Raw genomic sequence first — 72,089 nt, forward strand, 5'->3', positions numbered from 1 at the left:
TGTTTTAGTGCCACTCACGTACAGATAATGTAGATAACTGTCACTTTACTCTACGTGACCTGCGTGTGGAGTTCAATTTATGTATCGTGTAATTACAATAATAGATGTTTATAGTATGAACATTCTATACTCTTGTATAATTATCTATGGACGAATATGAAACAAAGTTCGAATATTTTTCAGATCAATATTGTTTTATCATATATCTAATGTAGTTTAGTATTAGATTTTTTCATAAATAACAAGTGGACTAACTTTTTTTATGGTATAGGTTGGCGGACGAGCATATTGGCCACCTGATGGTAAGTGGTCACCATCACCCATAGACAATGACGCTGTAAGAAATATTAACAATTCCTTACATCGTCAATGAATCACCAACCTTGGGAACTAAGATGTTATGTCCCTTGTGCCTTTAGTTACACTGGCTCACTCACCCTTCAAACCGGAACACAACAATACTAAGTACTGTTATTTGGAAGTAGAATAACTGGTGAGTTGTTGTACCTACCTAGACGGGCTTGCACAAAGCCCTACCACCAAGTGAGTAACTTAGTAAAATATGATAAAAAATTGTGGTATTCAATCGTAACCGTAGAATCCTTTTTGGGCTAAATATTCTTAAATTATCGCTAATGAGTTTAAAGTCGGTAAGGTAATAAAAAATCTACTGAATTATAACGAGATAAATTTTCGTCTGTAGGTTGGGAGAAAGATAGTTACGGCAGGTATTTAATTATTATGAAATTCCTTGAATTTTAACCCAGTTAGGATATTATAAATATGTATTACAGCAGAGTACTGTTTGAATATAAATATTTCTGCATAAAATATAAAAAATATTTTAATGGCGTAAAAGCTTTGGTTTCACAGCTGGATAATACTGTTGGATTATGTTTTAAATCCTTTGTCTCGTTGGTCTAGTACTTAGTTTATATGACTGTGGTTCATGGTGTCACAAGTTGGAAGCCTATGTAGGGTTCCATGAACATGTTAAATAGTAGTATATAAAATGCACAATCGCTATGCAGATACTTTTGGATATTGGAGTTATATCTCCTGGGATGATACACAAGTTTATAAACATGTTTTTGAGATTGTCAGCGGTAAATATCGCTGGGTACTACTAACTATTCATCGTATACCATGATGCTTTACTGTAGGTTGGTTGACATGCGGCACAATTTCATCCAACACATGACTGGCACATGAAAAGGTCATTACAATGCTATGTGTTTCAATAATTGCGAGAAATGACGTCATTTATTTTCTTAAAACATCAAATCGATAATATATTCTTTGTTTTCATACAGTTATGCAGCGCATTGTGAAATAGTTTCCGAACTGCAGATCATTATTTTTGCTCCAAATGCAGGATAAACATGCCTCTCTATCAATTGAATATGTATTTTCTCTTACAAGCTTTGAATATGTGCGCTTCCTTTTAGTTTTACTCAGTTTTGTTTTAAGCTAAAATTGTTTCTATTGGAAATTCAAGTTTGCTGCAACATTGTTTATTTATTTGATGACTATTGTTAAGCGTTTGAGGAAGCGTTTAACAATAGTCATGAAATACGTAAACAGCATTAGTATAGCAGGCTTGAAATCAACATGTGATCTGGTGACATAGATTTGATTTCTTCAATGTTTTTAATTTAATTACATTTATTAATATTCAAAAATAACCAAATGACATTTATATCAATGTCTCTTAGGAATTAAAATCGCGTTTCAAGATATTTATTAATTTGTTTTATACCTAAATATATACATACTTATTGAAAAACATTTTCTAAGACACGACTAGGTACGATTAAAGCTTTCGGCCTAAATTAAAAGGGAAAATTAAAAAAAAAAGTCAATATAATATTGACTCAAAAATGAACTTTGCATAATTATCGAACTCGTCTCGTCTTAAGTGTAAATTGTACTTGAAACTTATTCAGATCGCGAGAGTAAATTTTTAAAAGAAAGAAAATTTAGGCAGCCTGATAAATAAACATAAAACCTGAAAAAAACATTGGGTCGCTTATGAAGGCTAATTTTTAATTGTTGATAAAAATTGTGTTAGCCAAGGATTAATAACGATAGTAAAATTTTAATTAAACGCTTCTAAGCTTGCTAAGTTTACATTAGTAAGTCTATCAAACATTTCGACTTCAATTATTGCTATCAAAATTTCAAAAGCGATTTCTTTTTATAATAATTATCAATGATTGGCACTTTCTTGTAGTGCAACATATATAGTGACATTGGTCTTAATAAAATGCGAGCAAGAAAGACAGCGCACTGACTCCAGATATACTGAAACGTTTGAAAATAAGCCAGTTGGAAAAGAAAGACATAAAAGAAAGTATAAATATGAATATTTCGATGTCACATTCTGTCGCAGGAAGGAGACAATGTACTATTTTTAGGAGAAACATAGATATAAAATTTTAAATTTTGTATGCTATATTTATTATCTAACAAAAAAAAACATGATAAATTATTGGTCTCACTGGAGCTGTATAAATGTGTATTAGTGCTTTATTCTACAGAGGGCCTTTTTGTCGTTTTTCAAACATCTTGTATCATATTAATAGATTTTAATTATACTGCTTCCGTCTGTTCTGAAGTTACATTAAAGTATTGGTTCCAAACCTATATAGTAAATTGCAAATAAATCTAAATTAAGCAAAAAAGTACGTTGTAATAAAATTTATCCACAGTATTATTTTATTATTTTGCTTTTCAAGATTACTTAGTATTTATTTCGCAACGAAATCGCTTGTGAAATTCCGAATTATTATTTAAAAAGAAATAAAAGAGTAAAGACTCTCTTCGGGATGTTTTTAACAGAGTAGGAATACCTACTCACTGTTGCGTCGCAATATATTTACAACAATATCATGTGTATTCACATTTCACAGTAACATTGATCACTTTGATAAAATCAGCGATAATATCATTGTATATGCACTAGAAGTAAGGATAAGCTTATAACGCCAAGATTCCGACTCCGCAAAGTCAATAAATCTTTCTTGAGGCAGTATTTGTATAATAAAATTCCGCACACATTTTTAACTTTGCCGTCTCGTAAATTCAAATCGTTTATAAAAAATACATTGTTAAGAAAAGGCGATTTTTCAATACAAGATTTTGTAGATGACAAAAAGGCGTGGAATTAATACCTGTTGACTTCCAGGCAGGAAATATTAATTTTTTTTTTTTTTTTATGGTATAGGTGGCAAACGAGCAGGAGGCTCACCTGATGGAAAGTGACTACCACCGCCCATGGACATCTGCAACACCAGGGAGCTTGCAGGTGCGTTGCCGGCCTTTGAGAAAGGAGTAGGCTCTTTTCTTGAAGGTTCCCATGTCGTATCGGTTCGGAAAAACCGCCGGCGAAAGCTGGTTCCACAGAGTGGTTGTGCGAGGCAGAAAATGTCTAAGAAATTGCGCTGTTGTGGATTTTCGGACATCAAGATGGTGCGGGTGAAACTTAGAATTTTGACGAGATGTCCGAAGGTGAAATTCAGCAGCCGGGATTAATCCGAACAATTCCTCGGAACATTCCCCGTGAAAAATTCGGTAGAAGATGCAGAGTGATCCAACATCTCTACGCAAAGCCAAAGGATCAAGGAGATCGGAAAGGGCTTGATCGTCGATAACTCGAGCCGCTCTACGTTGGATGCGGTCAAATGGAAGGAGCTGGTACTGGGGAGCACCCGCCCAGAGGTGAGAGTAGTACACCATGTGAGGCCGAATTTGCGCCTTGTAAAGTTTTAGGCGATGGGCCGACGTGAAATACTGTCTCGCCTTGCTGAGCACACCGAGCTTCTTTGAAGCCAATTTGGCTTTGCCTTCCAATTGACCGCGGAACTGAACGAGGCTCGAAATATCAACGCCAAGTATTCCGATACTACCTGTAGCGGCTATCGGGATGTTCTCAAATCGTGGAGATACGACAAATGGTGTTTTTTTTAGCGGTTAACGCGCAAACTTGCGTCTTTTTGGGGTTGAAATGGACTAAATTTAGCCGGCCCCAGTTCGAGACTTCGTTTAACGAAGACTCGATTACAGACACAAGTTTGTTCCGGTTTTCTTCGACGTTTTCCCGAGAAATATTAGCGCGGCCGGTGTATAAGGTGTCAACGGTACTGTCGTCTGCATAGCAATGAATGTTCCCGATTTGCAACAAATCATTGATATGCAGAAGAAACAGAGTAGGTGATAGAACGCAGCCTTGTGGAACACCAGCATTGACGAATTTTAAGTCAGAGCATGCACCGTCAACAACGACCTTGATGCTCCGATCTGCCAAAAAGCTGGTAATCCAATTGCATAATTTCCCTGGAAGCCCATAGGAAGGAAGCTTCGAAAGAAGCGCTTTGTGCCATACACGATCGACGGCCTTCGCTATGTCCAAGCTGGCTGCTAATATATATATATAATAGGTGTTTGTCTCACGAGACGCCGATGCGTTAGCCCAGTCTTGGTAGCGTTCTCATTTTCAGCGTGAAGCCGTCTTACAGAGGCGACCAAACCAGGGCTGGGACTTGCCACCAATGGGCACCGCAGAATATGGAATGAAAAGTTCCATACCCTGAAGCACCACATCGGTGACAGAGTCAGCAACAACACTCGGATCATCCATCGAGAAACAAACTCGCCCCCATGGGTAAGATGCAAAGAAGGACCGCATCCCATCCCAATCTGCTGACTTGTAGTGCCACACGCGACGACAGCCCGCGAAACGAGGTCGTGAGTATCGTGTAACTGGCACTGTACTTCGGACGAGACAGTGGTCCGACGAGCCCAGAGGGGGATCGACGATAATCTTATAGCCGTCCGGATGCAAAGTCAGCAGAAGGTCCAACAGGGAAGGTGTATGATCCTCCACGTCCGGTATTCGCGTTGGCGAGGTGACCAGTTGTGTCAAATCATAAGCCAAAGCGAAGTCGAGAACAGATCTACCCGCATGATCAGTGGTGCGTGATCCAAGCCACTCTGTATGATGAGCATTGAAATCGCCCAGAATAATGATCTCTGCGGATAGAGTCTGCTGCAGTACGGAATCTGTAGCCAATTGGACGTGCTCAACCAGTCGGTCGGTTTCGGCATTACCGCTATGGGACCTATAAAGGCACGCGTAGATTCGCGGATGGTCGTCGCAGTATACGCGCAGCCAGATAATTGATAGGTCCTGCCCTTCAAGGCTGCCGAGGCGTCGAGAGCAGATATCATCTCTGACGTAAACGCACACCCCAGCTCGCGGCACAAAAGTATGCTCCAATTTGTACCCGGGGTAAGAGAGAAAAGACGTATCGGCAGGAGAAGATATCTGGGTCTCGGTAAGAAAGAGCAAGGCCGGCTTCGCCGTCTCAAGGTGAAAGTGAACGGCATTCAAGTTGGAGTTGAGTCCCCTTATGTTGCAGAAGTCCACAGCGAGTGTGGTAGGGGTTGCCTTATGATGCCTGCTCCGCTTGCCCTGAACAGTGGCGAGCGCAAAATTGACCCCCCCCCCCCCCCCCAGAATTCGGAGGGCAGCCTGGGCATCCCTGCTCAGGCGGTGTACGTCCTGAGCATGGATGCCCAGAGAGGGATTCTCCATCGCAGTCGCTGATGGTACCCTCCTGGGGTAATGTCACCAAATTCTGCACAACCATGTTTTGGGGGGAGAGGGATCGGGCCTCCGGAACTCTCACTTACCGGACGAAACGCGGTAGCATAGCTACCACTTCACGCCGATTTTAAGTGAGAGAGTGGTACTTCCCCGGGCGTGCCGGCCCATTCGACTGCAACCGAGAGGTATGCAGTGTGGCACTACCACTTGCAAAATTTAAATAATTAATTAATTTAAATAATTGTATTAACTAACAAGACTATATTTTTTTAAATTTTGAAAAATAGTAACTACTGCGTTTCTTGCCGGTTCTTCTCGGTAGAATCTACTTTCCGAACCGGTGGTAGCTTCACTTAATTGTTAAATGACGATTCAAAAGTGCTTGTCTGCGCACTTGAATAAAGTTTATTTAGATTTTTGATTTTTTTTTTATTCTGTATTCTAGGTCTATGGAATAGTACTTTCGTGTTGTATTCAATCAAACGTAAAGCTACCACCGATTTCGAAATTAAATCCCAAAGAGAAGAACCAACAAGACGTTTAGTAGTTTACTTAATTAGATCGTTCACAGGTATTTGGGTTGCATATTCTCAACCTTTAACCAGAAGATTCTTGACATGACGCAACTAGTCGTACGTGCCTTAATATAACAAGTCTTTAGGATACTTTTACATAATAGCTACGAGGAACAAGCATCGCTAGAATGTTCAAGTATTTATGCCTAGCTGCGACAATGCATCCTTCTTGGAATCACGTGTTCGAAACTATAACATAATTAAAAATATTGGAATTAATTTGCACTTGTAAGTATATTACTTAAAATAATCTTAATTATTTTTCTTTCCATTAATAGTACGACTGGGTTTCTTTTCACAAAAATGGCTCCTTTAAAAAGAACCACTTTGTGGAACCAGCTTTCGCCGGCGGTTTTTCCGAACCGATACGACATGGGAACCTTCAAGAAAAGAGCGTACTCCTTTCTTAAAGGCCAGCAACGCACCTGCAAGCCCCCTGGCGTTGCAGATGTCCATGGGCGGTGGTAGTCACTTTCCATCAGATGAGCCTCCTGCTCGTTTGCCACCTATGTCATAAAAAAAATAAATTGCGAAATACATTATATTTTATAATAATATTAAATATAAATCTTACTATGAATTCCCAGTCCGGAAAGACCTACACTAACACGCTTACTTATATTTTTATATAAATGTACAAATATAATTTCACGGTGTTACTCCGTTAATTACTATATGGAAGTAAACATGAACTCTACCCATGGAAATCTGTATGCTTTGATTTCCGCTACACTATTAGTATTTGTAAATCGCACCAATAAATTCTACATATCCTCATTATCAGACTGCGTGTTCAACTATTTCGTTGAGTCATCATTAACATTGTTTATAGCAAATATATTATGTAAACTTACCTAACATAATAATGAGACGTGTGTTCTTGGAATAGTTGATTACTTTTGATAAATAATAAAACATTTTTTAAAAAAATATTAATTGCGCAAACCATAAATAACTATTAAATGTTTTTGAAAATAACTATTCATGTCAACACGTATAATACATTTTATCTGACTAAAAATTTCTATGAAATGGTCGAAAAGCTGAATGCAAAAATTCACACGAACACATTCGTGGGTACAAATAAAAAAAAAGTATTGTACGTTTTTAAATTAATAACAAAAAGGTTTACACAGTTAGTAGACGCGACTATTATTTTGCTGTAGTTTGTCTGGTTCGGTACTTTTCGTTTATGATTTTTTTACCGCCACGTAGGAATACTTGATTTAATAGCAACAGATCATGGTAGCTAATATAAAAGATAAAGGTCTAATTATTTGCTAATTCTCCAATTCTACGTTTTAGTGATAATTATTAAAATTATAATTGTATGTAATGTCGTCAATTATACCGTTAATTACCTTTTTGATCTAGTGGCTAAGCATAAACCTAATTATCCTGCGGTTCTGGTTTCTAGCATTAGCTTTGGTAAAATACTTTTCGTAAAAGCACGGAATCTGAAATCTGAATCTAAAAGTAGGAAGTATGAAGACTACCGTGCCTCGAAAAGAACGTAAAGCCGTTGGTACTGCGCCCGGACTTTTTCTGGTCGCGTTCGATTATGATACCGTTTTATAAGTAAAATTGTGATTGCACATACACTTGTGGGTTACTCGTATATCGCTAGAGATACACCACCGTTGAAGAAATCAAACATTCAAATATTTGAGACAATATTGCATTTAAATATTTTGATATAATATATTATATGTATAGGATTTCCGTACGGTTAGCGTATATATTCGACGATGTAACATGATAATGGAAACACTCATGCACGTTGAACGGGAGAACAACCAAGTACCTATATTTAGTCTGCACCTGTTATTACCTCACCACACAAACATCGTTATGAGAAGTGTATAGTTTATATCCATTTTATGCAAATTGAAAAAGCATTCCCTTTTTAACAATATTAAAGTTAAAATTTTTAGTTTAACACGTTGAACAAAAGTGAAATGTATGAAAGGGGTTTTAAACTTAAGCTAAGTAATAGTCCCAATGCAAATCGGAAAAGGGATATTTATTCTGCCACGATGCTCCAATACGGGTTGGTGGATACACATGTGACAAAATGAAAGTAGACACGTGCAGATTTCCTTACGATGCACACAAAATTAAGCACATGAATATTCAGTGGTGCTTGCCTGCGTTTGAATCCGCGATTAACGGTTAAGATGCACGCATTCTAACCATTGGGCCATTTTGGCCCGGATACACATGTGACATAATTTCACTGAATTAAACACATGCAAGTTCATGACGATGTTTTCCTTCACCAACGAACATGAGATGATACAAATGAGTTAAACACAAATTAACCACATAGAAATTCAGTGATGCTGATCTGGGTCTTTAGCCAAATCATTGGTTGAGACGAGCGTTCGAATCACTAAAGCAGGAAGCAAAATATATTATAATGATTTTATGCTTGAAGATAACTGACAACATACAAACAATAGAGATTAATTAAAAATGTAATAAATTAACGACTAAACTTAACCGAGAGAACAAAATAGATAGATATAGATACGGAGAAGGTACCAATAAAACATATTATAAACATATATTACGTACTTGTTACAAATAGATATACACTAGTAATATAATTACGTTTATGCTTATTAACCAGCAGGCTTAACTGATAATAAATTATACTGTTAATAGACATTACCATTTACAGTTATTGCAGAAGTTTTAGATGGCTTAGCTAATTTGGGCAAAGCCACGAGCAGCCTGTTCTTACTATTAGTGATATACCCATTTCAAAACTTAAATCCGGAAGACCCTGACGTACACAGATACATTACTGCTACATATAGACCCAGCTTCCTATGTCTGTACTCGGTAAAGTGATATTGGGCTAACTTGTAAGAACATATTCGTTTTAACATTTATATATTTAGTTGTAACTATTTTTGTGTATGTGCTTCACAAGCTATCTTTAACTTTTATTATTTTTTTTTTAGTTTATAGAAATGCGTAAATTAATGATTATGTATGCGACGTTGTATAGAATAAATACAATAAAGAATACTATCATCTAATCGGAATAATAAAACAATTTTTTTACAGAATATAAAATGTCAAATAAACCTATTATTTTCTACGCCTACGTACAAAGCTCAGGTTTTATGGGATGGCCTATTATATGAAAATTGGATTTTCATGCAAGTTTGTTCGTTATTTTAAGTGAGCACAGGTGGCGCTAACAGGCGTCGTTGCAACGGAAATTGCCATCGGTTGTCGGGGAACTTGGCGCTTAGACCGCCCACACTTGAGCCCTCGTTAATTGTTGGCCGACAGTGAAAACAATTAACAACACCCGTTCGAACAGGTACAACTACTCTGACTCATCGTGCAAAAACCAATTGATTATTATAGTTTAGTTCGTTACACAATAAAGTAATTGAAATTCTTTTTTTTTTAACTTTAAATCTTATTATGTAAATGGGAAGATAGTTTAATACTAATATCGTACAGGGAAATGTGATAAATGTAATAGCTTCCTCTCAAACTTAAAAGAGCATTATATTCTAAAAATAGATACATAGATACCTCATTTGTTTGAAATATAACGACTTGGAAATGATTACGTCATACGATTTCATACAATGACATTTCCCGTTTGCAAATGATATTAAAAGCTGTTATTTTTTGCGTACAAACACATTTATGTCTGGGCGAAGAAAGTCCATTAAAACAATAGAGCGCTTAGACAAATTGATAGTAACGCAAATGAAAGCCACCGCCCTGGACTTTAGAACTTAATGACCCCGAGTCAGAAGGTATGACGGTGCATTAGCAAACAATAGACCCTGAAACCGAACCTCACGTAGTCCTTTATCTTCCACGATTGTTGTAAACAAAGCGCCCAAACTAAAAGCTTTCACATAGATTCATATTGCGGCCATTTTACTTATCCAACTATCGGTATCGTTTCATGAATTATTACTCTGTTAATTGTAGTATCGGTTTTCTGCGACGCACGAATAGATAATGCAGATATATTATCGCTTAACAGTACGTGACCGAGGTGTAATGTCCCTTTATGTATAGCGCAATAAAAGTTATATATAGCGACAACCTATTTTCCTTTATCTGTGTGGGAGGTATGAAATTAGACAAATAAGCATTCCGTCTGAGACATCCGAATTTCTTATCAACTTTACTTAAATTATAATATTTTCATTTGCATTATTTTATCATTAATATTTATTGCAACGAAGCCTGTTATATTTTATTCTAAAATTATAATCGATATTTCATATATTGTAAAATATAAAAGCAGTATCAAGAAATGTATTTAGGTAACTAGATGTGCCCACTACTTCGTGCGCGTTTAATTTAATAAAAAAGCTATTGTTCAGTTCGCAGATTTTATTATAAATTTATTAAAAGTAGCCTAAGTTACTCCTGATCTATTTTATATTAATTTACTATATATTTTCGGCCGTTCCAGAGATTAGCAGGAAAAACAGACACTGACAGGCGGACAAATATAAAAAAATGTATTATCATGTATTTACCGTTTATATACATTTGCATTAAGTAAAAAGTGGTTTTTATAATATTACAAACAGACATTGCAATTTTGTTATATATATTATATGTATAGATGTATAAATTCCTCGACCAAAAATATAATACGTTTTACAAGCGCGTAGATATTTCTCACATAACTGTTATTTATTTTAGTGTTCTCTTAAATGCACTCTCTATTAATCGTAGAATAAATACTTTAACTTATACCAATTAATTCTCAACACTATCTTGTTAAAGTGTAAAACTTGTATACGTAACACAAAGTGGAACTACAAAGTACGTGAGTAGTTGTCGCTCTATCAGAATTAGGATGGCCGAGCGTGACGTTAGGAGACGCCTTTAATCCGTTTGCTCTTGCAGTTAACCGAATAGGACGTGAGTTGTCCAGAAACTAAGAATCAAATTTGGTATATGGCTTGGGTGTTATTCCTTTTGACGCTGTCCAAAAGCTATGGTGTTCAGAATTGTTTTTGTTTGGCATTATTTGATCGTGACCTTAGTGTTTATATAAAGCCATGCAATCATTTATATTTGATATTATAGTTGTTTAATAAAGCATTTATTAATTTAATCTTTAGCAATGATTGGGTAATTTATTTTGTTTGTAACGCCTGACTTAAAAGTTACTATTAAACTTACTATATCTATAACTGAACAGAAGATGCAGCTCGTTACGAGTAAGGTTTTAGTACTGTTTTTAAATAATAAATTATAGTTTAAATTAAGAATAGTGTCGTGGCAAGCGTAAATTTCATTATCTTGTATATATTATTATACTGATTCATGGCATGTGCTGCATCTATCAAGAGTATGGACTATCACGTCAGTCAGGTAATTTGGGGAGGTGTCTGAACCCAGTGGAGCGTGTTAAAAGAGAGAGCGGTAAATGTTTCTATAATTTTCTTATGACAAACATCACCAAGAATTTTAGTTATTACTCTAGTTATATAAATGGTTTTACCCGCGTCTCTGGGGTTATAGTATAATGTTTAAGAGTACGTAAAAGTTTTCAATAAATATTCTTTCTAACATAAAATCTAATCGAACTGGTAAATCTTGGGATTACTTCGTTCGATACAAATCATTGCTTTAATGGATAGTCATACGACACATTAAATAAGAGTTACAGAAATAAAACGTAGCGTATGTTTAAAGTGATCTTATAATAGAAACGTTATAATATATTAAAACTCGACGGCACGGATTCTGCTTCATTGAAATCTGTACATATAAAAAATATATATAATATTTTTTATATGTACAGAAGTTTAGTTTGTGTTTGTCTAGATTAATTTAACACTAAAGTATAAAATCTCAGAAACATTTCATAACAATAAATACGTAAACAAATGCTTCAAAAACAATATCTTTGCAATAAAATAACATTGACACTAAAACATTTCTTTCTACAGATACTCCAAATCAGAATAAGCATATACTTATATGCTCCAGGACAGACGGTAATAGGCAAATTATAAATCAACCAAACATAGCTAACCACCCACTGTGATATTAAAAATATTCATATAATTCTATGCTATGGTTAAAAAACATTTATTTTATATAGTGACATTTCATAAGTGCATATTTGCAACCCTTTGATAGTGTTAATTTGATATGAAATCGTTGGTATATATATGTCGCTGGACTCTATAAATTATACCAGTTCACTAAGTGCTGCGGTGGAGAAAGCCGCAGGCGTTCCTACACGACATCATGTAGTGCATCGTAACGCTTCGCACACCCCGGTAAAATTGAATCCACGTCGGCACCAATATGTGAAACCGAAAATTACTTCACGAATATTATATCTTAACATACTACAATTATTTATATTACCCCTCTATCACTTTAAAAGGTATAATGATTGCAACTGTGAATGCAAGATATTTGACGAAATATAATACGTTGTCAATTTTTGCGTTTCTGAACCATTAGAACAAAATTATCAAGCTTGGTAGTAGATCTGTTATTGGCTCGTAGAGTGTCTACGAGTTCTACGTAATAATCTACAGTCTACATAACCGCTTATAATAACATTTTACGATTCAACTTCATAGGTCCTCGTATTGTGAATAAAACATCATTTATAAATATATCGAAGTTAAACCTGTTTTGACAATCAACTTAAAAATTTTCTATATCTTAGGCTGCTTTAAATAATTTATTACAAACATTCAAAAAAGATTCATTAGTTTTAGTTAAAAAAACGTAGTTTACAAATTATAGTGTCTATTACAAAGAGCAAAGTAGAAGCTCAATCGGTCAGGATAAATAATATTTTTTAGTTAACCAATTTTGATGATTATTTCTTTAATTGGTAAAATAATACATTTATTAACATAATAATTAATAATATTAAATTCTGAAATATATAATTAATTAATTGGTTGATTATGAAGTTGATCCCATCCTCTTTCCATAAGTAACAGATTTTTTTTATATTTACAGTCTAATTAATAGTCTAATTTGTAGTCTAATGAGCTAATAAGATTAAATGTACTTTTATATACTTGCATTACATAATAATAAATTCACTATAATATATAATAAACTGGCAACCAACTAATACGTCAACACGAAAAAAATGGGGCTGTCATAAAATTATTTAAAGAAATTAATGAAAAAATTCTATATTTATCTAAAAAAGTGTAAACAGATATTCTTGGATCATAAATAATAAAATACACGTACAATTATACAAAAATGAACAGATATACCTACATCAATAATTCTACCAAAAATAAAAGTGACATTGTCAAACCAAAATAAGAATGTTTAAAACCCAAAAACATGTTGACAAGAGCCAGACAACGAGCGCACAACTATCCATCCCCGGACCCGCCGCTCAGCTCCGCCTCGCAGACACAGGACCCCGCACAAGGAAGTAGTCTGGTGTCTGCAGTTGCGTCGAGCTCGAGCGACGAGTACTTCTCCCCGCCGACGTCGCCAACACCTGTACGTCGAGCGGGGAGACGCCGGCCACCGACGGGCTTGGGAGCCAGAGGCCAACCGGTCTCGAACAGGGTCCCCGCTTCCGGTGGTGGTGTGCAGCGCATGCGATGGACACAACCCATCAATGAAAATGTCATGCGCGCATACTATGGGGCTACAAAGGGGGGAACTAACCTCACGGCGTACCGTGTTAGGATGCTCTCTCTGTTTCAGGCGCTTGAACCAGCTGTCAACGTCTCGGCTCAACGACTGTCGGATCAGGTGCGAGTCATTCTGCGTAACAACAGGCTGAGTGACACCGTACTTGATCGGATTCGCTCGGAAACATGTAATAGCGGTGTCACTTCCGGCCCGTCAACGCCCGTGGTTGAGGTACCACTTCCTACAATACCACAGGGCCCAGAACATGATGACGAGGGCGGTGGTGACATGGCTATTACAACAAGTAAGTACAGTGATCATTTGAGGAGCGCACTGGGGGATGCGATTCGGGAGTATCGTAACACTCCCGCTGAGCTTAGGCCACGGTTGCCACGTTTGCCCATGACTAAACGGAATAGGGACCTAGTGTGCACTCTGGATTCACTGCTCACAGATTATTTTGGGGGCAGTGAAAATCTCGAGGATACGCACTCAATTCTGTTTTGTGCGGCTGTTGCAGCATGTCGTGTAGCTGGTGTTACATTTGAAGACACCGAACGTGCTACACGACCAAAGGCTGTTGCACCGGCCTGGCAGAGCAGGATTGAGAAACGTATTAATGAGACCAGAGTGCTCATTGGAAAACTATATTGTTTTAAGGAAGGGAATACGCGTCCACGTGTAATGCGTTTCGTGGGGCGGGCGTTCTTGGGGACTGGTATAGGTCCGCAAGAATATCCGTCCCATGTCGTGGAGCGTATTGACTTCCTAAAACAAAAAGTTTATGCATGGGCAAGCCGCATCCGTCGGTACAGGCGGCGAGTGGACCGTTATCACTTGAATCGCAAATTCCAGAGCGATCAAAGGTGGGTGTACAGAACGTGGGAGCGACTCGACCAGGATGTGAGCGATGGATGCCGCCCAGATGATGATGCCACGAATACATTTTGGCGCAACATCTGGTCGGTGCCCGTCGACCACATTGAAGGTGATTGGATGCTGGAGGTCAGGCAAGCGTGCGAGCCTTTGGAAGTGATGGGAAAAATTTCCATTGCTTCTGAAGATGTAGCCGCTGCAGTTCGATCCGTTTCCAACTGGAAGTCTCCGGGACCGGACGGGCTGCATAACTTCTGGCTAAAATGGCTACGCAGCTCGCATGAATGCTTGGCATCCCAGTTCCAGTCAGCTCTAGAGTCTGGGTCGCTACCACAGTTCCTTACCACCGGAGTCACCCACCTGCTCCATAAGTCAGGTAGTGCAACGGATCCTAAAAATTATAGACCGATTACTTGTTTACCGACGGTCTATAAGCTCCTTACCGCCATTCTGAGAGATAAGATTAATAGTCACATACAGAATAATAGTATTTTGTCTGTCTCTCAGAATGGATGTAGGGGTGGATCACGAGGCACTAAGGAGCTACTCCTCATTGATATGACCATTAGCCAACAGGTTCGTCATTCTCGAAAGAGTCTGTCGACATGCTGGATAGATTACAAGAAGGCCTATGATTCCGTGCCGCATACATGGCTCTTGAGGGTGCTGGAGTTGTATAAATTAGATACAACTCTATGCAGTTTCTTGAGATCATGTATGGGGCAATGGCGGACAGTCCTTCGCTATCCAGGATGCCGAAGGATTCATGGTAATGACGAACCGATAAGGATTGAGCGGGGAATATTCCAGGGCGATAGTTTGAGTCCATTGTGGTTTTGTTTAGCCTTGAACCCCCTAAGTACTCTCTTGGAGAGTTCAAGGCTGGGCTATCGTTTGCGGAGAGGAGGTAAAGTAATATCCCACCTACTTTACATGGATGACTTAAAGCTCTTTGCACCTTCAGATTCACAACTAATGGAGTTACTAAAGGTAACAGAAACTTTTAGTAATTCTATTAGAATGGAATTTGGAGTTGACAAATGCGCGGTTATGCATGTAAAGCGAGGAGAGATTATGGAATCTGACGGATTACAACTTTCAGATTCCATAAACTTTAAGTCACTGTCCGCAAACGAATCATACAAATACTTGGGTATGTCGGAAGCGTTAGGCATCAATGTGACCGACATGAAACAATCATTGCAGGAGCGTTTCTTTGGTCGCCTGAAAAAGGTACTCAAAAGTCTTTTATCAGGTGGCAATAAGGTTCGCGCCTTCAATGGTTGGGTCATGCCGGTCTTGATGTACTCTTTCGGCATACTCAAGTGGACTCAAAAAGAACTAGACGCCTTGGATAGGAAAGTCCGTGTCCTGCTGACTGCATATCGAATGCATCATCCTCGGTCTTCAGTGATGAGATTGTACATCCCACGGAGATGTGGTGGCCGTGGCTTTTTAAATGCCAAGACCCTACATAACCGTGAGGTATACAAACTCAGGGAGTATTTTCTCCACACTGACTTGGATATGCACCGAGATGTAGTTACAATGGACAAGGGACTAACTCCGCTCTCCTTAGGCAAAGAGAACTGGCGCAAACCTGTAGTACTAAGTACTGAGAACCGCAAGGAGGTATGGAAGTGCAAGGAGTTACACGGACGCTTCTATCGGGTCCTTCATGGACCCGATGTGGACTTTATGGCGTCCGTATCTTGGCTACGGTTCGGTAACCTATTTGGTGAAACCGAAGGTTTTGTCTGTGCGATTATGGACGAAGTTATCATGACGAACAATTACCGGAAGTATATTGTGAGGGATGGCACGGTGGACATATGTCGGGCGTGTCACACTCCGGGCGAATCCCTTAGACATATTATTTCCGGTTGTTCTCGTCTTGCTAACGGAGAGTATTTGTACAGACATAATCAAGTGGCCAAGATTATCCATCAACAACTTGCACTTCGATACGGTCTTGTGGTATCAGAGGTACCGTACTACAGGTATGTGCCCGACCCAGTTCTCGGGAATGGTCATATCACACTGTACTGGGACCGATCTATAATCACTGACAGGACTGTTGTCGCCAACAAGCCTGATATAGTGGTGATAGATCGGTCAGAGCGCCGCACGATAATTGTTGACATCACCATCCCTCATGACGAGAATCTCGTGAAAGCTGAGAAGGATAAACAAATAAAATATCTTGACTTAGCTCACGAGGTTGTCGACATGTGGGATGTGGATACAGCAGTTATTGTGCCGATAGTTGTTTCAGCGAATGGCCTAATGGCCAAGAGCCTCGACCAACATCTTAAGAGGCTCTCGTTAGGCAGCTGGGTCAAGGGCCTGATGCAGAAGGCAGTACTCCTCGGCACGGCGCGTATTGTGAGGAAGTTCCTCTCTTTGGAGCCCTGACCACCGGTGGCTTAGACCCTGTTCCCGCCACTGGTTGGTCTCTGTATTTTATATTTTTAAATATATTTTATACATATGTTTGTATTTTATATTTAAAAATGTAACTTTATATGAGTAAAAATAAATAAATAAAAAGACAATTCACTATAAATGTTAAGATTCCTATGTCTCGTTCTATATATTTTATCCTTGATTCAATTTAATTAATCAGTAATCAAAGTGTATGACAGTAGTGTAATGGTAAATTCTACGCCTTTGTACTCATGAATAATTCCGTTAATAGTGTAATTGAATTCGTCATTGATTAAACATTAATTTAATCTTATGCTCCAGATCTAATGAGACGATACTTTTATAAAATATGGTATTGCTTTTCTATAAGTTTTATATATTTATATTTAATTGGATTGTTATGATATATTTAACGTTCAAAAATCTTTAAAATAAACTAAAAAAATACTTTTTATTACTACATTCATATTTTATCTATAATATATTTTTGTGTAAACTTATGAAAATAATAACTGTAACATAATACTATTTCAAATAGTAAGTTATATGTATATGCATACCCATATACGAGTACTTATGTAGATCCTATTTATTAATATAAAATTTTACTAACAAAAATGTATATTTTTATTGAATGTATACATGAGTTATTGATATACTGAGGAATATATTTTTTCTGTGTTAGGTAATTAGTAACTAATCGTATAAAAAACCAAATGTTATTACCTAATGCAATACGTGAAACTACTTTTAATAGTATCAATGAAAACTATATTTTTCCTTAACTCCCACAAAGGTCCCATAACGAAGTGGAATAGCCAAATAAGAAGGTCTTAATGTCGCAGTTAGCTGAGAATTCTCCCTTGTGAATGCTGGGTCATTAGCGCCGTGTTATTGCGAATTACCCGTCCGGGACTATTCAGATAAACCGACTAAATATGTAGTCATTACAAATCCGTCAAATCTGAAATAATATTGAATTTGATCGTATAATATTAATCGCTTATTACTATTTCTAATTTAGATGAAGTTGCATCATTAGTGAAACTTAAAAGATAATATTTCGACAGTTTGCAAATTAACAAAATGTTATCACAGATACTTCAAATGACTAACTGCTTGGCTAATCCTTATTTTGTACGGAAAAAACTTAGAGCCTACTCCACTACGCTGCTCTAACGACAGGATAAGCGGCAGATTCTTATCCAGCACATGCACGGTTTCCTTTTTGAGAGTAATTAGTGGCGCTTGCCCGGGTTTGAACTTAGAATTACGACTCTTCAAACGAAATCTGTCTATATTTATTATAAATTAACGTACCGTGTACTTATACCTTAACGGTGGATAATTGCTTACTCATTTATTCAAAGTTAATCAAGTCACAAATTAACCAACAAGTGTCTAAAAAAGGTATTTATTATTATTTGTATAATTAGTAATATTCTCAGATGTATGATCTCTCTGACGATTAGAAAGAAGATTACAATTATAAATCAGAATATTTGATAACATATAACATTGTGTTTAATCAGTTTCTTAAATATTCATTTAAATTAAACAATGTCAAAACAAGCACTCGTGAATTAAATATCATAATGAATATAGGCAACCTAATTAATTAATTGAACATTTATTTTAAAAAGAAGGATATACCTTGTCCCGATGACAAGACAGTTCACATGTTAAATTTTCATGATAGCAATCTTAGCGTTAAATATAACACAGGTGTGCGCAAAAACATTTCTAGTCTCTATTGCTTCACTTACATGATCCTTTGGATAACCGCTTGATGCTATAATTGCTTTTTTAGATACAATAACAACGGTTTTACGTGCTTTCTGAGGCCTTGAAATACCACACCACTAGCTTCCAAAATACAGACTGTTAATGAGAATATACTATTAGCGGACAACACAGTAAAATAATATTTGGTAACTAGACTAATGAACCCTTCACTAACTTTATTCTTATAGTCAAAATAAATGTGTAAACTTCTAAACCGATTTTGATGTTCATTTTTGTATTGGTTAAACGATTCATAGTCTCGTATAGGTGTTTATTGGTAAAGGATACTTTTATGTTTTATTTGAAGCATACTTTAATAAAAAAAATTGTAGTTAATTTTTATTTTTCTTGAAATAAATAACTTATTTAGTATATTTTTACTTAGTAAATCCAATCGTTGTGAATTCACCTTTTAAGTATTAGTAGATCTCAAAACGGAACGCTAGCTGTCGCTTCAAATTTAAATTTTCTGAATACAGTTGATACTTTGAGCTGTGTATATATTAGTTCGCGAAATGAAATCTGTTTACACAGCCACTTTCCTGCCACTATATATTATACAAACCAGAGTTATTCGTGACACTATAAAGGAAAGATGTGCAGTGCAAAGGAAATTTGGATTTCTTTTTTATTTTAAAAAAGTAGGCAGACTTGTAAATGGCAAATAATGGTATGTGTACCGCCCAAAAACAGTGACGCTTTATCTTAACCACCCTTTATCGTACATACGTGAAAACCTTGTGACTTTGTTCAGTTACATGGGGCTACCATTAGGTTGTAGGGCTTTGTGCAAGTCGTTTCTAGGGAAGTACCATACTTACAACCTACTATGCAGGTATTGTTGTGTTATGGTTTAAGGGGAGAAAGAAGCAATAGACCAAAGGTACAAGGGACAGTTAGTTCTCAAAGAAGGAGACACGTTGGCGATGTAAAGAATGGCAATGTCTTTGGATAGCGATGACTACCTACCGTAATGACTCGATCGATGTCATAATCAAAATTATAGGTTTTTATTATTTTGTTAGTGCGTATATACTATTACGTCTTAATGATGATATTAAAAAGAGTTTGTTTAAAGATAAAAGTAAATTACTATGATTAAAGTCCCCTGTTTGTTTTTAAAAATAGGCTGTTGTTAACAAAAGCCTTGAAATCCATCAAGCATGTCGCCGATCTTATTTAGATAAGTAGCCGTCGAAAGCTGCCCCACTTAGTTCACTTGACTGATTACTGTTAATGAATGTCTCACTTTAATCTTTACGTCCGCCAAACTAGATTGTTTGTTACAAAAATAAAACATTTACAACCATCTTTTATTAATTTACAGTTTCGAATACCAAACTAAAAATAATCGTTTTTAAAATATATTATCTATTGAAATTGCGGAATGGTGGGTAGAAATCAATTTAACCTAGTGTATGTAATTTTTAGCATCACATACATACATTTTTATAATCACAATAATCAATATATACTACGCCAATATTCCTAAATGATTAGAAGTACTGCCAACTTTTTCTAGTTTACGTAATTGGCTAGATTAGAAAATACAGATATAATAAAATAATATAATAATAGTATAACACAACATGGAATGACTAAAAAAATTCAAATAATTTACTGTACTAACTTGGAAATTTAAGTAGTTAGATTTCTATTTTCCCCTGTTTAAACAAACACAACACTATTTTAACTAGCAAGCATTTTGTCAAGAAAATAATAACCTGAAACAGTAGCGAGAAATATAATTAAAACAAATGATTCATATAATGTGATTATGTAGTATTTTCTTTTGAAGGTAATTCCTAACGTTTGAATAGATTTACGAAGTCCCTTTCAAATTAATGCCAATTCCCTACAAGCCAATCAAAGCCAATCCAATAGTGATCAAGAGTTGGTCGGTAATCCACTACGGCCAGAGATAGATCAACATTACGTTCACAATTACGTTCTTTTCGAGGTACCAGTGGTTGCTATCGTCAACTTCTTAACTCCTGACATCTTGACTGAGAATTTCGTAACAAAGAAATTCAATAGCATGTTTTAAATGTAACCAGGGATTTGATCCCAGCACCTCAGTATCTACAACCTATGAGCAAGCCAAATACAACTAACAAGCCTCTACAAGCCAATAAATAAATAAAAATAAATAAATATGAGACAACATCACATACATTACTCTGATCCCAATGTAAGTAGCTGAAGCACTTGTGTTATGGAAATCAGAAATAACGACGGTACCACAAACACCCAGACCCAAGAAAACATAGAAAACTAATGGTAATCTACATCGACTCGGCCGGAAATCGAACCCGGGACTTCAGAGTGGCGTACCCATAAAAACCGGTGAACACACCACTCGACCATGGAGGTCGTCGTCGTCGTTTATGAAAAGAGATGGCGAAACGAATGAAGTTATAATTAAAAATTATATTAAATTAGGTTAATCACAAATCACTTCAGACTGGACCGTCATAAATTCAATTTCGATAGTGCGTGTTAAGCAAGCATTGTCGCTTAAATAAATTAAAGTGCCATCGACGCTTCCAAATTTAGAGTGCTCGAATGTCACCACAACAAACGTATAGCTTTATTTACTGCCTCCATTTAATCATTTGGAAAATAACTTCAGAATAGTGAGAAAATTAGAACACATACCGGATATATGTACCGTTTCATTGGCCATACATTTATTGATATATGGCATTTTAATTTAGCGCACTTAATGTGTGATTTAAAAAAACTGAAGAAACGTAAAACTTAAACAAATTTGAAATATGAAACTGGACACTAGCTTTCGTATATAAAAGAAAATAGTTTGGTTTGTTATCGTGTGTTTGTCGTTGTAACTGATGTCTAAAATTTTTGGATGTTGTATTTTGTAAATGGCTGGTTAGTACGAAATCACAAAATCATTTCATGCTGAGGGATTATATCTGCTGAATGGGTATTAAGTCTAAGCGTCGTACAGCGTTGTGTAGGGTTGTTCCCTTTGTTGATCATACTGAAAATCTTTAGACTCTATTATCAGCTGACTACCATTTTATGTTGTCTATATTGATTAATATGCAAGTTAAATGAAAGTAGTCCAGACTCTTACTACTTTGCCTAAAATAACGTAGGTAGCTTAAAGAAAAAATGGCAGTTAAGAAAGAGATTATATAATGTAAGGGTAAACATTTTATTATAAGTCCGTCCTTATACTTTACTCTTATCTTAGTATTGAAATAGCAACATATAAAATTATAATTACAAATTTTGTATATAAAGATGGAAGATACAGCAATTGATGGACAGCTACCGGCAGTTTATCGTCAGATGATAAAAGATCTAAAGCTTTCGATAAGCCGGGCCAGCGAGGAAGATATTATGTATCACTCGTAGGCAATTCTTTGGGCAAACCCGCCTGGGTAAGTACTCTCCACTTGTAATGATAAATGTTACCGTCTAAAAGCAAAACTTAATATTATGGTGTTGCGGTGTAAAGGATGAATGAGCTAGTATAACTACAGGAAGAAGGAACATAGCATCTTAGTTCCCAAGGTTTGTAGCTCATCAACGATGTAAAGAACAATTAATATTGTATACGACCCTCATGTCAATTGACGATATTGTCCACTTTCATCAAGTGACCCATGTTCTCGTCCGATTACTTCAAAATATAAAGAAAAATGCTTTACCAGTTGAGCAGGATACCCAGCATTGCATAAAACTCAGACAAATAAATATTGTTTATAACTGATATGCTTATAAATGGTAACAATAAAATAAATTTATATTTATGTTGAAAATGTATAATTCGCAATTAAAGATATTTAAAACGAATTATTGAAAATTAAGTGTCATCCTTTCGGGGTAATTAAAGTAACTAATGTTATATTATTTTTGCTTATCACCAAGGACTTTTCATGACGTTTAAAATTACCTTACACAATTTTTTGATCGTTTTTTGATCATCGTAAGGAAATCAGCATGTCCTACTCAAAAATAGGGCAGTTTTTCTAACGACATTGTACCGTTTGGAACCCACGCTGAATCTAGTTGGCTTATTTTTTTTATAACTGATATAATATAGTCTTGTAGAACTAAAATCATAATAAAAAAATATTTATAAAGATTAGGAGCATAATTGTATTTTTTTTTACAAAGTAAAAGTGTAACAACAGCATAACTTCACCGAAACAAGCAACATAAGATAAAAGTTGCAGGAAGTATTCTGGAACTTCTACCTTCTACTTCAAGACAGTACAGCTAAAGAGGGCATGCAATTACAGCGTTTTAAGTAAATGAGTTTGAAAATATAATAATTGACTTAAAAGTTTCGAACTACGTTAGCAAAATACTGCGAGGTTTTCAGAATCTTACCTATCTACTGCTAGTAACTTGCTGTAGGAATTTAGTACAACAAGTTTAAGAGGATATAGGTATATTTTATAGGTAGTATAATATATATTTTATAGTTACCCTTTGATCAACAATACCATAACATAGTGGTTTATATATGAAGATATTTTTAAATAGTTACTGTATAAATTGATTAGCTCAGGACTTAAAGCTAACATTTTTTTATGTAAATAAGCATTAAATCATAAATAGATAAAAAAATATCAAGCATACTATAAAGTCAAATCAAATCACATCTTTTTTAATAGAGTAAAATTCTCAATTAAGCTTTTTTAAATCGTCTATTCCACCACTATCAAGAACTACCACTGTTTCGGAAAGCAGCCTCCAGTGAGAAAAATAGGCAAGAAACTCAAATAGTTGCACTCTTCAAATAAACAGATTTACAATACTGTCACAATTCCTATTTGATTTAATAGGAATTGTTATTAACAGGATTATCCTGTGATTTAACTCGAGTCTAAATCCGCCGCTTTTTTCTAAAAAGTATTCTTTTGACGAATGATATAAAAATTTATTAATCAATTTAGTCACTATAATTTTTTTAAACTTAAATAACATTATAATCCTTCCCAACCAAGTTTGTAAACCAATGAAATAATATTATTAAAACGCATGACCCAAAAAAAAACATATTTCAAATACTTTTTTAGGATACAATCTGTGATTGATATGACCTCTAATAGAGAAGTGGAATCAAATATTTGCATTGAATGAAAAACGTACTGCCAAAACAATTTTCAGAAAGCTTTCAAATTTTGTTTTTTGGTGATACATGAATGTTAGAGTGATATTAGTACTGATTGGTAGAATTGCTTTTTTATCCATTACAAAATGTCGAATGTACCTTAGGTAGGATTTTTTTTTTGTTTTTATTTATTCTCGATATGGTACAGAACTTTGCTATAACAGAAAAAATGTCACACTGAACTATATCGTAAATTAAATTGTTTTGTTTGTCGGCTGTCGAATTCGATAGTCGTAATTGTAGTCGCTCGATTTTCAAACAGTGAGTTCGAAAACCAAATGAAAGGCATTTTAGGTATATTTGATCCCCTACTGACGACCTACCTTTGCCTATGAATAGAATCTAGATTTAAACAATCACAATAAAAATATGCCAGTTACAGATTACGGTGGCAACGCCGACGAGGAGACATTGCTAAATTATGCCATAGCCAACGTAGTGGATTTACTACTAGGTTAATTGGGGTACTGCAATATTGGCTGCCAAATAGAACGTCATCCTCTCACATAGATACTAGCATATTAAGTAAATAAATTTGTTCTTACAGGATACCTATGTACAACGCATTATTAACTTCGTGTCTGAAATCATAAGTCAACAATTATAAGTATCGATAGTTTGAAGGGGAATAGTTCCTGAGTGTGTGGTACTTATCGAGACGGACCATCACTAAGCACTAGTAGCGTTTCGCCCTGGATCCTTTAATGTTCATATATCGATTATAAATTTGTTTTCGAAACAGAGTTGAAATCTTGTATATTAATAAACATAAGTAGTGATGACCGAAATTTGCTTTTTAAACTCATCAAGCACCATAGGGATTTAGTCGCAAGCGCTCCACTTAAAAATTCCTCTAAAGAATTATAAAGAAAGTGGTGTCATCTTGGAAGCGAATTCGTTGGAATCTCAACGGTTGGTTTAATTAGCCGGTGTAATGAATGTCGAGGCACGTACGCTGTAAATGCGGCCCATTACCTGCGTAATTCACGCAACGATAACAAAGGCTCCAACGAAATTGCTTGTGTAGATGTCTGAGACTAAAATGCCGCGAGTGAAGGTTCCTTATCTTTTCAGATAAAGACAAATAAGTATCTTTGGTCCATGATATTTCATTATTTCGTCAACGGAAGAAAATAAAACCGGAGTTTGTGTATTTAAGTTATTATGTCACTACAATTCTTGTACACAATAGATTTAATTATAAATATAGTATAATACTTTTTTAATTATATATTATACGTCAAAAAAGAAATGGAACTACAATACAATATATTATCCGAATTTACACTTTCCTTTATGTACCGAGGATTAAGCTAGCATTATTGATCCTGTTGAAATAATAATTGAAGATTTATGAAATTATCTTGAAGTTTCGAGCATTGAAACACATTCTATTAAGATTATTTAAAAAAAAAAAATGTTGCTTATATTTAAAATGGCATTGTATATAGCTCTGATTGAACCATTTGTGCTATTAAAATAATAAAATATCAGTTTAAATTTTGCTGCATAAACATACTAGTGTAGTATACATAAACATACAAAAAACTACATAATACGGTGCCTGAATAGCCTATTTTCCTACTTGAATAATAATAGGTTATTGTATTACGTTTAAAACAATAAATATATAAGACGCACGATAATCTTATTGCAACTAAAACTTATAACGTATCTGAGAAAATTGTTAAATAGTATAAAATTTTCTTTTATATACTTTTTGTTTCTCAAATAATTAAACTTTTGAGTGAGCAAATTTTTATTCATTTTTAATTATTAGTTGAATTTAAATATACTGGTAATATTAAAAACCTTAATTTGTGTATTCTACTCAATCATAAGATTATGGAAAATATTAATAGGACAGCAATAAACGATGTTCTACAGTATTATAAATTAATAAAATAATAGTTCCTAACAATACTAAGATTCTTATTGTTATATATACTCCTAAAGATATAACATACCTGCGGTATACGATGACCTATTAATACTATACTATGTTCATCTTTACATACAAATAAATAAGAGAAGCATATGGTTCGCGTCTAAACTTCGTGCAAGAATAATCTAATATTTAATTTTCACTTAATTTTTAAGGTCTATATAACATTGTCTACATATTATTGAAAAACGATACAATATCTACTATCCTTACAACAAGCTGTAAGGAGGAAGTAGGAGGCCTTCCTTATGACCAGTAGCATATAATAAGAGCATAAGTCGATAAAGTTTAGCCTGGGATGACTTGTCTTAATTATACTTTTGGTAATATATTTTGATTATAGATTTACATACGGTGTTGTGTATGTATAGAATAGAAGAGAAGTTATTGTAGAAGTTCATCATTACATAATTCTACTTACATTACTTTTTTTGTCTTGTAAATAAGGTTCTGTATCTCTACAGGAAAAATGGAACCCTTATAGCAACAACTACTCCCAGGTTTTCCGCTTGTCTGTAATATGGTCATTTATGTCACATTCGTAAACGTAATTAAAACCTACGGAGTACTTCTCATTGATATATAATCATTAAATTTAACAATAAAACCAAAATCAGTGTTAGAATAAGCCGAACGTTATTGTTACGTCAGAATTTCATTATTTATCAGTTTGGTTGTACTGAATTGTCAGTACGGGATTCCGACTCACCTTTTTACCACGCTTACCTTATCTTACCTCTTTTTTTTAATATATTTATGTGTTTAAGTCATTTTACAGTTTTTGGCATATCATTGAATAATTGTGTTGTCTCAAAAAGGCTATACCTACTTATATTTTAAATTGTGACTTAATATTCGTCAAATATTTTCTCACTATTTTCTTTACTAAAAGACATCTCAAGAATGAAAATAAAATGTTTAGATTTGAAAAAGTTATTCTTATATAGTTCTGTAGTGGGCGTGAGGTTATTGTAATGACACAGTGCTTTAGATGAGTTTATTTTGGATCAATATTTTCTTAAAGATTAGTCTATGTTAAACATCCCGATATCTCTCTTAGTTACTCTAAATGTGGTTTAACCAGGACATTAAAAGCGTCAAAATTGTACCGGATAGCATCTTGCTTTTACAAAATATTAAAGCTTTGTTGAAGTATAATTTGGCCGCGTGTTGTTACGCTCACTACACAGATTTATCTCGGGTAAATTACTCTACAGAGGCTCTTGAGTACAATGAGTCTCTCGCAATTACAAATGTTTGAGACTAATGATTTTATTTGCGTTTGTCTAAAATCAAACAACATGAAATCAAAATATTATAGTAAAATAGGACTAATGCCTCCATTAATTGTCATAATAGACCAACGGAAATATTTTCTGAAAAAAAAAATAAGGTACTGATACAAAAGTGAATTTGAATTATTTTTTAGAATACATTACAATAAGAAAAACTGTTTTGAATTCGGGTAGTTCATTATCTTATCATTTAAACTTTTTAAAATGCTAACGATAATTATATGTTAATAATAATACAAAAATTAAAACCAGGCGTGAAATTAATTCTTGAATGAATATTTCATTATAAAAATAAGGAATTTATCATTGTTCATTACTAAATATCTAATGTTATCCTTTAAGGTCATATCCCATAAACTTATATAATTCATTTTGTTTAATTTAATCCAGACTTTGACAATTTAACAAATATGGGTTAAAGTCATTAGTAGCCCTTTTGAAGTGAACCAATAACACTCTTGATTAGAATGATCTTCCTATCTGGGTTAAGGACTGTTACTAAGGGTTAATGATAATAACGAAAACTAAAAGCTTATCATATCTTTGAATAAGGGTAGAGAAAGTTCGGACAAGAACAATACCTAAACTACGAGGATATTGATGATAACGAATAATTAGTATCTAGTAGATAATATTAATGAATAAGATTTGAATTAGCTATAAACAAAAAAATAGCACAGCATTCCAATTTTTTTTTTTTTGTTAGATAATATCTGACCGAGAGGAACCACGGAGCATCTATCACGAAACAATGATAAACCATATCTGACCTTAACTTATATACTTCATTCTTTATTACTAGAGGTCTACGTCAGCGATGGTCGTCGGAATCTCGCGCTCATCTTGACGTGTAACGCCTATTAATTTTATTTAGTATTTCTATGGGCGCACCACACGGGTGAAGGAATACGCCTCTAGAATTTTACTATTTTTTGCAGGTGCTTGCGGAAGTAGCCATGTCCAGTAAACATATAATTATTATTGTTGTCATCTGATACTCAATATGGGACGAAATGTTTCTACTGTTTGCATATACGCAAGATTCCTGTTATATCTGCGATACAGACAGGGCCGTAGCCAGGATTTCATTTCGGGGGGGGGTTCGTGCTCCAGAAAAAAAAGCAACAGGTTTATTTTAAAATAAAATAAGCATAAATATATTAAAATTATACACAATTTATACACTTTTATTTAAAAGACAACCGACGACTTATTTTATATTATAGGGGGCAAACGAGCACGATACTCATCTGATGGAAAGTGATTACCACCGCCCATGGACATCTGCGGGGCTTGCCGGTGCCGTATCGGCCTTTAAGGAAGGAGTACGCTATTTTTTTAAGGTTCCGAAGTCGTATCGGTTTGGAAAAAGCGTCGGCGAAGGCTGGAAGAAAATGTTTTAAAAATCGTGTTTTGTGGATTTTTGAACATTAAGGTGGTGCGGGTGAAACTTTGACTTTTAGACGAGATGTTAGAAGGTGAAATTCAGTAGCGGGGATTAATCCGAACAATACCTCCGAACATTTTCCATGAAATATTCGGTATAAGATGCAGAGTGATCTAACATCTCTACGCAAAGCCAAATGACTAAGCAGGTCGAAAAGGACAAATGGAAGGAGCTGGTACTGGGGAACACCCGCCCAGAGATGTGAGCAATATTCCACGTGAGGTTCAATTTGCGCTTTGTACAGTTTTAGGCTATGCGTGAAATACTGTATCGACTTGCTAAGTGCACTGAGCTTTTTTGATGCAAATTTGTCTTTGCGTTCCAATTGACCGCGGAACTGAACCATAGCTATGTCTGTTATTTTAGTTCTCTCACAGATAACCTCATTTCTGATTTTATCCACGAGAGAGACACCTAATATAACTCGCTCCATCGCCCGCTGCGCGACCTATAATTTGTGGACTAGCCTCACTGTTAGTGTTCACGTCTCAACACAGTTCGTCATCACCGGTAGGTCGCAATGCTCAAAAACTTTTGTTTTCAAGCGTTGTGGAATCGCCGACGTAAAGACCCGACGGAGCCTTCCGAACGCTGCCCAGCCCAACCGATTCCTCCTATCAATCTCCCTCTCAAAGTTGTGTCGGCCTAGTTGGATAGTCTGGCCAAGGTAATCCTGCACAATCTCGTGGGGGATGCCGTCGTTTATTGAACATGATCTTGGTTTTGTCCAAGTTCATGCCCAGACCGACCCGCCGGGAGGACCCATTTATGTCGTCCTACATTCCGCGAAGCCCTTCCAGCGTCTCTGCAAAAATGACTATATTGTTTACTTTAATGTTCACATCTGCCAAAAAGCTGGTGATCCAATTGCATAATTTCCCGGGAAGCCCGTAGGATGGGAGCTTTGGAAGAAGCGCTTAGTGCCATACGATATCGAAGGTCCAGACTGGACGCCAATGCCTCTCCCTTGCTCTCAACTGCTTCTGCCCATCTATGATTAAGGTAATCTAGAAGATCACCAGTTGAACGACCCCGATAGAAACGAAACAAAGAGGTGATGGTTATTGGCCTATAATTGGATGGGTCTGGGCGGTTGCTCTTTTTAGGGATAGGATGCACCAAAGTAGTCTTCCAGGAGTTGGGCTGCTTTCGTAGTCGGCGACTATTCGGTAAAGAGCGTCGACTATCCCTTTTTTAATTATATAGTATGTAAATTCTCAATAAAATATACATACATAGAATGTATCAGAAATTTTACAATCTGTCTTACACATTTCAAACTGTAATGGCACTTTGTAAAAGGTTTATCCACTTAAGTATCTAAAATTAATAACATAACAATATGACATCAAAAATTAGTATCTTAATAACATGTAATAACGGTATGATTATGCCTTTGCGTAAAATGATTCATTTTGTTTAGATTTATTGTCATATCTAGAGCAAACGGCTTAATTTTCTGAAAAAACCTATAAATGCTTAAGTTTTGTTTGTTTAATTAGCGGAAAATATTTTTTTGATAATACGATAGCGGTTAGCCAAAAAAATTCGGGGGGGGTTTGAACCCCCAAAACCCCCGCCTGCCTACTTAGACACCAGTATGTAAACTGTTGTCAACTCATAATACAAAAACCATTTGCGTTATAACGCAGTAGGTAAAACAAAAAATATTAAAATTTCATTAGTCTATGCACTTAGAACTCTATCCACCCTACTTACTAAAACAATTACGTATGTTCCAGTTACTAATTAGAATATTGTTTAGTATTACACTTTATTATCACAACGAAACCTGCATTTACATTTTACATTAGAAATAAAGAATGAAAAATGTTATATGGTTATAAATTTTTTTTTTTCACCATTTATAATTTTTATTTACAATGTAATATATAATATGTATACCTTTTAGTCATAAAAAATAAGCACAGTTTGACCATTTCTATCTTACTAATTAACTGTTAACACAAACGGTAGAAGAAAAACAAAATAGTACCTAATCTCTCAATGTGTTATGCTAAACACTTGACATAATAAAATGCGAATTTCTTTATATTTAAAGTACTGAAATAATTTTTATTTGCCTCTTCCATACTATTCGTACTCATCATCAAAACTAAAACGATCTATAATTAAAAGCTTTGAGTGACAACAAAATGTTATAGTATCCGTTGCAAATTAAATTAGGTCTTGAGACTTGTTTTACGTAAACACTTCGCCTGAAATCTTTTAAGTGTCGAGTTGTTTGTTGATTCAACGGAATTTAATTTCAGTCTGCTGCTGCCCAAAAAGGTTACAAAGGCATCCTTTAATTTTAGTATTTTGTTTTTTTTTTTTTTTTTTAATCTAAGCAATAAATTTCAGATAATGGAAACAAAACTATCATATAACAGCATATCGCCGCATTTACTGCGTTTACGGTTAGGTGGTTATTATCAAATTGATCCAAGGTCGCCAAAATTAAGAAAAATACTCCATACTATCTATATGCGCATTAGTCTTGCATGGATATTAGTTTATACAATACAACAAGCGATTAAAGTATACGAGGTACAGTAATCAATTTTATTTATACTGGCGACCCGCCCAAGCTTCGCACGGGTGCAATGCTCATACTAAATAAACTTTAAAAAAATATCCTGTTTCTTTACTATATTGTCCATGTATTATTATATACCAAACTTTCCTCTCGAATCATTCCATTTTTTTAAAAAAACCTTATCAAAATCCGTTGCTTGATTTGAAAGATCTAAACATACATATGTATGGATGATAGCGGTAAGCAACTTTGTTTTATACTATGTTATAATGATTCCAAATTAATACAAAAACTAATTAAATGATCCTGTTGATCTGATGACTGATATGTAAGTGAAAATAACAAATTGTGTAGCTCTGTAATTCTTAATTGGTCGAGATATAATTTGCGCTAATATTTTTTACAAATCGTTTAATAAGTGGCTTTGTGCAAAGTCTACTGTGTGAGTACCACCCACCATACATTCCAACGCTAAACAGCAATACTTAGTATTATTGGGTCTTTGGTTTGAAGAGTTACAATGCCCTACGACCAAATAGTCGGTCAGTGTAACAACAGGCATAAAGGCAATAATTTCTTGATGGTATATTGGCGATATCAGGATACTGAATATTTCTTATTAAGTTAAAGTATATGAGCGGTGGCAGCCGACGGATGGTGCATTTGACTAGTATACTCTAATACTGATAGTAGTAGTATTTATTTTACAAGTTCCATGAATTTTGTACAGGTAAGAGAAGACATTGACAAAGTTATGGCAACACTGTTTTTATTTCTGACTCACACCGATTCAATATATAAGCAAGTTGTTCTGACGGTAAGGTCGGATGAGATTGAGGAGTTATTGGATATTATGAGAGGTAAAATATACTTAACATTTATAATATGTATATCACTTTTAATTTTAATTTGGAACGCATAAGTAAATTCATATTTTCAAAACATTTTAAATGATACGTTTATAGGTGCATTATGTTAGCATGGATATATATAGTATACCTTTATTAATTGTTATTTTACTAGAATCCATATATTTAAGACAAATATTAACATCGACTTTAGCCATCGCGTAGTAATATGTGTACATATATAACATACATATTTATAAAAAAACATATCTCTTGATAAAGCTGCACATAATAATTGTACTATTTAACGTGTGTTTTATGTTTAAGGTTCCCTTTACAATCAAGATAATCCTGATCACAAATCATTTTTATTAGAAGTGGCTCGATACAGTCTCCTTATACTTAATCTAGACAACATATTGGCGTTATTTACTTGTTTTCTTTGGGTGGTTTTGCCGTTCGTACTACACTTACAAGGAAAGCCTGTCGAATTTGCTGTTTGGTTACCCTTTGATGTGAATATGGATCCAGTGTAAATAATATTTTTTTATTATTTTGGTTGACGTTCTTGTTAGATGTCTATAATGATGGCACCGTAATTTTTGAATTTCTATTAAAAAAAAGTGTGCTGAAATATGTATGTGCAATGATATGCCGCTTGAAAAAAAAAATTTACTCATAAAATAACATTTTTATGAGGAGGTCCTTTTTTATGTCCGGTTGGCTCCGCTACTTTACTTTATCGAACTTATTAAAACTGTTAATGTGCTCGAAATGTTTTAATAGAAATTCAAAAATTGCGGTGACATCATTATGGACATTCTTGTTAGATCTCCACGTACATTAAATGTAGATGAAAAATTTGACGACACGACAAATTAAATCATAGGGCAATACATATACGTCTATAGGTAAGTATTAATTAAAAAGTAAAAACAAGGTTTTGCTAGTCCTGCAACTGTCCCACTTCACCATTTATTAGATACTAAAATATTTTCCGAAACGCAATAAATATTAATTTTATATACTTTGGTAGTTTGTTTTTCTGTCAAACATTACAAAAAAGTTTAACAATTTATTAATATAGGTATATTGATACCTGTTATATTAATTACATATGTTGTTTTTACAGATTTTATTTCACAGCTCTATACGTGTGGGTGACAACATCATGGCTTGCATTTTGTAATACAAGTATAGATGTTATGGTTTCATTTCTTTTAGCACAATGTAAAACACAACTTTCCATAGTCAGGTAAAATTATCTTTTAAGCCTTTACGAGTAATAACAATTTTACGTGATACCGTTCTTACGACGGTTTACTGAAGCAAACATAATCTTAATTTATCTCGAACCATATTCCTATAATACTATATGATATATTTGCTAAGAATACGCCCTTATTGAATTTTGTTCTGAATTTCAATTAAAAAACAACAATATACCGGTGGATCTTATAAACTTAACATAATTTGTAAGATCCACCGGTAACCGAAAGGCTATGTGGAAAAAGGCTGACATAGTATGAGTATGTTATGCGGAGGAATGAGGACCATATTGGGACCATGTGAGGACATGGATGGACATTGCGGTTAGGTTAGGTTAGATGACGACCTTACGACGATGGATGAATTGTATATAAGACGATATGGCTGGAAATAATGTAACTCGTTTGCGTTCTCTGTCATCTCACAAGTAACATTATATGTATGTAAGAAGAAGAAGACATGCTGCGCCGACCCTAAATAAAATTGGAATAAGGACAGAAGCATGATAAGTTATGATCACATCCACATATACATATTTCAGGCATGATCTCGAACATTTAATACAAAGAAGCCAAGAAGAAAGTGCATCAACTGGCGAGTCTAACGCAGACGTTATAAACAGAAGATTTAATAAAATATTACAACATCATATACAGATTATTTAGTGAGTCCAAATAGTGTTAAATTTTCGGGGAATTTTAAATTAATTTCACGTAGATTTAAAGTGTTGTGTTTATATAAGTATAATAGCGGGCCCGACCCGGCTTCGCACGGGTAGACATAAGTTTTTTTTTTTTAATATTTTGACCCCATTATTTATATTTTTATTGTTGGTCTTTTCTGACACATTTAACAATAGTCATTTAAATATTTTAATTTATTTACAAACCTTAATAAATTATACACCTAAACCATCCTTATGAATCACTCTGTCCATTGAAAACCGCATGAAATTCCGTTAAATTTTTTTTGGAATTTATCGCATACATACAGACAGACGGACACCGTCGGGGGATTTGACGTCAAAATTTCTTTATCAGGCTTGATCGTGAAATATAACGACATTCAATATAATATGCTTACAACCATGAAAGCTTTAAATGTGTGTATATTTAAAAATATTCGGTATACATTTGGAACTATCATGGAATATTAATTGCTTCGTAACGCTTGGGTACATTTTCAAAGCTTCAAATAGAACAGATAATTGAAATATTATTGAATAGGTACCTAATATGTGATCATACCCAACTATCGCACTAAACTTAAATGGTTCCTTCTTACGCAACGTCGAGATTTCCGATAATTACTAATTAACTTGTTTTATTATTATTTTTTGTTTCTATTTTATGCAATATTAAAATAAATACTTTTTTCAAAGTTTTGCCAAAAAAGTCGAACAAATATTTGGCAATGCGGTGGCTTACCAGTTTCTAGCAAGCGGTTGGATTATTTGTACATCGGTGTACAGAATGGTGGAAGTATGAATATTGATGTATCAATTTTTATTTATAAATTTTTCAAAAATTATCAATTACAATGATTTAACTTTTCTAGATGAATCCAGCATCTATTCAATTTTTATCAATGGTATTGTACATTTATTGTATGCTTCTTCAAATATTCATGTACTGTTACTACGGTAATGAAGTTACTCATGAGGTAAATTGAACTAATTATTATCTAAAAAAAATCGGCGTGAATAGTTTAGAAATACTATTATAACAACTCTTTAAAAATAGTCCTGATTATGTTCAAATAATCATGATTGGTACAGAAACAGAGAAGTTTTTTTAACGTTTAAACAGTTGGCACTATTTTGGTAGAGAATACAAATTTTAATATACCATTTCAGAGTAAGAAACTTATGGAATCTGCTTATTTTATGGACTGGCTGAATACAAATGTTAAGCATCGACGTCATCTTATTTTTTTCATGGAAAGAATAAAGTGTCCCATTCAACCTTTAGCAGGAGTTATCATTCCACTTTCAAATGAAACATTTGTTTCGGTAAGAATGTTACTAAAATATAATTTAAAGATTGCCTTTTCAATTAAATACAAAAATTTATAAAATATATTTTTTATGACATGATTGAAATAATTTGTTACAGATAGTGAAAAGTTCTTATACATTCTACGCTCTTTTGAAAAATAATAACTTGTAGATTTCACTGGCACTTACCTATTTGTGAAATAAATTAATTAATAGGGTTTCAGCACATTCCTTCCTTATGAAATGTTTAATATGGATTATAAATATGTAGAAAAACATATTGTTATGCACATAAGATATTAAAGTGAAATCAAATGTAATAAGATGTCTTTTTTTTACTCTTTCTCTCTATATATTATATAACCATATAGAGAGATGTAGGCATACCTACATGTTGTAACGTAATTTCTAATTTTTTTAAACACTCTAAATATTTTGGTTATTTTCACAGTATTATGTCATACGGCATTTTACTTTGGAGTAACGCTGCAGATATTGAATCTATCTTTATTTTACAAAAGAGAGGAAAACCCATCTATTTATAACCTTGGAGCTAGAGACTCTCTTCGGGATGTTATTAACAAAGTAGGAATACTCACTGTTGCGTCACAGTATATTTACAACAATATCATGTATATTCACAATAGTATTGGTCACTTTGATAAAACCAGTGATAATCATTATATGTGCATTAGAAGTAAGGATAAGCTTATAACGGTAAGTTACCGACTCCGCAAAGTCAATAAATCCTTTTTGGGGCAAGATATAATTTTCTATAATAAAATTCCGCAGACATTTCTCACTTTGCCGTTTCGTATATTCGAACCGTTTATAAAAAAATACATTGGTAAAAAAGGCATATTATTCGATACAAGATTATATAGATGATAAAAAAGCGTGGAGTTAATACCTGTTGACTTCCAAGCAGGATATATTAATTTAAATAATTGTTTTAACTAACTTGCCTTTGAATTTATTAAATGTTGAAAAATGGTAACTACTGCGTTTGCCGGTTCTTCTCTGTAGAATCTACTCTCTGAACCGGTGGTAGCTTAACTTAATTGTAAAATGATTATTTAAAAGTGCTTGTAAAAGCTCACTTGAATAACGTTTATTTTGATTTTTGATTAAAAACTTTGTAATAAATTATGATTTATAACATTATACATACATAATTAATTTAAACTATGTAAAACTGCTTGGAGACCTATTACGAAAATAACACGTTTAATAAACAAATGAACTAATTTCGTTGAAAATTATTGTTATTTCTTAAACATGAGCATGAACTTGTAAACAATGTTTATATGCTATCCGCTGCCATTGCTCAATATTCTCAAAATAGCATAAAATAATATATTTCAGTCACCAATAACCAAATTGATTACTGAAATGTATGTAGATATTTATAGATATTCTTCTGCATTTAGGTTTAACACTTATTGAACATTTATCTCTTCCAAATGAAATACATGGACACTAATATACTAATAAATTTCCGTTTGAGGGATTTATAAAAATACATAATCACTACTAATAAGATTAATATTATTTTGGCAATAGTTTCAATATTGCATATAAATCGATAGTAGTAATTAAGATACAGATGTTCTAATATGTCTATAATATATTTATAAATTTTAATGAGCTTCAACAAGTATATTCACCAAAATTTTCCTTAGTGTCGCTAATGCTTGCATGTAGTTAATATTTGCTATGTTTACCCCCAAAATAACTGTTTGTACATGAGTGGTCCAGTTGATTTGGCCCTTTAACAGTTTAATTCTGTTATTTTCCTCCAGCACAAATTGTTTTTAATCTCTTTCCGTGTTTTTTTTTTTTAATTTTGTTATTACATAGTATAAAAATACATTCTGCCATCCAAATGATATCTGTGTTAAACAGAGCTGTCATGCTTTGTAGTACGAACTGTCATGTGTCAAGTTCTTAGATGCCATTCAAAAATATTTGGCTGCGGAATATGGTTAAATAGTGTTTGTGAATATACCGTTATTATTGCGTGATTGAAAAATTTTCATAAGATTTTGATATTTATTGGTTTTCAATGCTGCTTATAAATATGTTTCGCTGCATTATTGCCTTTATTTTAATAAATGTCTATTATCCGAGTTCCGGACTTCCTTTTAAAGGGAATGCAACTCAAACTCCTATATCACAGCAATTGCAAAATCTTGCAAATATTTGTGAAAATGTAATTCTATCTGATTTGATAAAAAAGCAAATAGAACACTGCAATGTCAGTGAACCTGCTGATACAAAGACCGAGTTCAAGTGTTTGATGTTTTATGATATAAACAGTCAGCTATGTACTGCTTTCCGTCGTTCTAAATTCAATTTGCAGGAAAACTATACAACAAAAATGAATGAAATTCAAAATATTAAAACTATATGTGATCATGCAAAAACTTGGAAATTCACATACCAAGATAAGTACCCTAAGAATGAGCCCGTTGACCAAGTATTTAAAAATGAAATATTCTGTATACAAATGTGTTCGATTGATGAATACTTGAGCCCAGATTCCAATTACTTCTGCAAATATTACCAGTGGGGTTCTGATGTCATACAAACGCAAATGGCTAGTTCAACACAGCAAAATATAGGTGCAGCTGTACCTGTATTAGCAGATTCTATTTTAAATCCTATCGAAAAGAACGCGAATATTTCAAATACTCCAAAAATCGAAAATGGCACTATATCTACCAGTGAAAATGTCAAACCAATACAAGCAAAACCTGTAGCCAATGTTGAGTCTGCGAAAACTGAAATATCCAAGCAAAATGTAACAGGCCAAACATCTACAGCCAATCAAACAGCAACAGCGGACGCTCAGAAATCACTTGAAATTGCTCACAAAATAACTGAACAGTCTAATGTTCCAATTGATACCGGTGTATCAAAGAATGAAATAGAAAAACCACCGGTTGAAGAAGAGCCCCCAAAGAAAGATGAAGTTGAAAAAGACAGTAATATCCAACCAGTTGAACAGAAAGAAGCTGTTATTGAAAATCCTAAAGTAAAGCAACCAGTCGGTGACATTGATGAAGATCAAGAAGACGAAAATGATGATGGTAAACTAGTTTTATTTATATAACAAGTCAGTAAATAAATTAAATTACTACCAATGTAAATAAAGAATGGCAATGAACTTGTGTTGCTGTCTATATTCATACCCATAGTGAGTGAGCGAAATGTACATAGAGGTGATTCTATTTTCCCAAGACCATTCTTTATTTGCACAGGTAGCAGGAGTAGTGACATTCCTTTTAATTTTATAAATATAACATAAAAACAACAATAATGTGACATTAATTAAGGTTATATTGTTCTCTGAAGTGTTTTATGTAATAACACAAAAAGTCAAAATTATATTTAATAAGTTTACTGAAAGAATTAATTAATGAATAAAATCACTAAGCGTGTTAATATCATGGACACTAATTTATTGATTTATTATAACTAGATATATTGCATAAAATTATGCAATAGCACACATTTTTTCCAATAGTTGGTTAATATTTTGTACACTAATTTAACACTTTTTTACTTGTTTACTATTCAATATATACAATGAGCAGTCTGCTTTCTTTAGTAAAGTTAACATAATTAATAAAAAGACTACTTCAAATTTAAATCTAATCTATAAAAATATTACCTGTTTTAAATTTTCTTAAAGGAGTTGTAATTGAGTTTCTATGTATTTTGGCAATAACATTGTTACTATTTAATTTAAAATAACACTATAATATGTAAAGAAACTACAAAATGTAAAGATTAACATTACCTTAAAGTATATCCCGTTCAATAGTAAAAAAAAGGATCATTATAATCTATTAACATTTAGTATACATGAGAGTAAGTAATTCTGGGTGTGTTCATAATGTATGTTTATTCATTTATTAGAATAATATACTATGTACATCAAAAAATGTTATCCTAACTAACCTCTTTCTCACCTTTCTTTGAAGAAACAGTTTTGAGACAAAATGCTTAATTAATAGTTATGACTTGAATTATTTGTATTGATATAAGTCTAATTGTATAGAATATGTTAAAGTGCCTTGATTATGTGCCCATCATAATATTATTTCAGATGCCGAATATGTCCAGGGGTCTGATCAAGACGATGCTGCCATGAAACCAATTGAATCTGATCCTAATTTTGATGATAATAAACCTAAAAACTGTAAGTCAATAATATTCTATGTATAAAACACCAGTGTTTCTAACAAAAATGTTGAACAGTTATTTTCTTTATAAATTTTGATAAAAAAGAAAAATATCATAATTATTTAAATCAATTTATAACAGACGTAAATATGGATGCTATTATAGCCGCACATCACTCTTATGACTTCTTGTACAGGATTACTGCCAACATATATGCATATATGAAGATTCTGGTTGGAACTGAAAACATACTGTATAAGTTGATGTGACTCGGCAAAATTAATAATATTAACAACGCATGCATTTAACTTTTATTAAAGATTTCGAACTACTCTACTTTTATGAATGATATTTGTTAAGCAAAATTTAATTGTTTCAGCCCTGAATGCGTTATTACATGCTGGTGGTAAATCAGTTAAAATACCATTGTTAGATTCTGATCCAAATATGGATGAACAACCTCACAAAAGAGTTGGAATTGAATCTATAACATCAGGTCAGTATCAATTATCAGTTTTTTTTTTTAAATTTTGATAGGATACAATCAGTAAACATGTGTTACTATAAATTTAGAAAAAAAAACATTGATAAGACATGGTTATTAAATAGAATTATATCTATTTGATGTTATAATCAGTTCATATCTGATTTCTGGTATGGATTTATCAAGATTATAAAAAATATTAATTAATCGTTATTACTTACAAAATAGAGTTCTGTTTTGATATTTAACTATTACAAATGTTCTTTATCTAAATAGTTTTAATCGAATTTTTTTTTGATAACTGAATTTAACTATATAGGAAATAAAAATGAATAAAGTAAAATATATAGGACATGTTCTTTTTTTAATATTTTTTTTTTCTCATAAATTTAAACTGCTATGTGTTAAATACACTTTTTCTTTTTCTATAAACAATTATAAAATACATTTAAAAGTAACAACAGTATAATATTATAAGTTCCTATATAGGAACATTGTGTTTTTTGTTTGAATTTGCTCGAAAACTTTTTGTACGTATTTAATCAGGTGAGGCCTTGAAGTAAATACACGGAATAGTTCTGACGTCGATTCTAAATATTATCCAAACGGATATATAAAACAGGTTTTAACACAATGAGTTTTTGAAGCAATTATTTTTTGACTTCGACTATTTAGATTTATCCAATCGTTTAGAATGAATGAACGAATGAATTATGTCAAAGATTTGAAATATTATTCGTCTTGATAAAAACTACAAATCTTAGATCATTTTTATAAATATACCTTAATTTTTTTTTATTCCTTTAATTATTTTCTTTAAACCTTTTATTTCATAATACATTTTTATCAAAATACGCAAACCACACGTCTTGCACGAGTGAAGTGATAGCTCGTAGTCCGTCTTTTCGGGACGCTAGCGCTGTTATTAGTTCGTACGTTTTATAAATAGCCAAGTAAACGTAACTGATTTAATTAATTTTTTTCTAGTTTCAGAAACATTCCCCAATCCAATGCAAAATAGTTACGCTGAGGAGGATGACCACTTCTTCCCATTCTTCTTGACTGCAATTATAATCGTTGTGTTGCTGTATATTTTATATCACAACAAAAATAAATTTACAAAAGTGGTAAGTAATAAAAAGAAACAGTTATTATATTACTTACTAATACGTCTTATCTTATTTATATAATGCGTTGTTTTTTATATTGCTAAATTCGTCATGGCATTAATGTGCAGAAATATCGTATATGAAATTATTGCATGGATAAAATTCTAATTATGTAATTAACCAGAGTGACGCCAACGTCACCACATTTAATAAAACGAATATTTGTTGATATGACCAATTTTATTCTAATAAACAGATATGTTATATCCATACTAAACAACAGAAAAAAGTGTGCCGCGCCAGGGACCGTTTATTTTAGTTTATTTTTACATTTCGTTGCAAGTAAAAAGGATAGCTTGATAAAAACAATAAGTAAAAGGGATAACTAGATGTTTTTAATTACGCAAAACGTATTTCTACGTGATTATGATGTGTTATAGCGTATTACTACTTAAAACGACTAAAGGCAAACGTCCCAATTAGGACGTTTTCTAGTCTTCACTTTATGCGCGTTAATAACATATCTGTTTACTAAAACATTATTGTATAAGACTGAAACTTTAAAAACACAATTAGAGGAATATTATAAAAAAATGAAATAATTCACACGGATTTTAATACAAAGTAAAAAATCAATTAGAAGGTTGAAAGTTCAATAACCTGTTAAATTGGCAATGAACGCTCACGCGCTCTCCGCGCAGTCCCCTTTGACATCTAACGGCATTACTTTTCAACCGACTTCCAAAAGGAGGAGGTTATCAATTCGTCTGTATTTTTTTTTTTTTTTTTTTTTATGTTTTTTACCTCATAACTTTTCACTGGGTGGACCGATTTTGATAATTTTTTTTTTGTTTGAAAGGTAGTACTTCCCGTGGGGTCCCATTTTTTTTATTTTTTTTTCCGATGATGGTATCCATGTGAAAACGACATAAGTCTTAAATTTGCATTATGTATATGCGCGACAAATAGGTGAATAACTGAAAATCACGTTAACCAACTTTGATAATTCTTTTTTTATTATAAAATATATACTTCAAGGGTAATTTGGTGAAAGTTTGGTAAGGTTCTGAGCACAGGATCCATGACAAAGTAACGGAACGGAAGGGAACGGAACAATTCTGAGGAGCACGTTAGCGATACTCGGTCGAATCTTTTATTTATAGGTTATTTGGATATTTGAGTCACCTTCCGTAATGTGGTTATGTTTATGTAATTATCATAGTCGTATATTATAATCAACTAGCTACCCACCCCGGCTTCGCACGGGTGCAATACTGATACTAAATATACTACAGAATTTGTTTATATACGACATCACATCGCAAACTTCTAAAATTATCAGTGTGTCTTTACTATATTGTTCATGTTTTATATACACAAACATTCCCCTTGAATCACACTATCTTTTAAAAAAAACCGCATCAAAATCCGTTGCGTAGATTTAAAGATATAGGGACAGAGAAAGCGACTTTGTTTTATACTATGTAGTGATGGAACTCCTATACGGCTCGCAGTTAGGGTGCGATATGGGGCAGAATTTCTTACTATATTTAATCAAATTTTGTGTATGTGATGTGATGTCATATGATGTACGAAATATAGTTGGTCTTTTTCAAAGTTTTTTTGCTGAGTTCGATTACAGCTCTTTCGAGGGATCCTTGTAGTTTACGCCGCGTGACGTATTAAATCCGCATTTTCGAAAGTCTATTTTTGCTTTATTCGCAAGTTTCTTTTGAAATTGTCCTCGAAGTAGTTTCTTACTCATATAAACGGAACGTTTAATCTATCCATATTAAAAAAAAAATAGTGAGTCAACATCAGCTTCACTTAAAATCAAAAAATAAATAAAATTTTAACAAAAAGAAACACCGACTTCAAACAAAACACTATTTTAAAACAAATGAATATGCACGAAAAAGTAATAAAAATAATTGCGTATTCAACATATTTTTTAGAGTCTTCCTAAGTTAAATGAAATGAAAAATATTAGACTACTTAAAAGTCGATTAACGATTATATCATGTAGTTATAATTATTGTTATATTTGGAGTCGGTGTCAGCCAATAAAACCCTACAGTATATCTATCAAAAAACAATACGAGAATACTTTAACAAATATGTTTTTTACAAATTACCTTTTACACAATAATATACTGGATCAATCAAGGGGCTCGTATCGCTTCTTTCTTTTGATTGTTGGGGCAAGGGCACCGTGGCTGACACCGGCTCCAAATATACCAATAACTATAACTACATGATATAATCGTTAATCGACTTTTAAGTAGTCTAATATTTTTCATTTCATTTAACTTAGGAAGACTCTAAAAAATATGTTGAATACGCAATTATTTTTATTACTTTTTCGTGCATATTCATTTGTTTTAAAATAGTGTTTTGTTTGAAGTCGGTTTTTCTTTTTGTTAAAATTTTATGGTAAATAATTTTGTGAATGAATGCCAACGTTTGGCCAATGTTGGCCGTGAATCATTGACCCACTGGTATTTACGTAACATCATCTCCATTTATGTTGTAGAATATTGTAAAATAATTAAAAGTCCAGTGGCCAATGATGTTGTAGTAAACAGATATGTTATTAACGCGCAAAAAGTGAAGACTAGAAAACGTCCTAATTGGGACGTTTGCCTTTAGTTGTTTTACGTAGTAATATGTTATAATACATCATAATTACGTAGTAATACGTTTTGTGTAATTAAAACATCTAGTTATCCCTTTTATACTTATTGTTTTTATCAAGCTATCCTTTTTACTTTTAACGAAATGTAAAAATAAACTAAATTAAACGGTCCCCGGCGCGGCACACATTTTTCTGTTGTTTAGTATGGATATAACATATTATTAGAATATCATTGCCAGTGGCTAAATTAATGAAAGTAGTTGATCTATTTTTGTGTTTGATCTTATAATGTCATAAATTCGGGATATCGTTGAATGCGTTGATGTAGGCACATTGTATAATATATGAATAAAAGCACGTATATGTAGTACACATATATTGTTAGGTCTGTATGTATATGTGCACATGTGAACGTCACAAGGAGTTAGGAGAAACGGACGCTATTCAATTTACTGTCATATGAATAATATAAATTATACGCATACTGTGAAACTCGTTTGCCTTTTGAACTTCTTTGTTATCTATTGTCATACTAAAAAAAAAAGTTACATGTTTTTTTTTTTCTTTCGAAAAATAATGCAAATACCAATAACATATATGTTTTTTTTTTTTTTAGATTTTAGGACTGTTAGTTGAAGGTAGACAAACAGGGCGGCGTAGAAACAGCCGTGGCCATGCCTACCGTCGACTCGACACGCTTGAACAAGCTATGAACACCAACACAGCGGCACCGCCGAGCAAAATTATATACTGAACGTCTATTTCTATTTTTAGGTTACAAATATTTATAAAACTAATTTTGCTATCGAAACATCTTATCGATAGCAAGCTGTCCTTTTATAATATAATTTATATGAAAATAATTACGTGAAAAGTTCAAAAACGCACATGTGACGTCATTAATCATGATTTTTTTTTCATTGGATTGATTTACTGAGTAATGTTACTGACTTGTAACATTTTATCTCATCGTAATCAAATAAATTGTATACTTGTTCACCTCTATTGAGATTTTTAGGCTTTATGGGTTGGAATATAAAATTACAAATACACAATTCTTGTATGGTCAAACATGTTTGATACTTGGCTCAAAAGCAACTCATTTTATGAAATATTCCTGTTTATTTCGAACAAAAAAGGGAATATTTTTCCTGTTTTTCACATCACTAAATTAATTACAGTACAACATAATCTTGTATTCCTTTTAAAGTTATTAATAAAAGATTGGAAGGTGTTAAGTACAATAAAATAAACGGAGAAGTTTTTTCGTCTGATTGAAACTTATTCGAAATAATTCGTACATTTAAGAACATGTTTAGTAATATTATAGCATTAAGATATTTTACGCTTACTCTGCGAATTACATTCATAACCTTTTTCAAATGTTTTCGTTAATTTTAGGGTGCGTTTTCACAGTAATATTTTTTTTTTTATTTTTGCAATTGCGATTATTTATATAGTCATCAATTTTGGGTCCATATAGTCCAAAAATATATAAATTAAGTCTAACTGAGTGAAAGAACTACACGCTTATTCATTTGTATTCAATTGACGCTTACCACAACACGACTTTCGATTTTGTTGAAAACTTGATTTTACAACAATCTTATCAACGCGTATTAAAAACAAAAATTGCCAATATTCCTTTGGTGGGGGTTTCCCTCAGCTAGATCTCAATATTGTTGTAAATTGTCATTTTTTTGAAGGCATATTCATCATTTATTTTTCGAAGTAAAAACGAATATCATCATTACAAAGAGGCATTAAAATATTATTCATAATTTTAGTTCTTTAATATATTAATTCCATAACAACGTAATAGTGTATGATTCATATAGTATATGAACTTTTCTACATAAATGTATGAAAATTGTTATAATTTCTAGATTTTAAATCAGCAGCTATTCTGCAGAACTTAAGAGTATAATTTTTCAGTATGTAAATGACATGTATGTACTAATTTTTCGCAACGTAAATCAAATTTGATTTGAGTCAAACTCAGATGTATTTAATGAATCTTGTATCATATTGAATTCTGTTGCCTGGTAATGAAATGTCTTAAGTACATTTTAGAGTAAAAAATAAATGTAAATAAAATTTAATAATAACAACAGTATAACTCAAAAGGACATATGTTATATAGAACTTGCTTCGGAATACCAAAAGTAAGGGATATGTATATTGCCCCTTTTAACACTACGCAACAGAATTATTCAATATGCAACAACTTTTCGTTATATAAATCAAATTACATTCAAGACAGCCGTCATTTATTATAAATTTTTTATCGTCATATTGTAATGGTTTAATAATTTGTCTATTACAATGTAAATCTTCAAAATGAAACCTATAAATTATTTAGTTTAAACCAGTTATGATTACATTTTTATTTGTACTTTTTTGTTCAGTAGGAATAAAGATTAACTTATTACACGTATTTTTTACATTATATTAATAGCCTGTAAATTTTCCACTCCTAAGACCTTCTCTCTTTGAGGAGAAGGTTTTGGATCATATTACACCACGCTGCTTCGATGCGTGTTGGTACTGGTTTCCGCATAATGTTTATTTTAAGCGCCGAATACGAGATTAATTACATATAAACTCAAATAAAATACATGAAAATTCAGGTGTGCTTGCCTGCGTTTGAACCCGTAATCATCGGTTAAGATACACTCTAACTGCGGCCATCTCGACTCATAATACGTATGTTTTTATAAAATCTCAATAAATGTATTAAGTAGATTAATACTTCGGCTTATTCTTTATGCCAGACGCTACAAAGCTTTACTTAATCCGATTGAACGACAACTCACAGTAATTAAGTCCATTATGGAAAGTTTCATTTAAAATGTATTTATAATATTATTTTTATAATACTTAAAGTAAATTAATTAATGATAGTTATTTTTTATTGTTTTCTGAGCGTTCACGCGTCGCGTCGTTCATGATAAGCGATATACTCTTTCGTTGCGCTAGGATTATTAGTGTTTTATGTTTTTTGCCGATGGTAATAATTATAGTAAGTAATAATATGTAATTTCAGTAGTTCGGGATGGCTAAAATAATATTATCGTTTGACAATGATGCTTCAATGTCTCTATCTTTTGTTAGAATGCCTCGCTATCGTCCAATTGTTTTTTAATGACAGCTCAACATATTTTAAATAAGAAATAATGTTACATGCCAGGATTAAATGCTATGCCATATAAAATAATATTAATTACAGTTTTACAAATTATTGATCAAGTAATTACAATAATAATTGTATATAAAAAATAACTGGCAACCAACGAATACGTCAACATGCAAAAAATTGGGCTGTCACAAAATTATTCAAAGAAATTTATTTAAAATAGTGTAAATCTGATTTTTAAACCTAAAAAAGTAAAATACAGACCTTTAAAGACCAACATAAAACAATAAAATATGCATACATACCAATATGAACAAATATACAACAACAATCTGCAGAAAATGAAAGTGACAGTGTCAAAACACAATAAATAATGTAAAAATTCTAAGAATATGTTGACAAGAGCCAGACAACGAGCGCACAACTATCCATCGCCGGAACCCGCCGCTCAGCTCCGCCTCGCAGGCACAGGACCCCGCACAAGGAAGTAATCTGGTGTCTGCAGCTGCGTCGAGCTCGAGCGACGAGTACTTCTCCCCGCCGACGTCGCCAACACCTGTACGTCGGAGCGGGGAGACGCCGGCCACCGACGGGCTTGGGAGCCAGAGGCCAACCACCGGTCTCGAACGGGGTCCCCGCTTCCGGTGGTGGTGTGCAGCGCATGCGATGGACACAATCCATCAATGAAAATGTCATGCGCGCATACTATGGGGCTACAAAGGGGGGAACTAACCTCACGGCGTACCGTGTTAGGATGCTCTCTCTGTTTCAGGCGCTTGAACCAGCTGTCAACGTCTCGGCTCAACGACTGTCGGATCAGGTGCGAGTCATTCTGCGTAACAACAGGCTGAGTGACACCGTACTTGATCGGATTCGCTCGGAAACATGTAATAGCGGTGTCACTTCTGGCCCGTCAACGCCCGTGGTTGAGGAACCACTTCCTGCAATACCACAGGGCCCAGAACATGATGATGAGGGTGGTGGTGACATGGCTATTACAAAAAGTAAGTACAGTGATCATTTGAGGAGCGCACTGGGGGATGCGATTCGGGAGTATCGTAACACTCCCGCTGAGCTTAGGCCACGTTTGCCACGTTTGCCCATGACTAAACGGAATAGGGACCTAGTGTGCACTCTGGATTCACTGCTCGCAGATTATTTTGAGAGCAGTGAAAATCTCGAGGATACGCACTCAATTCTGTTTTGTGCGGCTGTTGCAGCATGTCGTGTAGCTGGTGTTACATTTGAAGACACCGAACGTGCTACACGACCAAAGGCTGTTGCACCGGCCTGGCAGAGCAGGATTGAGAAACGTATTAATGAGACCAGAGTGCTCATTGGAAAACTATATTGTTTTAAGGAAGGGAATACGCGTCCACGTGTAATGCGTTTCGTGGGGCGGGCGTTCTTGGGAACTGGTATAGGTCCGCAAGAATATCCATCCCATGTCGTGGAGCGTATTGACTTCCTAAAGCAAAAAGTTTATGCATGGGCAAGCCGCATCCGTCGGTACAGGCGGCGAGTGGACCGTTATCACTTGAATCGCAAATTCCAGAGCGATCAAAGGTGGGTGTACAGAACGTGGGAGCGACTCGACCAGGATGTGAGCGATGGGTGCCGCCCAGATGATGATGCCACGAATACATTTTGGCGCAACATCTGGTCGGTGCCCGTCGACCACATTGAAGGTGATTGGATGCTGGAGGTCAGGCAAGCGTGCGAGCCTTTGGAAGTGATGGGCAAAATTTCTATTGCTTCTGAAGATGTAGCTGCTGCAGTTCGATCCGTTGCCAACTGGAAGTCTCCAGGACCGGACGGGCTGCATAACTTCTGGCTAAAATGGCTGCGCAGCTCGCATGAATGCTTGGCATCCCAGTTCCAGTCAGCTCTAGAGTCTGGGTCGCTACCACAGTTCCTTACCACCGGAGTCACCCACCTGCTCCATAAGTCAGGTAGTGCAACGGATCCTAAAAATTATAGACCGATTACTTGTTTACCGACGGTCTATAAGCTCCTTACCGCCATTCTGAGAGATAAGATTAATAGTCACATACAGAATAATAGTATTTTGTCTGTCTCTCAGAATGGATGTAGGGGTGGATCACGAGGCACTAAGGAGCTACTCCTCATTGATATGACCATTAGCCAACAGGTTCGTCGTTCTCGAAAGAGTCTGTCGACATGCTGGATAGATTACAAGAAGGCCTATGATTCCGTGCCGCATACATGGCTCTTGAGGGTGCTGGAGTTGTATAAATTAGATACAACTCTATGCAGTTTCTTGAGATCATGTATGGGGCAATGGCGGACAGTCCTTCGCTATCCAGGATGCAGAACGATTCATGGTAATGACGAACCGATAAGGATTGAGCGGGGAATATTCCAGGGCGATAGTTTGAGTCCATTGTGGTTTTGTTTAGCCTTGAACCTCCTAAGTACTCTCTTGGAGAGTTCAAGGCTAGGCTATCGTTTGCGGAGAGGAGGTAAAGTAATATCCCACCTACTTTACATGGATGACTTAAAGCTCTTTGCACCTTCAGATTCACAACTAATGGAGTTACTAAAGGTAACAGAAACTTTTAGTAATTCTATTAGAATGGAATTTGGAGTTGACAAATGCGCGGTTATGCATGTAAAGCGAGGAGAGATTATGGAATCTGAAGGATTACAACTTTCAGATTCCATAAACTTTAAGTCACTGTCCGCAAACGAATCATACAAATACTTGGGTATGTCGGAAGCGTTAGGCATCAATGTGACCGACATGAAACAATCATTGCAGGAGCGTTTCTTTGGTCGCCTGAAAAAGGTACTCAAAAGTCTTTTATCAGGTGGCAATAAGGTTCGCGCCTTCAATGGTTGGGTCATGCCGGTCTTGATGTACTCTTTCGGCATACTCAATTGGACTCAAAAAGAACTAGACGCCTTGGATAGGAAAGTCCGTGTAGTGCTGACTGTATATCGAATGCATCATCCTCGGTCTTCGGTGATGAGATTGTACATCCCACGGAGATGTGGTGGCCGTGGCTTTTTAAATGCCAAGACCCTACATAACCGTGAGGTATACAAACTCAGGGAGTATTTTCTCCACACTGACTTGGATATGCACCGAGATGTAGTTACAATGGACAAGGGACTAACTACGCTCTCTTTAGGCAAAGAGAACTGGCACAAACCTGTAGTACTAAGTACTGAGAACCGCAAGGAGGTATGGAAGAGCAAGGAGTTACACGGACGCTTCTATCGGGCCCTTCATGGACAAGATGTGGACTTTATGGCGTCCGTATCTTGGCTACGGTTCGGTAACCTATTTGGTGAAACCGAAGGTTTTGTCTGTGCGATTATGGATGAAGTTATCATGACGAACAATTACCGGAGGTATATTGTGAGGGATGGCACGGTGGACATATGTCGGGCGTGTCACACTCCGGGCGAATCCCTTAGACATATTATTTCCGGTTGTTCTCGTCTTGCTAACGGAGAGTATTTGCATAGACATAATCAAGTGGCCAAGATTATCCATCAACAACTTGCACTTCGATACGGTCTTGTGGTATCAGAGGTACCATACTACAAGTATGTGCCCGACCCAGTTCTCGAGAATGGTCATATCTCACGAGGTTGTCGACACGTGGGATGTGGATACAGCAGTTATTGTGCCGATAGTTGTTTCAGCGAATGGCCTAATGGCCAAGAGCCTCGACCAACATCTTAAGAGACTCTCGTTAGGCAGCTGGGTCAAGGGCCTGATGCAGAAGGCAGTACTCCTCGGCACGGCGCGTATTGTGAGGAAGTTCCTCTCTTTGGAGCCCTGACCACCGGTGGCTTAGACCCTGTTCCCGTCACTGGTTGGCCTCTGTATTTTATATTTTTAAATATATTTTATACATATGTTTGTATTTTATATTTAAAAAATGTAATATAAATATGTAAAATAAATGAGTAAAAATAAATAAATAAAAATAACTATATAATAAAGTAAATTCAATATCTCCTGCTATATTAATAATATGCAATAATAATGCGATATAAATTATGATATTGAATCAAATGTCATAACACCGTATTGAAGGGTAAGGCATAGATAAGGCTAAGGTTACTCTCGTAACAAATGTTATATCGTCATATTAAGAGTAGGTAGTCACTTAGATTATGAACAAGCTCCATCTGTTGTTAACACTAGAAACTACGCGCAGCCTGAAGATTTGAGCTGGCTCTGAAATCCAGTTTATATATTTGATTAAAAGAGGGCTGTAATAATATTACCACCAAAAAAATATTGGGTTCAAGAAATATGGATTTTAAATAATAAATACTACAAAAATAACTGAAGCTGATAAGCTAAGCCATTTTTGTAGCTATTTTCATTTTTTTAGCAATACGTATAAACAAAGATCAACCCGAGTAAGCTTTACAGACTTCACAGATACTTTATAATTGAATTCATCATTGAACTTTATTAATATTTAATTGTTTTATACTTTCCGGTTTTTAACCAGTCGCAATCTCATCCGTACTTACAAAACCAGTAATAACCACTTATCATAGCCTATTCCACCCTCAAGTGAGTATATCAAAATAAAGAAATTCGGTTCAGATAGATTCGGTAGAGGACAGACCGATGACTTTGACACAACACTATTTTGTTAAAGTACATAAAAAAGACAGTTTATCTATTTTTAGGTTATAGATTTATTTTTATTAACAATCACATATTTGTATTACAGTTATGCATTTGATTTGAGGGGGGGCCTATTTATCGTGGTGCCCTGGGCACTTGCCCAAAATGCCCAATGGGAAAGAGGAGTCTGATAGAGGATAGTCTTTAGTGCAAAGTATAGAAGAACTTTAAGCAAAACATCAACTCGCATGAAATAAATCTAAGACGTGTTTCTTTACTTGTTGGGAATAGGGTAAAGTGGAAGAACGTGATAATCCAGTTTTATAGTAAGTATTACGACTTGCTATCAAACTGGATTATCACGTCCGCACATCCTGTGATGTATCTTGACCAAAATATATTATATTATTTACATGTATGTATGAATTGTTAATGCTTGAAAGGGATAATTATCATGATAACATATTTATGGTTCTTTTTTTAAATCGGTATGAATGTGTAATACATGACCATTTATGACTTCTGTAGAAATATTAATCAAAAATATGCATGGGTATTTTATCGTATATAATTTATTTTTATTGACAAGTCATAAATTAAATAAAAATATTTTCTATCTTCACTCGAATCGCGACGCTCTTTAAACAATAAATTTAAACTACGGGAAATACAAAATAAGTTATGTTTACATAAGATACAAGACAAATGGAAATAAGTTTACACAAACAAGAAAATAACAAAAAGTATTGGTGTTAAAACCGGTGTGTTTGGTGTATTTACTTCATTCATTGCCATTGTATATGTATTCCAAAACCCTCGCTTACCTTAAGGTGGGTGTCAGATTTTGGTTTACTCCACTGTTGACACAAACCTTTGTACCGAATTTGAGCTCAATACTGTTGAATGTATGCCTATATTGTATAGCTATTCGGTACTATATTTTTTCTTTGTTTTTTAATCTTTGGGAATAGTTTTTATATACGACCTTTTGTGGTGGATAAACAAAGCATACCTACGGAAAATATTGGCAAAAAAATCTGTAGGAGTTACAGCTGATAAAAATCTTTTATAATCTTTTTTATTTACTAGTTATGGTAGGACTTTGTGCAAGCCTGCCTGGATACCACTTACCTACTCATTTTAACGCGAAACAGCATTACTTAATAGGTTTCTATTTTTGTGTTCCGTTTTGAATGGTGTGTGAGCCACAGTAATAACAGACACAAGGGATATACGATTATAATTCTCAAGATTGGTGACCGAATGGTTAAGACTTTTTACTGCGGACAATGTTTGTGGTCGGTGGTGACCACTTAGTATCAGGTGGTCAATTTGCCTGTCTATATAGGAACTTAATAATAATATATTATATTATTATATTGAATAGTTAAACATAGTTAGATATTAAAATATGTAATTGTTGTTTTTGTGATTCGTTATTCGGAACGATGTTGATAATTCCGTGATGAATAAACAGTTACTATTTCGATAGGTTTAGTTTACTAGTTCCTTATAAAGTTAAAAAAATACAAACGTTTTCTATGAAATTGTAAAACTTACATATCTAACATATAGTAAAGATATGTTATTTATTATACACATATATAAATATTTGCCATGGATAACATTCGTAAATATTAAATCTCGATAGCGCGAAGTCAGCAAGGAGGGATACCCATAACTGCTGAATGGTATAGAGAAAACGTATATTATGTTTCCTGAATAAAAATAATTTTACGTGTTTTGACCCAATTTATACAGGAAATTTTATTCAAACCGATCCGACCAAAAAATAAATCTCCTTTCAGGTCCCTCTTCGTGAGGATAATGATAAAATGCATTATTCACTGTAGAACATACTGTGTGTGCTGTGCTCCGTTATAGAGATTTTTTCGGATTATCTTATTAGTACTTTATTTAGCCTATATTACAAAATTTCTTAGTTAGAACTTAGCTTTTGAACTGTTTCTTGCAGTTTTGAGGAAAAAAAATCAAAAATATATTTAAATAATTTCGTTTTTAGTCTCGCATTTCTAAATTTGGCCAGATAATTATTATTTAAACATTGGCAATCCAGTATTTAATCGTTTTTATAAAACAAAAGAAAAAAATAAATAATTTAAAAATTTTTTTATAAAAAAATTTGAAATTGCATTTTTGGCAAATTTAAAAAAAAGCTAAAAAACATGTTAGCTCAAAAATCGTTAATCATTGTACAATGCATATGGGAGTTAAAATTATTGCAAATAGTCACCCCTATCACCTCCTATCGGATATACGTCGCGTTACCAATAACCCGGTATATTTTATTATTATTTTTTTATTATGCTGAAATCCGATGATAAAAACTTTTACTGGTTTTTCGCAATCCGTTATGTCGCTTAAGTGATCCTAATGTGATATACATTATCTGGGTTGTACGTGTTTTCGGGGACAAAAAATCATTCAAGGCGTTATATCATTATCTAAGACACTATTTTTCCGTTTTCATAAAAAAAAAAACGAACGGGTTTTTGTTACAAAGTTTGTTACTGAACAAATGTTCAGACCATTGTAAAATTAAAATAAAATTCCACGGGAGAATTTATTTTTCGGGATACAGAGTATCCTGTGTTTTTTCACTAAATATCTAAAATTCATTTAAAAATTCCGTTCGACCGTTTTATGAAAGCCACGTGAAGCGGTAATTGCATAAAATGCTCCAATCTATCCCATTGGAACTGTACTTTTTTACCGAGGTAAAAAGTTGCCTGTTACTCTTAATAAACTAAATCGAAATAATATAAAAAAAATATACATATCGATCCGTTGTTTTACTGCTGCGTAAAATAAGAGAAAGAAAACAGTGGACATACTTTTTTGGTATGGGTTGGCGGACTAGCATATGGACCACCTGATGGTAAGTGGTCACCATCCTCCCATCCACCCATAGACAATGACGCTGTAAGAAATATTAACTGTTCCTTACATCGTCAATATGCCACCAACTTTGGGAACTAAGATGTTATGTCCCTTGTGCCTGTAGTTACACTGGCTCACTCACCCTTCAGACCAAAACACAACATTACCGAGTACTGTTTTTTGGCGGTAGAATAGCTGATGAGTGGGTGGTACCTACCCAGACGGGCTTGCACAAAGCCCTACCACCAAGTAAGTAAGTAGGGGTGTAAATATCTATTGCATGACTCAGTGCCAACGAAATTAAAATCTTATGATAAAGCTTAACCATCGTGACGCTGGAGTATAATAAAATTATGCTACAGTGCACTTTTAAACCTCGGTAGCGATACTCCTCCCGTATATAAATAGTGTATTTAAAATAATTTACTATTTCATTCCACATACACTTAATATGAAATGGAAATTATACGACCATAGTATGCTGAGATATATGAAGAATTTCTGAAGAATATAAAGTACTAGTTTGCGCGATATTTGTTGGTAAAGGGTAGGTCCCTATATAAACAAATATCACGAGTCACGACACACAAATATTCGTCTACTCATTTTTTATCAGTAGCCCCAAAATAAAATGTCACGTTTCTAAATTAAAAAATGACGGTCTTCCATACAAACGTTCAACCCATATTTCACCCCTTTAAGGATATGTGAAAAATTCCTTCCTTAGGGTGTCTACTCAATAAAACGATCCTACTCACCAAATTTAATGGCCCCGACTTTAATAGTTAACGCTGGCAATGATGAATGAGTCAGTCAGGTATGTTATTTTATAAGTATAGATTATTATGTTTATTTTTTGCTTTTTACGACCATTAAAGTATATTTACATAAATTTAGTATGAAGCTAGCTTGAACTCCTAGGAAGAACACAGGTTTTATGTCTGACTATTGACGACCATACCTTAAAACACGGGTAAAGTTACGGGTAATAGGTAATTATTATTTTGTCTTTTTTTCAGTGTAAAAAAATCTAAAGGTAAATACTTTCACACATTTTTTTTTAATTTTTATTTAACCTAAATAGAAAACATTTAGTCGTTCATACTTCGTTTTAGAGATTTAAAAATGGAAAAAAATCTTTAAACAAAGATGAATGAAACCTTTTCCAACGACGACGCAATATAGAATATAAGAGCTGTATTGATATAACAGCTGCAACACAAAACATAGTTCATCAAATCGAAGATTGGGAAGTCGACAAGACGATGGTAACTACCTCCGATCACCGCGCAATCACTTTTACCTTCAAAACTCAACGTGGCATAACCTCTACAATCAAGAAAACTACGAGAATATATAAAACTGCAAAAGCGAACTGGTCGTTATTTGAACAAGAAATTAGGCAGATTGCCCGCACAAAAGGATTGACGGAGGATAAGGTAAATGATATAGCTAACATTGAGGAACTGGAAGCAGTAGTCCAAATCTATGAGGAATGTATAAAGGAAGCGTGTGACATCTCAATACCGAAACTGGGACCTCCCAAAAGGAAGGAGATTAACTGGTGGAACACAGAATTGGACAAACTTAAAGCGGAAGTTAATAGATTACGAAGAAAAATAGCCAAGGCCAATCCACGTAGGAAGCCGTACGTGATTAAACAATATCTTGACAGCTTAGAAAAATATAAGTCTACCATAACGCAAACAATCACCGGTAGCTGGAAAGATTTCTGTACTAAGCAGGAGAAAGAGTCCATGTGGGATTGTGCATATAGATTAATTAGATACGCTGACCGGTCTTATGAAGAATCTAATCTAAGAGGTACAGGAGACGCTGAACTCGGCCCCCAGGAGTCCGCAGATCTCCTAGCAGACACTTTTTACCCCCAGGATAATCCTGTGGACGACACTGATTATCACAAGACAATTAGAGCCCAAGTCACCGATCACGTAAAAAACATAACACCATCCAATACCACTTGCAATTCACTACTTACACAGTTCACACATCAAGAAATTAAACATGTGATAAACAATATTAGTCCTTCTAAAGCACCTGGTCTAGATGGATTTACTGCGGATATCTGCAAGATGGCGTATGAGGCATTACCAACAACATTTTTAAATATCATCAATAAGTGCCTCATCCTTGGCTACTTCCCTAAGCTTTGGAAGAAGGCGTATATCAGAATTCTCCGCAAACCTAACAAAAACGACTACAGCCACCCCAAATCCTATCGTCCGATCGGCCTTCTCCCAATAAATGGTAAGATTCTAGAAAAAGCAATATGTAACCGGCTCACGTGGTCACTAGGCAGCAGAGGTATAACTAGTCCTAGACAATATGGGTTCACTCCACAAAGGAGCACAGAGGATGCTCTCTACGACGCTGTCGAATTAATTCGGGAGGGTGTACGGAAAAAATTAATTGTGGCAGTTATATCCCTAGATATAGAAGGAGCATTTGATAATGCCTGGTGGCCTATGATACTGAAACAACTAATCGATAAAGAGATCGATAACGACTTATTCTGTATTTTATCCAGCTACCTCAGTGAACGCGAGATAGTGGTCAACTATGCGGGCACTCAAGCTACAAGAAAAACAGATAGGGGATGTATCCAGGGCTCCACAGGCGGACCACTAATGTGGAACCTGCTCATGGATTCCCTTCTGTGGGAAGCTGACCACCTGGAGGCCCATGTACAAGCATTCGCGGATGACATACTGGTGATAGCAGCAGCAAGTGACAGTATGGAACTGAACAATAAAGTCAATGAAGCACTTGAACGAATTACAGCTTGGGGTGAAAACAACAAGCTCAGATTCGCACCACATAAAACCCAAGCCATAATAGTGACCAAGAAGTTAAAATACGAAAAACCTAACTTTAAGATCTACGACAAGAAATTAGAGATCAGTCAGCACCTAACACTTTTAGGAGTCACCTTAGATCCAGCACTTAACTTCTACACGCATCTCGATAGAGTCACAGGGAAAGCTATAGGCCTGTACAGAATGGTGGCAAGAGCAGCTAGAGCGTCCTGGGGCTTGAACCCGGCAATCATAAGAACCATATACAGAACGGTAGTAGAACCCACCATTCTGTATGCCTGCAGCGTGTGGGAACCTGTGGTCCCTAGAGTACAGGTGCAAAGAAAACTCAATAAAATAACAAGAATGTTTGCTATCAAGATCTCAAAATCACACAAGACTGTGTCGCTAACCGCAAGCACATTACTAGCGAATATTCTTCCATTAGATCTAAGAGTGCAAGAGAACGCCGGCTTATACCGACACAAAAGAGGCAAACCAATCGAAAATTTCCCAGGAAGACAGCTCGAGAAACGAATAAGCCCCTTTGAATTGCCCCACCCATCAAAACGATTGCCTCTCCCACATGGGACAATTGCTAACAATGAACAGCTGCAACAGCTTGAAACAGGGTGGCCGCATTTATATACAGACGGTAGCAAGATCGACAACAGAGTCGGCGGTGCAGTCACGTGGCTTCAAGATGACACTGAAGTAATGTATGCCAGCTTCCGCCTAGAAAGTTACTGCTCGGTATACCAGGCAGAACTGATGGCCATTCTGAAGGCACTCGAATTAATTTTGAGGAAGAAGAAAAGAAATTCGGTGGCATATATACTATCGGACTCCAAATCCGCACTGCTGGCGCTAGAGGATCCTAATAATCTGCATCCTATAGCATCAAAAATAAGGACAAGACTGAATGACATCTGGGAGGCTGGCGGAGAAATAAGATTCTATTGGATAAAGGCTCACGTAGGTCTTCGAGGAAATGAACGAGCAGACGAACTGGCTAAACATGCTGCCTTAAATAATAAATGCAGAGCGCTATACGATGCAATCCCGGTTACCTCAGTAAAGTGGCACCTACGACAATCAACATTGGCAAACTGGCAAACTAAATACAGTAGCAGCACAACTGGCACCACAACAAAAAATTTTTTCAAGGATGTAAAGGTAGCACATAAGATTCTAAATCACATTAACCTAGATAATAAGCTAGCACAACTACTAACCGGTCACGGCGGTTTTGCCGACTATCTGTACAAATATAAATTGAAGAATGATCCAACCTGTGATTGTGACGCGAATACCAGGGAAACAATAATTCATTTGCTATGCAAATGCCCAAAATATGAGTATGAACGGCTAAAATTAGAACTAACAATTAATAACACTATAACACCTGATGAAATTAACAAAATAATGTCAGAAAAGTCAACAAGAAATAAGTTCCTGGTATTCGCGCTCAAAATCGTACAATTAAGTAATGTTAGAAACAAATCTAAATATTGATAAATAACACAGTATATTGTCATACAAGGCAAAATAGGTAAGTAACTTTGTAAAGTAGTAGCAAAACAGTAATAATAGTAATAATAAGTAGAAGAAATGTAACTAAAATGATAATTTAGAACAGACTAGGAAAATCCCTATATTTTTGGAAAACGTGTATTATGTAGACGCTAAAAAGTAGAATTAAGCATAGTATAAAATAAGGTAATTCGATTAGTCGATAGCGTATTAGTATAGTAGTATTAAAAAGTATGTAGAAGTAATAAACGTATGGACGGAACTACAATGGGAGACGGTCCACTCGCGGACAAATGTAGCTAATTTTAAGTAGTTTACGATAAGTAGTTAAGAGTAAGTAGTTTAGTTGTCGATAAGTAAGTTCCACATTGTAATCACCATTGTCCGCTAGTGGGAAAAAAAAAAAAAAAAAAAATTATATTTCTTATATATACTGGTTAAATAAATAAAATAATCTGCATTATTACAAAGTATACAAGGTTGTTGCATTATAATAGCAACAGTGGTGATAGCCTAACTACACTTTGGCAAAAGGGGTTTTTAGCCGGTAAGAGTCCGGCACTGCCTGGGCCCTCCATTCCCAGGCGTCCATGATGGATTTTCCCCTTTTGCCTAACTGTAGTTTTAAAAAAAAAAAAAAAAACCTTTTCCAACGACATTCTTCACATAAATGTTTGTGTTTGTCAATCGCAAAAAGCTATGACTTCTGCTGTGAATTGTGAGCAGCAGTATTTTTATCTGTAAGTACTTATTTAAACAGTATTACAAAATAAATTATACAAATTTTTTCTTTGTTTCTGTCTTCTAGTATCGTATATTTATTATCCTCAATATACGTTCAATACGAACCATCGTATTGAAAGGTGAATGAGTCTGTTCAATATTACAGACTCAAGGATTGACTTTGATTCTATGGTACATTGATGCTATGAGCAGGTCCTAATATTATTTAAAACAGCAATATCTGGAAGCAGTGGTAACTATTTAACATCTACAAGCGGGAGATATAACAGTTTTCACTATTTATATTCATATTATTATTATAGTCCTAATATGTATACTTTGATTTTGTTGGCAACGTATCGTTACAATAGAGCACGCCTTATTGATTATAAATTTTGTTAGCTACATATTCAATCATAATAAATCCAAGTGATTTCAATGTGATATCTATTTCAAAGAGATCATTTTCAGTCTTCATTATTTGATTGAGTTTCGAAGGAAGGATTGCAATTTCAAAAGATCAAAACTGTTCTTACTTAAATATGTACCTATACAACAACAACAGCCTGTTAATTCCTACTGCTGGGCTAAAGGCCTCGTCTCCCTTTAAGGAGAACGTTTGGAACATATTCCACTACGCTGTTCCAATGCGGGTTGGTAGAATACACATGTGGCAGAATTTCTATGAAATTTGTCACATGCAGGTTTCCTCACGATGTTTTCCTTCACCGCTGAGCACGAGATGAATTATAAAGACAAATTAAGCACATGAATCAGCGGTGCTTGCCTGGGTTGGAACCCGCAATCATCGGTTAAGATGCACGCGTTCTAACCACTGGGCCTAAATATGTACACCTAATATTAATTTTAAGCTTTCTCAAGTGATGTGTTATATATGTTTGATCGTCAGTTTGTTTTATTGTTTATACTGAAAAAATTAAAAAGGAACGAAAACATTTTAGGACAAAGATCTTTACTTAATTGCGTCATCAATTTGATTGACGCGTAAAATGAATGGCTGCTTAAAAATATCCTTTTAATCTCTTATGCCTCGTCCATCCTTAACCCCTTGTAATCCTGCTTTTGTAATTTTTAATCTATACTAATATTATAAATGCATAACTAACTGTGTCTGACTGTAATTCTGACACAGACAAACCACTGAACTGGATGCGATGAAATTTTGTATGAATCAATCTTGAACTCCAAGAAAAGTCATATGATTTAATTTTTTATGCCTTTTTTACGCAGGGAAAATCTTCATAGATACCCGACTCCTGGGGGGATGTCGGGTTATGTGAGGTTGTACTCACTAAAAACCCTGTGATGGTCGCCATCAACGCAGAAACGGAGAGGCTTCGGGATCGCTTTCGCAGCACGTCCGCTGCCCAACTTTTTATGCCTAGCACAAGCCGCTGAGCAAAGCCACGGTTGATCACTAGTAAATTATAAGTTAGATGTTCATATTGCTTTGCAATAACTAAGTGCTACTGAATGTCTTTTTTTTAACATTAAAAAAAGAAAACATTTATATATTCGTATTATGTATAGGAATATTTATTTTTTACATTTCAGAACTACTATTAGTCTGGCGAATAATTCTTCTCCGGCGTATATAAGTCATTTTTAAATTTTATTGATTGCAATAAAAGTTAGGAGATATAAAATTTCAACTAAAAGGCAACGCTACTTTTAGTTATATGTAAATGCGGTGGAATTAGCAACCGTGTCGAATGTGGGGCACGTGATATAAATGACCAAACGTTTCAGTATTTAGCTATTTATATCTTAAGCTTATTAATAGTTTTATTGATATTTCAGCACAGTATCGTTTCTAAATTAAGATTCTATTGATATATTTAACTTTGGCCTTATACTTTTTAAACTCGTTTTAAACATATTGATGAGTGAGACTTTTTATTCGATAGATGATGAAAAATGTTTCGATAATGGCCAATAACTAAAAATTTCCTTAAAAAGTAAGTAGTAAGTTACTACTTGACTGCTCATATTATAGAGCTCAGCAAAAACACAGGTGCACTCCCGATTACTATTTCCCCTCATTCACATAATCTGATGAGATGTCGTGTCGGACAAACTGCGTTCCGAGTTACATGTGTGTACCGACATAATTTCAACTTTTAAACTCTGAAAATCCTATCGCTTTTTATCGACCTGACTTGGGGCTCGATCAAAGAACTTAACTACTTACTGAAGTGTTAAGTGTCGTCCATCGTGATACATAATGATGTCACAACTAAATAAGACGTTCACCTTTTGCAATTAATATGTAATTTTGGTTGCATTTTTCTTTCATTTTATTATTTGTTTTACGGTGTTTCTGAATCTCAGTGTTTCCTTTCTTTAAAATTATTTATTTATATATCATGGTGCTCTGGAGGAAAATAAAGCGCAGTAATATTTGTGCCTCTAAAGAAATTCTTAGACAACTTTATATTGTCTAACTCACAAAGGAGTAGGGTGCCTCCAAACATTATACTTGACAAATAAAAGCAGATTCCTTTGTTTTCCTTGAGTATACTCATGGGTATAATATAATTTATTATATGCGAGCCATTCATATAAACCAATTTGTTTTTGAATGTAAGTTTTAATGGCTTCTTATTTTCGAGTTTTTTTAATAATATGGAAATCTACAACGTTAAACAAAACCAGGAGATTAATTAGTGTACAAGACTTCAATAAAAAAGTAAAACCTTGCAATTTCATAATTGCGACACGTTTACTGTAATCTCCGCTATTATACGAAGTGAATGCATCCATAATATATATACTGCTGTATTATTTACGTACACATTTATATCAATATACAAATACATACATACATCTTCATATATTTACATCTACTACAATAAATGTTTATGAATGATTAAAGCTGAATAGGATTTTAATGTGATATTTTTGTGATTCTAAAGTTTTGCAATTTCCATTTCCATTTGATTATTATACACTAATTATATATACATATAGATACTTACACACACACTTACTACACTATATATACATATAGATACTTATCTAAAATAAATAATATTTTTTTATTACATATACCGCATTTTTTACTGTGCGTGGGATAGAACAGTACGTTACACGGTATGAAAATAGGTAATTCATAGCATAGACAAGGGTTTTTGCCTGCGGTATAATATATAACGTATTCTTTTATAAGTGTGTCAACATTGGAAATATCGTTTTAATAAATAATAACTGTATATATAATAAATAACTGAAGTTCATAGAGTGGCCAGCATGCTCATAGATCGTAATCTGCTCAACCATGTATGGAATGAAATCCATAGACAAGTTTAACAAAGGAATAAAACTATCTATCATAAGTAAAATATCTTAAAAGTACAGATGTAATATTGGAATATTTAGTTAAGCTGTGGTATAATTATTTTTGAAAGAAATGTTCAAGATTGAATCGATCCATCCATCAATCCATTGGTATAGGAACATTTCATACCAGTTATATCAAAAATAGTTGATGGTTAATTTTAAAAGCAGAGCATTAATCCAAATCAAGAAAATTTTGACCGCTCGAATAATTTTCAATGAAAAGATAACAGTGAAAATTAATTTCTTAAGATTTTTATCTTTCACTATTTCTAACAATTTAGCCTGAGTTTTCTTTTGTACAACATAATTAGTTCGAATAATATATTCTAAGTAATTTCTCAAAAACACTTCTTCTTTGCTTTTAAACTTTATTCAATAACATGCACTAGGGATGATATATTCAAATTAGATTTAGCCAGTCAAATTAAATAGGTATGGTGTGTATCAGAAAAGGTCTAAAATATCCTCTACCCGATATCCCCGATAAAGAATTACTAATAACATTAGAATTTACTTACGATTTGATACACCTATTAATTAATATTTTTTTAAAAGAGCAACATACTAATGATGACATTATTTATATAAATAACTTAATGTTTTAGCACTTAGACGGTGGAAATAAAATACTAGTTTTATAGTCACTACTTTGTAGTTTATTTGTGATTGACAGTAAATGTCTTAACTACATTAATAACATCTTTTCACCTATTGAGTTGAGATAAATTGACTTGGAATTTACTTTTATTGTTGACATGCAAAATAATTTCGATAGACAGATTGAGCGCTCCTTGTGTTTTATTTTACGATATATGAATCCCCTTTTATTAAACCATGATTTCAGAAATAATTTCACAGTTCTCAAATTATTCGATAATTTTTATATTCTCTTATAAAAAAAAATAGTTTTACAACTAAAACAAGAACACGGGCTACGAAGCGTACGAAACAAGAAAATATTATTTTCCGAGATTATTATCAACAAACTGTTAATGTAACAGTATTTATAATATAATAAGTAAACTATTTATATATATACTTTTATTTAATACTATGATAATATATTAGATTAGTTATGTACGTAGTGATTTTCAGAGCACCGTGGTCGTATTCCTCTTATTGTTAGGTTTGTTGACACAACAAAGCACGTTTTAGTATTAAAATGCGTTATAAGTACTACGCGACAGTAATAAACGTTTCTTATGATACCTCATATATATCATCATGACAAATAACTTAGAAGGTCGGTGAGGACAGATAAAAACATACGCCCTGAAATAGTTACCCTCCTTTTCGACATAATTGGGTAAAAATAAGATAACTAAAATTTTAAAACACTTGAAAATTTTTTGCACAAGTGCTGTTAATTGATACAATACTTTGACGTATTTGATATATTTTGTCTTAAAAGCTAGGCTTTTAATAATTACCCGCGTTCTAGTCTCCCAGTATTCTGAGAATGTAACTTTGCGTTGATTTATATAGAGCAACTACCAATTATTAATGTAGGTACATAACCTAAAACGTAGTCTACATATTAAAATAGTCATACGCTTACTTAAATATTGACAGTTAATTAATAATGGATTTTGTACGATATATTATGATATAAGTAGGCAGACGAGCAAATGGGCCACTTTATGGTTAGTGGTCACCAACACCTATATACAATGGCGCTGGTAGAAATATTAACTTTAATATCACCAATGTCCCTTGTAGTTACATTGGCTCATTCAGAATGCAAATTGGAACAAAATAATACTGAATAGGTACTGCTATTTGAAGAATATCTGATAAGTGAGTGGTACCTTCTCAGACGGGCTTGCAGAAAGTCCTACAACTAAGTAAAAACACAATCATAATAAAAATATACTTTATAAACTACTAATATAATTTTCAAAACCATTATGCACTACACGCATACTACAAAGTTGTTGCTAATATTTTCCTGCAGTAAAGTTTTTGTTTAGCATGAACGTTGTGAATAAAAGTTTTACAGCAAAATCATTTTGAAAGTAAGTTTTACTTTTAAACTTTTATTCAGTACATATTTTTTCACAGATACTTCCGGAAACTAGTCAGATTTAAATATTGAACTTGTTAATAAGTGTATGTATTTATAGTAATTACAAGTATGAAGGTATATATGTCCGTTATTAATAAATAGTATATCTTTGTACTAATAAACCTTTTTACTAATATAACAATAATTATATTATGATGTATTAAAAAATGTAAACATTAACTGCCTATTAAAAACAAAAACAATTAATCTAACAAAGTTATATGATTTAGAAACATGCTGAAAATGATCAAATCGAATTTGCGACAAACAGTAATGTCTTCTCTTGAATTTTTAATAATGAAGTTTTTTCTTAAAAAGGTAGTAAGAATGATGTAAAAAGACAAAGTTTCTGCATAATCTGGCAGCAATCGGTTTCTTTTCGTCCCGGCCTCTGATTTCTGAGAGCAGACTTTCTCGGTAAATGAAACTTGCAAGTTGCAGCCCAACAAAGGTACATTGTTGCGATGCGCACCATTTCAATCTACCTAGAACCAGTGCTATCATTGCATTTATTGATCTGCCTTAAAATACATACATAATATATATTTATATAATATATATTATTATATTGTATAGGTATGTGGACTACTGCTTATAAACTTTGGCGCTGTATGGAATAATGATCTGGAAAACCGATATACCATGTACATACTATGTAGTGCCTATAGTTACACTGACTACTTCAATCAGAGAGTATTAATGCTTACTTATCGAAATAATTTACTTTATTATATAAATTGTAATTTATACATTAGCAAACTTAGGTCATAATAGCTTGAATAGGTCTTTGATATTGCTAGTTCCAAACCAACAATTTTAGTCAATATTTAGATGAGCATTTGGAACATTTTGTTGTGATAGAGATCGCATATTATTTTTAAACCGTAGTAGATGCACATTGACGACTTATGCTCAGTCGCTTGAGGAAAGAATCAAGACTTAGAAATATTTAAAAAAAAGTACTTAAATCATTAAGCCCCAAAACTAATTTGACGTAAGTATTAGTGTTTTTGTGGTGGTAATGTTTTGTCATTGTTTTTGTTACCGTTAAGTCCCTGACCCTAAATATTCGTGTGTGTTTGTAGGCACTATTGCGTACTCCACTTACTATCTTACTGATTGCTATTAGTCCGTCAATTCGTTATATACATTTCGCCATATCTTCAACTATTAAATTATATATCAAACTGTGTCATTGCTTTTGTTGGTTAAGTGACGTATACATAATACAAACTTAATAATTTAAATACAGATAAACTATCGATGAAATTTATTATTTCAAAATGAATGCTAATTTAATAGTCTCGATTAACCCCATTTCCCATGACACGATTTTGAGTCAATAAATTGTATTTTTTTTATTTGATGTACGTACATATAATGGTGTCAAATTTAATTGCCAATTTTCTTTTCATTTAGCGTCCACACTAATATTTTGAAACTTTTATCGCACTGAATCACAGCGAGTTTCAGCAGCAAATAGTTATTGCAACTATGAAATTCTGCGGAACTAGCAACAACTATCAAATAAGGGAGAGGTTATATATTCGATAAGTAGACTTTTTAATTTAAATTAAGTCACAGATGAACTTTATAAATCTGAGGTTTGACCTATAAAGATGGAAGAACCCAACACGTGGAGATGTAAAGATTATATGAATGTAATAAGAAGAAAGGGCGTCTGGCTAACGCGCAAAAAGTGCGATGTTCGCAATAACACGTAAAAAAAAGGATTTTACCATGAAATGCACTGCTTTGAAATGCTTTTTTTTCATAGCCCGGACGCTTCCGTGATGCCTTAATCAAATCGGCTGTCCGCGGAATTCAATTCCCAATCTCATTTGAACTTGATGCTTTTGAAGAGCAAGTACGTGTCTGACTCCTGTCTTTTTCTTTTTTTTCGTTGGGCTTCTAATTATAAATCTTTTCTATGACCTCGTTACGAAAATTCCATCAAACAAATATCATTCAAAGTAATGTTATTGTTTATTTGTATTTTTTTTTCGAATTCACGCAAAATGTAAACAGATATGTAACAGTATTTCATTCCTTTGAACGACGTAAGTTACGAATAATCTTTCTTAAATCGTCTTTCATTGATCCTATCGGCGTATTAGCGTATTGAGTACATCATCTTTTTAATTTGGCAAATTCAGATATGTAATAAGTATAACAAAATTTTACGTTAAAGGTTAATATATTTTCTTAAATAAATCAATGTTCAAAGTTAAATAATATGAGCGCTGATAGGTCGCTTACGTGCATCCTTCTTTTCTTATATGTATTTCACTTATCTAATCACATTCTATAAAAATTAAAGGGAACATATGTAATCCTGATGTAGTCCAAAAAGATGGATAGCATTTTATGTATGCAAACAATGCAAGCGGCGTCAACGTCAACCGAAAATTGACAATTGATATCCACAGCTTGATTCAGTCCAACTAAATTAAACCATTCGATAGCCCAATTTTGAATTGGAAATATTGACAGACAGATTATTCAATTTTAGAAAAATTATAACTGTGTTTGATAATTCGAGTAAATTGCCTGATTTGAAGAGGTATTCTCATTACCGGTTCTAATGAATTGCCGAAAGAACATAAAAATATGATATCGAACTGATGACCACCATTGCAAAAAAATAAATAAAGGGTGGACCCTTTATGAAGCTCTTGAGAACAACATGTATTACAGCAAAAAATAGCGTAAAGGGAAGTTAGGTTAGCTAGCGACCACTAAGCTAGACGAAACCAAGCCACGTGTAAAGAAACTGAAAAAGGGGAACAATTCTGCTAACAAGAAGTATTTTACCGCAATCGGAACGAAACTTATTCATTGCCTGCTGCCTGTTTTCCTAATTTACTAATTCAAAGATCCAACAGCAGTTCATTAGAAGTTAAATCGAAATAGAATAAGGAATGTATCGTAATGTTTATAGATTAGCAGAATAAGCCCTGTTAAGATTTGGCCGCAAAATATTTTTGTTAGGAATAGATTTATGAGAGAATCACTACTCTTAAATAAGTCAGTAGAATTTTCCACTGTATTCTTAATATTAAATTAAAGGTGATGGTGGTCGGTAGATTATTGTCAACGAGTCGTGGGCGGAATGCGGTTAATATAAATATGATATAATTAATATATGCCCACGCTTTGCGTTCCTTCAGTTATTTTAAGCGCTTAACTTTATTACTTATTTAATGAATTGTAACTAAAGCTTGTTAACAAAAATAAAAATAAAATGTTACAAATAACTTATTTTTATTACATTTATGTGCAGGGTAATCAAGAACAAGCCAAGATGCTTAGAACGCTTACATCATAGGAAATTTACCTGTACATACTATATTAAAACGGTTTATTACTGACAGTTCAGACATACTACTCCATATGCCATTTACAAACATCCAAATAGAATAAAAAATACTTTACACATTTTCCTTTAAAGGTTCTCGTGAAAGCGTTTTGATCTTCACCGTACCCAATAAATATAACTAATTGACAAATCCAAAAGGTAAATAATAGAGTCTAGACAAAACATAGTGAATTTATTCATTAAAACTAGCCAGAGGACGTGCTTATATTAAGACTTCTACAACACATTTACAGCTGTTATATTTGGCAAACACGAGTTTACAAGTTATGTATTTAATTTGGCTACGGGTTCAATAATTGTGTACATAAAAGATTATATAGGTAATAGATATATATTAACATATCGTAATATTGAATCAATTGAGTAGTTTTGAAATTGAATGCCTGACAGATGATTAAACTTAATATGTATGTTAAACAATATTAGGTGATCGTCTTGATTGTAGGTCTTTGTGTAAGAACGTCTGGTTAAAAAACTGGGTAAGATATTCGTTAGAGTCGTGATTGTTCAGTGGTTACAACGCTTGTATTTTAACGGGTGATTGTGGGTTCCAATCCTGCAAGCACCACAGAATGGATATGCATTTTATTCGTGTCTATAATTGATCTTGTGCTTTGTGATAAAGGAGTTTTCCTTTATCGTGAGGAAACCAGCATATATCTTTATTCAATTAAATTCAGCCACATCTATTAACCGTCATTGCAGCATCATAGTGACTTTAATCAGCTCCAATCCTGTACCCAGTGGTAGAATTTAGCCTATTGGGACATTAAAGGCTGTTACTATATGTAGAAGCAGGCTTTTCATGAAATAAAAAATTGAAATTAGAATATGTTCTACAGTAGGGGAGACCGGGGATGGTTGACCAACTTTTTACTTCAGCTTCAATATTTCCGATGTTTAGCTTGTTTTATAAAAAACAAAAGTTGATACAGATAGAATAACTATTCAGGTACCTAAAATACTAACCTATAAACTATATATTTCTCGTAATTATACTTATTTAGTTGATTTTCTAAACCCCTGACATTTGGTCAACCTACCCCATATCCGGGGCTGGTTGACCATTAGCATGGGGTAGGTTGACCTAAGCAGTAATTAGTATGAATAAAGAGGATTAGTATAAAATAAAACATCAAAATATAGTAAATGATAGAAACTTTTTATTTAATTATTAACAAACTTAAATTTGAGATCCTTCTCCATTAATAAAGAACTTTCATAAAGGTAACAGTCTCTTATTAAACTATTAAAAACCTAACTTGACAATAAGTAACATACATTTTTGTACTTTCTGTTTGAACCTTAATTGCAACTTGAATTGTTCTAATAAATCACTAAGAAAAAGAAGAATAAATCACTAATAAAGATCACGATGCTATTATAAAAATATTATTCAACATACATAAACTTGTGTATCTTATGTTTTATTTATAAAAACAAAAACTTCTTTTCTTAAAACTATCTTATTTATGAAATTATAACAATCAGTCTCATAATTAAGAGTTTTTAAACATATCTCCTAGCAAAAAAATATCACCTTCGAAATAGTAATTACACTTTAAACATTAATCAAAACAAAAGATTTTTTTAAAACTTAACCTAGGTATGAATCTTATCTAGTGTAAGTAGATATCTATCAAAAATCAGACCATGATATCAGTCTTCTAAATCAATAAATAAATCAAAATTACAATTTTTACATTCATACATTAGCAAACAGCCTTTTGCACAATTAGAATGAGCCCATAACTTTCACGTAATGCACTGGACCCACTCTTCACCAGGTTTACTGGCAGAATAGGATTCGGTACATTCCAGACAAATTGCGTCATCGTCGTCACTTACATCTGAAAGATCATAATTACTCTTAGTTTTCTTTCCCTTACCCTTTCCTTTACCTTTTCCCTTGCCTGTTCTCTTTTTTGCTTTTGTGTTTGGAGTAGATTTTTCTTTTTTCATCTTTTTTAAAGTTTCTTTTCGTATTTGCTTCATTTTTATTTCAAGTAGATTTTCTTTCTCAGGAGTGTCTGTATATATGGTGCTTTTACGTTTTCGTATATTTATTCTACTTCCTAGCCGCGGCACTGCTTTTGGAAAAGGTTTAATCTCTACAGGTGAAAGAAAACTTTGATTGGATTCAGGTAGAGGTGGTGTTACACATGGTTGCGGTTGGATTTGTGGAAGTATATCTTGAGTAAATTCTTGTGGTGGTGTTTTAAATGGACGGGCATCAATAACTGACTGATGTATATTTTCCATTTCTGGTTCTTCTCGTTCATGTTCTTCATGAAGAATAGATGTTGATTCGCAAACGGTACTAGATGAATTTGATCTTTCTGGCAATATAGGAAGCATCAAATTAGCAGAACCTCCGCCTGAATTTGATGGAAGTTCTACAAGTTCAGGTAAAGTAACTGATGGATTTGTTTGGGAGGTTGATGGAACAGGAACTGCACTTCCAAGGTCTGCATTATTAATTAGTCTACCTACCCCGAAGAAAAATTGTCAACCAACCCCGGACGCCATTTTGAATTTTAACTCGATATCGTATGCAAACTGTGAAACTAACATGGAAGCAATACCGTTTGATATAGAATAAAGCTATCATATTTACATTTGGCATAACAAAAAAATTGTTTCAAACTGATCTATGGACACAATAACAAAAAACAATACGAACAAAAACATTACTTACCGAGACCAAAAACAAAACATGTGATGCCACTCACGAACACCGCGCGACTGTGGCGTCTCACTCCACACGAGTTAGCGGGCCGCGGGAAGGCATCGTCGTTCGTGATCGGTTGATAAAAATCACGTGATGGTGGCGCGTTATTGTCGCCTAGTCTACCTGCCCCTATAGCCAACCATCCCCGGTCTCCCCTAAAAACTTCTTGCTATTATTTTTTTTGTATTCCGGTATGAGGTGATTGCGCTAGAGCCAGAACGGATCATAGTTCTCAAGGTTCTAGGCGCGTTGACAATTAAATGTATCATTATTATTTTTTGCAGCTTCATTGTCCATGGATTGTGGTTACAACTTATTAGGTAACTTACTATTTGCTATCTTATTTATATTATTTTAAACATAAATGTCATTACAGTCAATCAAATAGACTTGCAGACGAAATTGCCTCAGAAGGACTTTTATTGCACAAGTCTGTCCTCAAAGATTATAGTTGCCTTTCTCTCTTAGTTTTGAGAAAAGAAATGAAAGATCATGTACAGTATTTTCGTGTAAATCTAACAAACGCAAGTTGACACCAAATAATCATATTATAAACAGCCTCCAAAACATTTATAAGCTATTTTAATAGAGCGTGTAAAGAGGATATCAGGAAAAATACAATCTTGCAGCTATGCGCTCTAAACTGAACAATACTACATAAAATCCTTTCCTCAATAATATAAAACGCCATGGCCTAGAAACGTTATTTTATTAATTCATAAAAAAACAAACAATACAATCGCCACGTCAAAATAATGCTGATAAATAAAGTAAAGAAAACTATCAACCTGTAATATTTAAATGTCACATTGATATAATAATACTTCCCTATCTCTTGATGATAATGTTATGGAACTTATTTTCCAATGCTGCTGAAATGGATACACAGGCAGATTTACATTCGACATAGACAAATATATGACTATGTTCTCTTTCACAAACCAGCTTTCGCCAGCGGTTTTTTCGAGTCGATACGACTTGGGAGCCTAAATAAAAGAGCGT

General features: G+C 34.0%; 3 protein-coding genes and 1 pseudogene across 3 annotated transcripts; 2 read left to right on the plus strand and 2 right to left on the minus strand.

Moving 5' to 3' along the window:
- Positions 1–3,276: 3,276 nt before the first annotated feature.
- Positions 3,277–3,979, minus strand: LOC124535087 (annotated as a pseudogene).
- Positions 3,980–28,734: 24,755 nt separating this feature from the next.
- On the minus strand, positions 28,735–29,184 carry LOC124535403. Its single transcript, XM_047111612.1, has one exon. It carries the CDS (start codon positions 29,182–29,184, stop codon positions 28,735–28,737), a length of 450 nt encoding a protein of 149 aa, XP_046967568.1.
- A 1,934-nt stretch (positions 29,185–31,118) lies between these two features.
- LOC124535404 (odorant receptor 46a-like) lies at positions 31,119–35,575 on the plus strand. The gene is made up of 9 exons (XM_047111613.1): positions 31,119–31,301; positions 32,021–32,150; positions 32,466–32,670; positions 33,271–33,393; positions 33,949–34,071; positions 34,789–34,888; positions 34,965–35,069; positions 35,263–35,418; positions 35,522–35,575. Exons 1-9 carry the CDS (start codon positions 31,119–31,121, stop codon positions 35,573–35,575), a joined length of 1,179 nt encoding a protein of 392 aa, XP_046967569.1.
- Positions 35,576–37,324: 1,749 nt separating this feature from the next.
- Positions 37,325–44,759, plus strand: LOC124535113 (trans-Golgi network integral membrane protein 2-like). Its single transcript, XM_047111183.1, has 5 exons — positions 37,325–38,495; positions 39,518–39,610; positions 39,974–40,090; positions 41,066–41,205; positions 44,439–44,759. The coding sequence occupies exons 1-5, from the start codon at positions 37,469–37,471 to the stop codon at positions 44,574–44,576; spliced, it is 1,515 nt and encodes a 504-aa protein (XP_046967139.1). The 5' UTR covers positions 37,325–37,468; the 3' UTR covers positions 44,577–44,759.
- Positions 44,760–72,089: the final 27,330 nt, after the last annotated feature.

The sequence above is a fragment of the Vanessa cardui genome, chromosome 14 (genome assembly GCF_905220365.1).
Source record: "Vanessa cardui chromosome 14, ilVanCard2.1, whole genome shotgun sequence".
NCBI classification, from domain to species: domain Eukaryota; kingdom Metazoa; phylum Arthropoda; class Insecta; order Lepidoptera; family Nymphalidae; genus Vanessa; species Vanessa cardui.

Bases quoted from the DNA above. Each gene is read 5' to 3' on its own strand.
- LOC124535403 (XM_047111612.1), bottom strand. From the start codon at position 29,184: ATGGAGCGAGTTATATTAGGTGTCTCTCTCGTGGATAAAATCAGAAAT.
- LOC124535404 (XM_047111613.1), top strand. From the start codon at position 31,119: ATGGAAACAAAACTATCATATAACAGCATATCGCCGCATTTACTGCGT. The intron at 31,302-32,020 runs GTACAGTAATCA...AATTTTGTACAG, and splicing joins AAGCGATTAAAGTATACGAG to GTAAGAGAAGACATTGACAA. The intron at 34,072-34,788 runs GTGAGTCCAAAT...CTTTTTTCAAAG, and splicing joins CATCATATACAGATTATTTA to TTTTGCCAAAAAAGTCGAAC.
- LOC124535113 (XM_047111183.1), top strand. From the start codon at position 37,469: ATGCTGCTTATAAATATGTTTCGCTGCATTATTGCCTTTATTTTAATA. The intron at 39,611-39,973 runs GTAAGTCAATAA...TAATTGTTTCAG, and splicing joins TGATAATAAACCTAAAAACT to CCCTGAATGCGTTATTACAT. The intron at 41,206-44,438 runs GTAAGTAATAAA...TTTTTTTTTTAG, and splicing joins AAAATAAATTTACAAAAGTG to ATTTTAGGACTGTTAGTTGA.